The sequence below is a fragment of the Canis lupus genome, chromosome 5, assembly GCF_003254725.2.
Source record: "Canis lupus dingo isolate Sandy chromosome 5, ASM325472v2, whole genome shotgun sequence".
NCBI classification, from domain to species: Eukaryota; Metazoa; Chordata; class Mammalia; order Carnivora; family Canidae; genus Canis; species Canis lupus.
In genome coordinates, this window is record NC_064247.1 from 38,779,722 (window position 1) to 38,848,171 (window position 68,450).

The 68,450-nt window shown below is 43.4% G+C and overlaps 2 long non-coding RNA genes across 2 annotated transcripts; both read right to left on the bottom strand.

Moving 5' to 3' along the window:
• Positions 1-30,024: 30,024 nt before the first annotated feature.
• Positions 30,025-36,570, bottom strand: LOC112647322 (uncharacterized). Its single transcript, XR_003128236.3, has 3 exons — positions 33,930-36,570; positions 32,821-32,914; positions 30,025-31,780 (listed from the first exon to the last, which is right to left on the bottom strand). It is a non-coding gene; the product is annotated as an uncharacterized LOC112647322 (long non-coding RNA).
• Positions 36,571-47,779: 11,209 nt separating this feature from the next.
• LOC118354790 (uncharacterized) lies at positions 47,780-55,442 on the bottom strand. Its single transcript, XR_004815910.2, has 2 exons — positions 55,302-55,442; positions 47,780-50,830 (listed from the first exon to the last, which is right to left on the bottom strand). It is a non-coding gene; the product is annotated as an uncharacterized LOC118354790 (long non-coding RNA).
• Positions 55,443-68,450: the final 13,008 nt, after the last annotated feature.

Sequence of the window (68,450 nt, forward strand, 5' to 3'; positions counted from 1 at the left end):
TCCTCTGTTCCACTCCAAATGCTTCTGACATGTGAGGGTCCCTGACTCACCTGTTCTGGTTGGCCTATATTTTTCCCAGGAAGTGATTGGATCAACAGGATATTAAAAGGTTCAAGGTGTGACTCCCAGATCCCTGGATAAATGTGAAGGTTGGCCATGCAGCCAAACCGGGGGAGCTTCTGGAATTGACCTCCCGAATGGCCAGCACGGGGTGCCCAACACAGGTATACGTGTGCCACTGGAGGGATGGATTTGACAAGCTTTATGTGAACCCACTTGAATGTGTTCTCTATAAAGCTATTAACCTGTTTCAACATTGCCATGTAAATTATAGCTTCTGACTTTGCAGAGCTATGTTTTCAAACTTGGATCAGCAGTGTCTTGCGAATAGTTAAATGGAACACCTCTGGGGTGATCTCTAAGGAAGTTCTCTCCGATAGAAATAGAATGTGAGGGTGCTTGGGTGGCTCAGTCAGTTAGGTGTCTGCCTTTGGCTCAGATCATGATCCCAGAGTCCTGGGATCGAGCCCCCACATCGGGTTCTCTGCTCCATGAGGAGCCTGCTTCTCCTTCTACTTCTGCCCATCACTCCCCCTGCTTGTGCTCTCTCTCTCTGTCAAATAAATAAAGAAATAATCTTTTAAAAAATGAAATAGAATATGAGACACAAATTCAACTGATTCATTTTTTCAAGTTTTTATTTAAATTCTAGTTGGTTAACATATATGGTAAAAATGGTTTCAAGTGTAGAATTTAGTGTTTCATCACTTACCTATAACACCTAGTGCTCATCACAACAGGTGCTGATGTCATTTGTAAGTTTCTAGTAGCCACATTAAAAATAGTAAAAAGAAACAGGTGACATTCATTTTATTTTATTTGAAGATTTTATTTATTTATTCATGGGAGATACCAAGACATAGCAAAGGGAGAAGCTCCCTACGGGGAGCCCGATGCTGGACTTGATCCCAGGACCCCGGGATCACTCCCTGAGCCAAAGGCAGACACTCAACCATGGAGCCACCGAGGCGTCCCCATTCATTTTAATAGTACATTTTACCTAATACAATACATCCAAACTATTATGCTTTTGGCTTGTAAACCACAGTGAGTTATTAAAATACTTTACTTTTTCTGTACCACATGTTCAAATCCAGTGTGTATTTTACACTTAGAGCACGCATAAACTGGGACCAGCTATAACTCAAGGTCTCCAGAGCTACGTGTGGCCAGTGGCTATCACACTGGGTGGTGGAATTCTAATCTGTCATGAGTATCATTGAACTTAAAAACTGAAACAGAAAAAAAAAATCATCAATAAGATAAAATGACACTAGTGAAGGATAATTGTATAAGGATATGTCATCAGAGTCTCAGCAGATCCACATTCATATTCTGGGGTACCATGTTTATTACTATAGCTAATAAATGATGAGAGACCTTTTTCTTATTTTGAGAAAAAAAAGGCACTCTTTGTTTTCTGCAAACGAAACAATGAGGGATCAACTAGCTACCACTAGCTTAAGTAGCTCAACATGCAGATTACCCATGGACCTCTCAATTTTAAGAACTGGATAATACCACCAGCCTCTGTTGTAAGGAGAAAACTAAGTCAGGGACAAGCACTTGTATCAAAATTATGTGCCCGTGATACCGATCTGCTTCCAAACACTCCTTGAATGCATGCGGTGGGTAAAGAGTGAGTCTCTTTGCCATTACTGGGAAAGGTCACTAATTTCTAATTCAGAACTAAGAAAACGACTCCCCAAGTGCCCCCTTGGGAAAAGGCGGCAGATAAAAACAAGAAAGTCCCTGGAGCCCAGTAATCACAGCCGGAGAGGCAGAAAGAGTTGAAACCCATTGTTCCGACCGGGCCGGGCTCCTTGTAAGTGTGCAGACGGGGAGAGCCCAGCATCCCGATGGGAGGGACACAGATGGACCAGAGGAGATTGGACCAGGCCGTGTAAATGCAGCACCAAGCATGACTAGACCATACCAAACGCGAGGTCAACACAGCGCGGGTGCAACCTTTACAGCTATTGTAACGAGTCATTTGTGCTGATGTCCTCAATGAATGGCTAATGTTGCCGGGAAGAAACATCATTTCATTGCATGGGGGAGAAAAAAATGGTTCGACTAAATAAGTGATTGATGGTTGGGGGGGCAAAGAATTATAGATTTGCAGCATATTAAATATCTGCAGGTGCATGAAATGCAGGGGCTGGCAACGGGCTGCGTGGCCTGCTGCCGTTCCGAAGTCCTCCAGCGAATGGCCTTGTCAGTGCCGCCTTCCTCGTTAACATTCTCTGGTCTCGGGGAAAAATTTCCCTTTTTTTCGTTGACCCTCATTTGATTTCCCTTAATCCTAATGCGAGTCTCTAGCCGGTGCTGTGGCACCATTCCTCCGGTGGCAGATCGAATTTATTAGTATTATCATTCTGCCTTCTCAGTTGCTTCTGATAAGAAAACTGAAACTTGAAAGAAGGGAAAAAAATGCAATTTAAAAGAGGCTGGGGGAGCGAAAGAACGTGAAGTATTATGGAAATCTCCAGTCTCCACCGGTTTAAAATCGGATGTGCTTTTGAACGAGAGCGCTCACTTGATCAGGGGGCGAAGGGGCTGAGATAGGCTTCCGATGACACTCTCATGTCAGGTTTAAAAGGAAGAACCTGAAATCTGCTGTGATGGTGATATTCAGAAAGAGGTGGCCTCGGCAGGAATATGGTGGGTCTATAATAAATACTATTTAACAGGAGGGAGAAGCTGTAGGGCAGTGAGATCGATTCACACCCAGATAAAATTTAAAAAGATAGACCCCGACTCTGAAAATCGAGTCTCGAATAAGATTAACACTAAGGGCCGATGCGCTTCATCGCCCATACACTAAGGATGCTGAGCAGCTAACATTTTTTGTTGCCTTTTGTCCCAGTTGCCAGAATCCAGAGTGCCCTGGAAGAAGCACACAATGCCCCCCCCTTGTGGGGGGCAACCTCTGTCTCATATGAAGAACCATCTGCGGACACCCCTCTGTTTTGGGGAGTGGGGCCTGCAGAGGAGACCACTCATTACGGTCACCAGCTGCCAAGTTCTTTCATCTGTGAAGGGAAACCCTGAGAACCCTGGATTCTCCAGCTCCTCTGACCATGCTGGCCCAGAGGGTCTTCTCCTCCCTGTGAACTTGACAATTGAGTTATTAGTACTACCTTCATTCATTCATTCAACAACAATGCATTGAACATTTTTCCAGAGTGTGGGGCACGGGGCATTGAAGAAGGAGCCACGCTTGCCCTCCTGAATCTCATGGCCATTCATTCATTCATCAAAATGACATTATGTGCAACATAGTAAAAAAGTGCAACGATGAGAAAAGTCTCCAAAGTAAAGAACGTGGTGCTGGAGGAGAGTTTAAAACAAGTGCCTGCCTTAGTCAGAGATATCAGGAATTCAGCTGAGTGGTCTGAAAGAGGAGTATGATGAACCAGACAAGGAACAGAATAATGAACTTTCCAGGTAGAAGGAACAGCATGTGCAAAGGCACAGAGTTGGGGGAAACTTGCCAAGTGCCGGGAGCTAAAAGAAACGCAAAGTAACTGGAAAAGAAAGGGGGGAATTCAGGAAATCTGGATGGGCCCATGGTAAGTAGATTTGCAGCAGTAGATTTGCAGAAAAGAGGGGAATTGGAGACATGATGGGAGGGATCTGATGATAGATTAGGCAGGGTATCAATAGAAGGGGGAAAGAAAAATAAAAAATGACTCCTATGTTTTCGGATTGCATAATTGAGCAGTAACATACATGGATACGAGAAAGCCTTGTGACTGTGTGTTGGGTTGGGTATGAAGATTTTTTTTTTTTTTTAATTTTTGTTACCGAAAATCAAGAATTTCATTTTGACCATGTGAAGTTCAAGTTGGCTCTGTGGCATCTGAGTGAATGGGTCAAGAAGGATAGGCAGACATGGACTCAGAAGAAAGATCTGGACTTCAGAGAGAACCTGAGAATTATCCACTTCAAGATATTATGTAAATAAGGGTGAATGGAGACTCATACCTAGGAGAGAATTCAGACAAAGAAGAAAGCTCATGGCTAAGCTTGAAGAAGTTTGGCAAAGAAGGAAGAACAGGGCTAGGGGATGGAGGGAAAAGAACCATCTCATAGAAGAAAAAAACAAATGGTCTTGAATCACAGCAGCCGAGAACCAAAATGTTGCAAGAAGGATGCAATAAGAACATGCATTTGATAAGAATGAGGAGGTGTCCACTGGCAACAGGACACGTGGAGGTCCCCAGAAGCCTTGGCAAGGTGGTTTCAGTTGCATATTAGGGACAGAAGCTATCAAGGGGAAGGTAGAAGGATAAATATAGCAGAAGGATGATAGATTATAGACATCAATGTGAGCCAACACTTTGGGGGATGACTGGCTATGAAGGATAAGAAGGAAGATTTGGGCAATTCAAAATTTTTACAAAAATGAGATACATACTTACTGTATGTTGCAATCGTTGATATTTTGGTAAATGTTTAATAATTGGCACTCTGAGTCAGGGGCAGAGTATCCCTGCTTTGTAGCTTTGGCCAATCCATGCAGTGTAAACACTCTCTCAGGGATTGATTTCAAGCTACCCAGGCGATATCACTGGATGTGAAGTTGGGAAGAGAGTCTCCAAAGTGTTTTTGGCCATCTAGGAACCTCTGTCTCCGGCATAGGTCTGTTTTTAATGTTGGCATTTTGAGGAGTCTTGTGGATCAGCTTTTAGGGACCAATCAGATAATATCCATAATAAAATGCTTATCACAGGGCATGGCACACACAGCAGATGCCACGGATGGCAGCTACATATATTTTCAGGAGACATGCAGGGTTTGTGCTATGGACATTATTCAGGTGACAGGAGGAATAAGTCTCTCTTAGTTTTGTATTCCCAAAGAACCCAGCACATAATAGGCACTTAATATTTGTTGAATGAGGGCACCTGAGTGGCTCAGTCAATTAATTGTCCAACTCTTGATTTCAGCTCAGGTCATGATATACTTTTGGAACATAGAATAGTTCTTTAAATTGACTGTATTTGACTTTTTGAAAAATTCATTTTTAAAGTGTTGCAGACCAGAGAAAACTATATTGCGAATTTCACTGGCTCATGGAATCTCATCTAATGCAAGGTGAGAGATTTGGCAGGCAAGATGTAGAGGCCAGAACCAAAGGAACAAAAAAGCCTTGTGAAGGAGACAGGGGAAGGGATTCTCAGGACTAGCAAGAAGCTGGTCTTTGCAGAGAAGAGGAGCATTCCCGCACTGTAACAGGACATGTAAAGGGAACAGGTGTAACCGGAGGTGCTGAGAGGATCTCCATCTGTCCCTTCTCTATGTGAAGAATGAGGCAAGATTGAATGAATGAATGAATGAAGCTGGGAGAGACAGGGGCTCAGAAACATACGCTGGGTGGGAAACATTTGAAGCGTTCATCGGAAAGTGTGTGAAGACAAGTCGGATTTCTGTAAGCTTCGTGCCACTTCTGTGACAAAATTATGAACTACCTGAGGGCAGAGACTGGTCGATATTCCCATTTGTCATCTCCAATCCAACACCAGATTCTACACCTGACGAGAAGCAAGAAAGTTTGGGTCATTGACCAACCCTGAAATGTAGGATTAACACCCCCGGCCTGAGATGAAACTGACTTGAAACTCAGTACTCCCCAATCAGGCATCCTTACACTTGCTGCAGGACACATTTTCCCTGCTGAAAATAAACATCCAAATCCACCATAAATGTTGACTGAGGATTTATTAAAAGAGCTTCCCAGCACCCCAGATTTCTCCTGAGTTGTAGCTTATATCAAACAAACCTTACATTCTAGCTTAATAATAGAGAAACTCCCCCAAATTCCCTTTTTCTCTACCCCATAGCTAGTTCCTTAGGCCATGGCTTCTCTCATTTTGCAGAGGAATGAAAATCCCACTTCCCTGAGCCCCAGAGTTAACCTTTCCTGCCTCTTCAGGGTCACCATGTTGACACTGCAGGCTTCCCCACACCACATAGAAGCCTTCCCACCATATTCTCTGTCCTCAGAGTGCCACTTCTGTTCTATACATACAGGACAGGATGGTATGTGCCAGTCCAGCTTCGGGGGCTCTGTTTTCTGCCCCGGGATTCCAGAAAACACCCACTTGGAGAATGCTGCCCCAACCTTTGAGAATATACTGTTGCTCTCTCCTTCATATTTGTTGTCTTTTCATATCTCTATAGACTTTCCATTTCTCTCAATTGAAGGTCATTCATTCAGTCAACAAAAAAATTTTTTTTAGATTTTATTTATTTATTTGAGAGAGAGAGAGAGAGAGAGAGAGAGAGAGAAGGAGCAAAAGGAGAGGGACAAGCAGACTCCACGCTGAGCACAGAGCCCAATACAGGGCTTGATCTCAGGACCCTGAGACCATGACCTGAGCTAAAATCAAAGAGTCAGACAATTAATTGACTGAGCCACCCAGGTGCCCTCATTCAACAAATATTAAGTGCCTATTGTGTGCTAGGTTCTTTGGGAATACAAAAATAAGAGAGACTTACTCCTCCTATCCCGAAAAAGTCCATAGCACAACCTCCCCATGTCTCTTGAAAACATATTCATCCATGGCACCTGCTGTGTGTGCCATGCCCTGTGATAAGCATTTTATTACAAATATTATCTGATTGGTCCAGATGAAAAGTAACTCATGCAAAGTTCCCTAGGTAGTACGATTGGAATCCAGAAGCACCTACCCCGAGCTCCTGCCCACGGTGCTGCCTTTCTGCCCTGCCTCATACATGAGAGCTTCTGAAGCTGTCCTGTGTCACCTGGATGAGAGAGCCTGCCTGAGGGAAAAAAGCAAACAACCCTGCCAAAGCCAAAAACCAAGAAAGAAGAGAAATCAAGTTCTGAATACAGCATTTGAACCCGTAGATCAACCCATACATCAAACCAACAGCACCTCTGCATGAAGATAATCATGCATGAAGCTCAGCCATCATGAAGCTAATCATGCGTGAAGCTAAAACCACCTCTGGACCAAGAGATGTACACCAATAAATTCTCTTCTCTCTCGCTCTCTGGTTTTTGCCAATTTAATCTTTTTTTACTTGCAACAGAAGAAAACTTCACAAAGACACTGGAGAAATACAAATATTTCAGACTAGAACTTTAGAAATGTTATACCCTCATAAACTGTAGTGTTGGGAATCAATATTGGGTGGATCAATGCCTGTCTACAGCTAACCCATGTATGCGAACTTGCTGTTTTCTTTTTAACATTATCTGAGTTATGCTGGAATCAAAGGATGGGTTTTAAAAAGGGCTAAAATTTTATAAATAATAATCAACCAAGAGAATCCACCAGGATGTATAAATTACCAAATGAGACTTCATTTTTTTTGCCCTACGGAGTGCGCTCCTGTGTTCCTTGGTGAAGGACATCCAGCAACCTGATATGTGAGGCAATATGATTCCTTCATGCTTGTAAATTAGAGCAGAGATTGTGGTTCCTTAATAGAATATAATGTTTCTAAAGAGGGATGATCTTCTTGAAAAGACTCTGCTGTGGTAATGCCCTGAAGAAATAAGAGAACTTAGGCATCATTGCTTCACAAACAGACTCTCACCCCGAGATGATTTGGGGTCCCTGGTTAGGGCAGAAAGTGAAAACAAAATAATTAGCAATAAAACCAGTCATTGAAACACACATCTCTTTCTTTTAAGCCACGGTGTAGTTTCTCTAACAGTGTGGGCTCTTGTTATAAATCGTAGACTGTCAACACATCAATCTGTCTAACCTGCCACCCAAACCCTCCAGGGTTTCCCTAGCTCTATCCCCCTGGCAGGGACATGAACACTCCCAGGGACGCTGGAAGGGGCAAAGGAACCCCAACTCCTGCTCACATTTGGTCCTGGGTCTTCCAATCCTTCAGAGCCTGAATGGGAAATTAATGTTCTGGGGCAGGACAATTATGCATGCGGGAACTATAGTAATTATGCTAATTGAGGAGACCTCTTTGTTGTGAGATTTCCAGAGCAGGAAGCAGCTTGTGTCAGAGATTTACTGTAGGAGTCCTAAAAATAGGACCCCCAGGTGTGCCCCAGGGGATGATGACAGAGGTAGCTAGGAGGTTAATCTGGGAACAAAGAAAATGGGATGGAACGAAATGTTGACAGGCACTAACAGAAGGTCTAAGGCTGGGAGCCTCATAAATGAAGGGGAGGAGGGGGGGAATTGAGGGAGAAGGAGGCAAGAAGTCAAGAAGCTGTGCAAAGGAGCATCCTCTCTAGAAATTCATGAGTGGAAAAACAGTCAAGCCAAAAACGGGCTTCAAACAGCAAGGACAATAAAGGTTGCTCAGTGCTGATCAGAAGGGAGGCCAATGGGAGTCTAGGTGGGTGGTGGTGGAGCAGGTTTGGTGAGCAGGAGGTGGACTTGCAAAGAAGAAAGGTGTACTCAGATGCTGTCCAAGAAAGAAGGAGGAGCCCGAGAGTAATGAAGGGTCCCTCTTTCAGTGGCACCCTCAAAGGGCTACCTAGGAAGGTGCCATTAAACCTGGGGACACAGAATCATCTGGAACACCCCTGATTCTTTTCCTCTCAAGTTTATTCTTTTGCTGTAAAAGGTCAATGCAAAAACCAGATGCAAATGGACCACTGATTTACCCAAACTAACTTTAAGTTGAGAGGACATCTCTTGACCCAGAAAATGAGGAATCACCGTTTTTTTTTTTTTAATTTCCAAAACCAACCTTTTTCTCTGTGTAGGAACTTCTCCATGACCAAACCTACTGTTTCCCAAGAGAAAAACAAATAAAAATCCTCTTTGCACGAATTTGAGTGCTGCTCCTAGCTTCAACTCTGGTTTTCTTCCTCCTTCCATGGCCACAGTCTGCAGCAAACAGGCCACACCCACTTCTACCTCTTTCTTATCATCTCTTCCCCCTCAACTTTGAGAATCATAAGTCAACCCCTTCCTCATCTTTACACTGAAACTGCTTTGGAATCCCCTCATCAACCAAAGTCAACGCCTTTCCTTGGAGCTACATCATTCTTGGCCATTCTGTGGCAATCAGAGTGTTATCTCAGAATCAGTGCCAATGACCCATCAGGGGTGTGATTCCCAACCACTCCAAGATACTCTGTGGGAATGGTTTTCACTAGTATCAAAGTTCCGTGATGGCCTGACCACAAGGCAATTGGCTGGGCCCAACCCTCGACTTCAGTAGGTCTGGATGGGACCTGTAATTTGTGTGACAAGTTTCTAAGGGATGCTGACTATAGCTTGTCTAGGAGCCGTTCTTCAAGAATCATTGCTCAAATATCGGCAACTCAGCTTGTGCATTAAAATGGCCAGGAGCTAAGGCACTTATAAAAATATAATGTGTAGGCTCTACCCTGAACCAATTAATAAGATTATCTGGGTTGGGGTCTGGGCCATCCCTATGATTCTAACATCACTCAGAATTGACAATCTCTCCAATTGTTTCCTTCCCTAGTTCTCCTTTATCATGTCAAGTTCTATGGTGACCATGAGTCAGGCTCAGTCCGTTGGATCTTTGCCCTTCAAGCTTGATATTCTTCCCCTCCAAGTGGGAAATTATGAGCCCTGACCTCAAATGGTGTCTCTGGGGAAAAAAAAAGATAAGGTCAGCTTTGAGAGATATTTGGGATCTAAAAATAACTCTACTTAATGACCAAATAAATATGGTCACTGGAAGAACACAATTCACTTATTTGGTAGTAAGCATACAAACAATATCTGTAGTCCTTTTCAAATACTAGGAAGACCATAGTCAACATCCCCTCCTGCAATAGTTTTTCACAAATATTGTGCCCAAACCTGGATCCACCAGATAGAAAATAGTTTACTCATATACTCAGAGATCAGAAGGCAATCTCCCTTTGGTACCTTGCCATAAAAGTAATTATGCCTATCTGGAAATAAGATTTTGTTTTTGTTTTGTTTGTTTCATGTTCTTGGAGAATTCTTTTCCTTTCTTTGCTTTTTTCTCCCAAAAAGTCCAAACATCAGTGCTCATACTACTCTTGCTAATTGTGTTTTGATATCTACTTTCTTTCTCTCTATACCCATTGACACACAAACAACGTTTTCTTCCTTTTCTTTACTATTTTTCCCTCTTTGCTTACAAAGTAGTCATTCATTTCAGGAATGGAAGGTGGATCAATATTAACACATTTATCCATAAATTAATTTTCACAACAAATTAGATATAGGCAGTGAAAGGCATTTGATAAATTTCAGCAATCACACTATTGCTGAAATAAACATAAATGCCCTGAGCATGATGAAGACTATTATCAAAGCCTAAAATCAAACATTAAATGTAAAATAGTAAGCAATCTCATTAAAGTCAGAAAGAAAATAGGAATGCCTTCAAGCATCTGTTGTATTCATCATGGCTTTGGCGATTCTAGCTAATGCAATAATAAAAGAAAATAAAAATGAGTGGTATACATTTGGAAAGGAAAAGAGAAAATTATCTTTATTTATAGATTATATAACCATATGCCTATGTTAAAAAACAAAATTCAAAGGAGTAAATTTGAAGATCAAATTAGCTTTATTCAGTGATTCATGATTCAGGCAGCAACCCATCTAGCAGATAGAAGGGAGCTCTGAGGAGCCATGTAACACGGAAGGTTTTTAGAGACAGAAAGGGGGAAGAACAAGAAAAGAATAGATTGTTTCATGCAAGGTCACCTTCCTATGGAGGATGGATGGATGACAGACAGATTACTTCACTAATGCTAACCAGGTAATTCCAGACTTACTAGTTAAGGTCACATCCTGGGAGAGACTGACATTTCAGTTACTTCCTGGTTTGTTGAAGTGGGGCTTAGCACAGGGGACTCTATTTTGGACCTGTTTCTTTTTTAACACATAGAACACCCGAGAAAATATATTAATACTTTTTGAAACTATGACAATTAAAGGCAAAGTGTTTTTTACTGGTTAATAAACACACAAAAATGCAAAAATCCTCTTTGTACTAGCAGTGGTTATTTACACTGAAAAGAGAGTTTTAAAAATTCCATTAATGATCACATTAGAAACTTTAAATTTCTAAAGAGTCAACGTAGCAAAAAAGGTCTATGTGCAGAACACAATAAAATCATAAAATATCTAAATAAGTGGATGGAAAAAATATCAGAAAAAAGTCAATCTTTCTCAACACAAATAAATTTAACTTCCCATAAAATCATAACGGGTTCTTTAATGAAAATGGTGAAATGATTTTAAAGTTTATATTGAAAAATCAATGTGGAAGAATTGCTAAGATATTGTAGAAAAACTGTAGACCTGAAAGAGACTATGAATTGTTGCTATCAAAGTAATATTTTACTGGCACAAGACTGAAGAAATCAGTGGAATAGAGTCCAGAAATAAATCCAAGTATATATAGGAATTTAATATATGATAATGGTGGTATTTAAATTCAGTCATGAAAGAATGGTTTATTTTATAAATGAGACTGGAATAATTGGCCATTCATCTGGAATAAAATAATGATAGTCCCTTACTTCAGGCCATAGACAAAAATAAACTTCAGCTAGATTAAAGAACTAATGTAAAAAAATGGAGGAAGAATGATTATTAGGAGAAAATTTAAGAGAATATTTATCTAGCCATTGGGCATGAAAGTTCTTATTAAGCAACAAAGGAACCTGAAAGCCATTTTTTAAAAAAATAAATTTTATTTCAAAAAACCAGCAAATGGCAAAGGACACCATAAGTAAAGTCCAGAGGCCTATGATAGATTGGGGGGAAAATATTTGCTAATATTAGAGAGTCAGGAGTTAGTATTCCTGTTGTACAAAAAAAGACAAAATAATTTTTTGTAAATCAAATGGCTACCAGACAACTAGGCATGAAATAATCAGCAGGAAATTTATCCAAGAAAAAATGCAAAGAGCCAACAAACATATGAAAAGAAAATTTGGCTCACCTGTGAACAGGCAAAGGCAAATACAAATGCAAATAAGATGCCTTTATTCACCCTCCTATTAGAAAAAACTCACAATACTGATGATGATGGTGGTGGTGGTGGTAATGATGATGGTGATGATGCCTTATCTAGATTGTGCCAGCAGCTGTTCCAAGCATCTTACACAGAACACCTCGTTTAATCCAATCAACAACCTGTGAAGTAGTCATTATTATAATCCTCATTTTATAGATGAGGAAACTGTACATGCACACCTGAAACGAAATTCTCAAAGAACAGTACTCATCCTTGCGATCTGATCAAATAGCTCAGAATTACTATCAGATCCTATGTTACTTTACTTAAACACTGTTGATCAGGACCCAGTATATTGCTCTTTATCACACAGAAGTGGAAAAACCTACAGTGCAAACCACACTAACCCAGAGAGACATACAAAAAACATTAAAAATAAAAAAAAGTTTCTGAGTAATGTGTGCAGCGAGATTTCTTTTATGGAAGAAGAAGGGAAAGATGGGCAACGCATTCTGTATTTGAGTATGTACTTTGTAGAAATGGATATTGTGCTGATGAGTCCAGAAAACAGGTGTAGAAGGAGCCACATCTAGCTATTCATGCTGGTTACCCCAGGGGTTCAGTCCTGTCCACTGCACACATTACTCTCTGTAGGACTGGCTGTGCTGCAGCCAGTGAGCCAGGGGGACCCAACACAGAGAACGCTGCCCCCCTCCCCATGTGGAGGTGGCAGGGCTGTGGTGTGGGTTTTGTTTTTTTGTTTTTTTTTTGAAAGGCGGCTGGGCAACCCAAGCAAAATCATGTCTACTTTCTAAAAAATCCTCTTCATTTAAGTTCACTAAGGTTTGCAACATTGTGTATTTATAAATATGGTTCAGTAAGATTCTGGATTCTTAGCACCATATTCTGTGCCAAACTGACACTAACAGCTAATACTGTGCTTCTTAATGTCACATCATAGTTTCCTGATTTCTTAGTAATGAGGGGCAGGGGACGGAACAATTGATCCCTGTAAATATGGGGTGCAGAATATTTATTTTTCTTAATATGTATTTTAAGCACATTGATTTTGTCCAAGTGAGTCCTGTTCGGTTGTGGAGTGGACCTGGGCAGCAAGTGGTTCCCTGGCGCTCAGTGGTCGCGCTGTGAACTGTGCACGTGGGCTGTGGCCAGCAGGTGTGGATGGCAGGGCAGCCAGTGCAGCCTCCATGTCACTGTCACGGACAAAGTAATAAATCCTGTTTATCTGCTCATCTGACTTCATCCATTTTGCATCTTACTGAAAAAGTAGTGTCCGTGGTTTTTTTTTTTTAGAAATTTTTTTAAAATTTTTATTTACTTATGATAGTCACACAGAGAGCGAGAGAGAGGCAGAGACACAGGCAGAGAGAGAAGCAGGCTCCATGCACCAGGAGCCCGATGTGGGATTCCATCCCGGGTCTCCAGGATCGCGCCCTGGGTCAAAGGCAGGCGCCAAACCGCGGAGCCACCCAGGGATCCCAGTGTCCATGGTTTTGATATCATTGATTTAAGCCTATTTTTAAAATAATGCATGTCTGCTTTAGATAATTTTGAAAATAAAGGTGTATGAGAGAATATATACAGTCACCCATCACCACTGTTCTGCCACAAAGCACTGTTTCCCTCCTGGTAGCGGTGGGACAGCAGTGTGAACCCAGCAAGATCATGTCTCCATCCTCCTTCAGTTTTTTTCTAAGTGCATTAAAATGGTTTGCAGTTTTGCGTATCTGTAAATAAAAATTCTGGATTTTCACTATCAAAAAAAATATCTGTAGGACAAAGATTTCTACTGTATTTCACAGTTTTGTTTGTTACATTGCAAAAAGAATGCTTTGCTTTCAGATTTCTTTCTTTCTTTTTGGTGCTGCCATAGTTTATTTTTTTATTTACATTTTATTAATTTAAATTCAATTTGCCAACATATAGTATAACACCCAGTGCTTTTGGATTTCTTTAAGAACAGTTTGACGAATTAGGACAGAAGACTTTTGTGATCTTTTGCAAACTTCTGTGCTCTGGGATAAAATCTGTTTTTCTAACTTTATTACATCCCATGCTTAAATGGTCCCCATTCAGCATTTGGCTCCCAGTTATTAAAAAACATAAATCTTTCAATTCCATATATAAAACATACTGGGAGAGGAGTAAACCTGATTATGGTGACTTCTTATCAAGCTAGGGGGGTAAATGATTATTCTCACCTATTGTAATAATGCAATTGAGATTTATTTATTTTTATTTTGAGAGAGAGTGTGAGAGCATGGTGGGGAGAGGCTGCAGGAGAGAGAGAGAGAATCTCAAGCAGACTCCCACTGAGCGCAGAGCCCAAAGTGGGACTTGATCGCATGACCCTGAGATCATGACCTGAACCAAAATTGAGTTAGTTGCTCAACTCACTGAGCCAGCCAGGCACTCCTAATAATCCAATTGAATGAAAGGCATGGGACTGCAGGGGAAAATATCCAAGAAAAGTCACAAAAGATGTTTATAGGAGAGAGGTATAATTCCATGTGAATGAAGTTTCATTCCTGTATTTATTCATTCACTCCCTCCTTCAGCATGTAGCTGATTGGATTTATTTTCCTTTTTGACATGACCAACCTGCCACCTCTCTTTATATTCTGCACTATAAATATAATAGCTCATTTCATTGCTAGAGGCTTCCCCTATATTTTAAAAAATATTTTATTTATTTATTCAAGAGAGAAGACACAGAGAGAGGCAGAGACATAGGCAGAGGGAGAAGAAGCAGGCTCCCTGTAGGGAGCCCGATGCAGAACTTGACCCCAGGACCCCAGGATCATGTCCTGAGCTGAAGGCAGATGCTCAACCACTGAGCCACCCAGCTGTCCCGAGGCTTCCCCTATAAACCATGTTTAGTATCCCCTTTACTCATTCCTCCAGCTGAACTGTTCAAGATTCTGGGGGCTTAAACACCAAACAAGCCTGATTCTTTCTTTCAAAGCTTAAGAGAGAGAAAACAATGAGAAATTTCAATCAACTTCTATGGGTGTTAGTGCTGTTGGCCGGTTCCATCCTCTGGGCACATGCCAGCACTGCACAATCCTGCCCACTTGGGATCTGCTTTGGCCAATGCAGTGAGAGCAGGAGTGAGGTCTCATTTGAGATCCAGTGTGTGCATCTGCCAAGTGCCTTTCTGCCTCTGCAAAGATAAAAACAGGCATCACAAAGCATTTCCCAACAGTCTGAGTCCTCATGACGGACATGCAGAGTGAGTGAGAAATAACCTTGTGCTGTGTGAAGCCACTGAAAGTTCAGTGCTGCTCGTTACCACAGCACAATTTCGCCTATCCTGACTGATACACTCCATGAGCACTTAGGTGTTGCTTGCAAACTCCTGGCACGAATACTGTTATAGCTGGTTCCTTGCCATTAAATACCTGTTTGTCCACTGCTGTGGTGATGTCTTTGCTCTCTGGAAACCCACCAGAGCCCAAGTGGTACACAGAGTGGGCTTTGGACTATAACAGTTTTAGTTACGCTCAAGTTCTTAACCTTATTCTCTTTGAAGGAGGACACTGTTGCCTGGTTGGCTGAGTACAGAGTAGCTTCTAGTCTCAGCCACTGGCTACACAGGAGTTCTTAGAAACCCTTCAGGCCAATGTTGCACTCAGGTCACCAAGGCAACCACTGACCTCACAGAGAGCTTCTCTTTGGAATTGCTGGGGTCTTTTCTGATCAAGCATCTTATCAAGACCACTTTTGATCACTTCATTATGACAAACTAATTTCACATACTGGGATAAGGGTTTTAGATTTCCATCTCTTGCCCCCAGAAAACCCCAGATTTCACTTACAATGGGTCAACTCCTTCCAAGGCATTCGTATTGAAGAATCTCAGAGAAAAACTACCCTCATCAAACCATAGAAGGTTGGGTTATATTCAGTGCTGGGCTAGAGCCAGATCATACAGGCTCGTGAAAACCAATTATGTACATTTTTTCCCAACTCTGCCCTCAGTGCCTCATGTAGGTGGCTTGAAATCAACCACTACGGGAGTATTTACACAATAGAAGTCAGCAATTGCTACAAATCAGGATTGTTGTTTTTTCCCTTGGAGATCCAGTTGTTAAACATTTACCAGCACGCCACTGATTACATCCATCCTCCTCTCCTACAGGTGTCCACTGCCTCACAACTTCCTAATTGAGAGGGCTCACTAATTTGACCGATATAAGGCAAATCCTTCTATCATTGCCCCTAAGTCTTAGTGATCACTAGCTTACTATTTTAAATTTCACTTCACTTGATCCTCTATTACAAAGAAACTGTAATTAAATACCTACTATGTCCCAGGTACTAAGAATATGAGGACAAACACAATAAATCCTTCCATCTCTGTTGGAGTTCCACTGGAGATGTCTAGAAGATCAAGAATACCTACCTCTGATATAAGATATTCTTATTTTATCATACTCTTTGTCATTTTTGCTTACCTTAGTTTCCTCAGAGTAGCCGAATTAATTTGTGTTATTATTTCAAGTACAACAACTGTTACTGTTTTGTTTGGCCCATGATACTTCCCTTTGGGAACTGTTCTGCTCTACATCATGTAATTCTAGTAGAACTGTCATGCTGATGGGAGTGTCCACTGCCCCAGTGATAAATCTATGGCTGAGGATAGCAAGATTATCCAACTCCCTTAGACACAGAGACTGTTCCAAGGTAGCCTTATGGCCCAACTTCGGTCAGTCACTCCTTTTACAGAGACTGATTTGGATTCTGGAATCCTGAAAGGTCATCAATCCTTCTGAAAGCAAGAGGGACACCTGGGTGGCTCAGTGGTTGAGTGTCTACCTTCAGCTCAGGGTGTGATCCAGGGTCCTGGAATCAAGTCCTGCATCAGGCTCCCTACAGGGAGCCTGCTTCTCCCTCTGCCTGTGTCTCTGCCTCTCTCTCTATGTCTCTCATGAATAAATAAATTAAATATTTTTTAAAAAAATCCTTCTGAAAACATGAGACTTAAGAACCTTATAAACTTGGAAAAGTCTCATTACATAGAGATAGTCTGTGAGAGAATGAAGCCAACACAGATGAAAGCAGATGGTGGGAGGGTCAGAACACGATCATATTGTTTGCTTAAACCTCAATCTATTCATGCCTGAAATGGAACTAACTCTTGGACTTTTCAGTTACGTGAATTGATTGTGATTCCTTTTGGCTTAGACTGACCTGAGTTGAGTTCCTAGCAGGTGAAACTGATAAGAGTTTTGTTGAGTACAACAAAGTGCTGCTTGAATACAGAGTAGCACCAATCAAATCTTAGCAAACAAGTCTTTGACTCCCTTTCTACTCTTTTCTTGGTCATCTTCCATGGAAGCAATGAAGGCAAGCCAACAACTCTTGTGACATTGTCCATATCACCTTCTCCTGCCTCCTTAGTCTCTGCTTCTCTCTTCTTTCCCCTCACCTGGCCCTAGACATTGGGTGTCTTCTCAAATGGGGAAACTCATTATGCACACATGTACCTGAGTTGCTTGCTGATGGCTTTATGGCTGAAGAGTTATTTTCTGCACTTGTTTTCAGTTTTTTAGTGTGAAATTCATGGTTAGTTATTCAACCTGGGGGGAAGAAACAGGAACATTGCTTATAGTAGTTTGGTAAACTCTGTGGATCCAAGTAGTGGTAGAGGTGGAAGTAATTGCAGAAGGTTGAGGAGTAAGTAGCAAGGAGTTCAGAATAATGGAGCTATTGGTGATGTTTGGGCATAAACTGAAGGAAGGAAATCAGCAGCCAAAAGGGTGATGAATCCTTTAAAATTTTTATTCTATTCATTTGGGGGAAAGCTCAACTTCCTCTAATTTGAACAATGGAAGGGGCCTAAGGGGCCAAATCTGGGGACTCTTAAGCCATTACTGTCTTTCATTCTGGAGAAGCCAGTCTGAGATGATATTCTCAATGATGCCAAAAGGCATCCAGGAATCTGCCAAGATGAGTAGTGGGTTTGATTACCTATAGAGAGTGTGGATCCCTCTCCCCGGCCTATGATTTATTTGCTGCTTTATGAGCTGAATTGGGATGTTCTACTTTTAATTGGGGTGGTCTTTTTGAAATCAGAACTTCCAGAAAAAAAAAAAAAAAGTAAAACCACAAATTACACCCAAGGTACAATACATTATGGAGATATCCCCGATCCTTTGAGATCCATGAAAATAATCTCACTTTCAAGAGAAATTACCCATCTTTGCTAGAAGTGCACATGCTCCCATGACATCTGTAATGAGAGACTCTGAAAAGGCTGCAGTAATAGAAATCCCTCTTTTGGAGGAAGGGCTCTGGAAGGTCTACGTGGACCGTGAGTGTACAGAAAGTATCAGAGCCTGAGCCTGCATATCATTCCATCAATCTGTGTAAGGAAATATTGATATCAATCACCTTGATCCTTTGTTTACCCATTCATTGATTCACATATTCAGCAGACTCTCCCAAACCAGTGCAGAGCACCAGAGATACACATATTTAACAGCAATGACAAATAAAAAGTAGCACTTACCTTGCAGGTTTCTAATAAGAGAGACAATATCATAGTAATATATGGTAAATATATGCTAATAACAGATGTTGTCAGGACATTCTATGAATGTATGGGGAGGAGAAGGAAAAACTGAATTCTGAGTTCACAAGAGCTGGCAAGAAACAGGGGTAAACACCAGTTATCTGAACTGAGGCACAAGATCTATGCACTGGGTCCCACCTGTTACTGACTAACTGCATGATTTGAGGGATGACCGGCCTCAGTTTCCTCTACTGAAAAATTGAGATGTGGGCTGTAGAGTTCTCTGGTTATCATGATCTGTGTGGGTTGGGGTGAGCATTTTAACTGGCAAAGCATCTGCTCGAAAAGATTTGCACCCAGTCCAATCTTTATCTTCTCGCCGACATTTCCAAATACAGCGCAATTTCCTTGTCTTGTCTGATTAGGCTGATCTTAAGCAGACTGTGATTTAGAGGGAGAAAAAAGTATTTCTAACAGTTTCAAACCATTTATCTTGATTAAAAGGATAGTCTTTATATCCAAACAAGCCTGTCTTACTTAAACCTGCAGGAAGAAAAGGCCTTCATCCTGAGTAATGGATGATCAGTATTTTCTGTAATCCTTCCTAAAATCTGAGTTAAAAGGATATCTTGGAAACACACAAAGAGATCCAGAAATGGGCCTATTTCTGTGTTAAAACGAAACCAAAACCAACCGAGTGACAAGAATTTATGACCCTACAGGCCCTCTCATTATTACCTTCTTCCTCCCCTTCCTTCTCTTAGTACTTGAAGGTTATGCTGGCTCCCTTGGCCTCACCTATTTTTTTTTTTTTTTGGTGTGTGCATCCCACCAGCAGCCAGAGTCCACCCCCCAGCCACAACTTCGAAACTGTATCCTCCAGGGCAACAGTCTCTCCTGGTTGCCAAATCTTCACTGAGGCTCCTTGTCCTCATTCCATAGAGTAAGTCTCAGAGTTTGACACTGTTCTCTCTCCCCTGAGCTCCTGGGACACTAATCTTTCTGAGTTTTGCTCCTTTGAAGAACATTGCCTGTTTATCACATGCCAGGAACCCTGCTAAGGATTTGCCCTGTGGCCTCATGTACTTATCAGGGTATCCCCAAGGAATGTGTGTTAGGAATGTCCTTTCACAGAGAGTGACTGTAAAGTGAGTGCTTAGGACTGATTCCATGCAGGAGCCCTCCTCCCACAGCTTCATTGCCTCCCCACTTTATTGTCCAATCTGCCCCAACTCCCTCTCTCTCACCAAACACTATCCAGGAAGATGGTGGCCATATGCATGTATTCAACCCTGCAATGGCAACCCCAAGCCTGCCTTTCCAGCCTTTTCCAGGTCCCAAAGCATTCACCCATCTCACATTTGTATATTCCTCAGTCAGCTCAACCAAAGCGGGGGTGGAGTCAAAGGAGAAAAAAATACATAGTTATTTTTCCACCAAAATGTAAATGTTTCCCCCTTCGCTTCCTCTTCCAGTGACAGCACCACCATTTTTACCATCAACTACCGCACAAGAGATAGGAGTCATTCCCACTCTGATTTTGTCCCCCTCACTCTCCCCATCAGGCTGGTCCCCAAATTCGACTAGCTCCATCTTAACGGAAGTTACATCAGCCCAGCTTCTCTTGACTCACATTTGACCCCCTCTACCATCACTGGTGCCCTCATCTTTTTTTGCCAGGATTCCTTCAATCTCCTCCTGACTGGTCTTTCTCCAACAGTGCATGCCGCTGATGTGTAACATCTACAATGTTCTGGTAAGTCAGCCTTGATTAAAGAGGACATTTTGCAAGGTTCTAAGGTCTGTGCATTTTTTTTTTAGAAAGTCATTCAGGAAAACATGTTTATGTTAGGTCTTCTGGGACATGTCTTTCGATCTGAGTCCCTTTCTCTGTGTATAGAAATGATGTTGTTAAAAACTCTGTGGAGATGATAATTGCATTTACCTAATTAAGTTACATTGGTCTGTCTGGAATTGAAGTTTTTGTGGGTCAAAAATAATGGAACACTGCCATGCTGCATGACTCAACCGGATATACGTCCATCTCCCCATCTCCTCTGGAAGTCCATTAAGAGAAAAAGCTACTTTTTTGTTGCTAGAGCCCAGCAGTATGTCTCTCTAGTAGGTCAATAAATGTCTGCTAAGTCTAATTGAATGGATAAATTCAATATAACACTATTTCTAAGGTAAAGCTCTCCATCGTCTTACTTGAGTGAGGCCCCCTTCCCAGTGTCCTTCTTTCCATATCCACAACCCTCTAAATGTAAGAATTCCCAAGATCTTTTTAAATTTTTACTTACAGAACTTTTCTTGTGGTCTTGTGGCCTTTCCAGGTTTGTCTATCCTCCCCACCCATACACACCACCCCCAGACATTTACCACACTTATGTCTCCAGTCCCATCTCTCCCAAACTCTACTCTAATTTCTATCTGAAATTTCCAACTTATGGGTGTTTATAGGGCATCTCATGGGGATGTTCTCTCTATATATAGACATCCTAAAATAGAACACATCGAGTGTCTCTAGCCTCCATACGGACATCCCCTACAGGTCTGTTCTTCTCCTCCTACAGCACATCTGGGTTAATGCCACCACATCTTCCCAGTATTTTGGGTTCAATACCCTGTAGTCATCTTAGACTAAATCATTGTCAGTTGTCTTTGCCTACTTCTAAACCAACCTCTGACATCTCCTCCTTGTTCCAGCCCTGCCGACACCCCCATTCATCAAGTCTCATCTGCCTTTCGCATATCCCATCCTATAACCAAGAACAATATTTCTGAAATGTAAATCATATCATACGTCTTCCCATCTTAAAAACTTTAATAGTTTCCCATTGACATAACACAAATGTATGGTGTAAATGTTTTTTAATGATTTATTTATTTATTTTTAAGAAAGCAAGAAAGCACAAGCAGGTGTAGGGCAGAGGAAGAGGGAGAGAGAGAGAGAATTCTCAAGCATACTCCTCACTGAGGGTGGAGCCTGACCTGGGGCTTGATCCCAGAATCTTGAGATCATGACCGGAGCCCAAATCAAGAGTCAGATACCTAACTGAGCTATCCTGGTGCCCCATGCACAGTATAAATATTAACAGAAGGTTATTTAAGCTAGAGGAAAGGAAAACAGGGAAGAGTTTCTCAGACCAGACTGCCCTCAGGAAGGTGAGCTTTGAGCCAGACTTTGTAGGAAGAGACAGGTTTAATCTCAACTACACCAGGGGAAGCAGAGATGTCAAGAACAGAATTGACAGGAATTCCTTTCTGATCCCAGTGCCTCATAAATTACTGCATCTAAATCAGAAAATGCTATTTGTCAGACTTTCCATATCAGATGACAACATTATAGTAATTATTTTTGACAGTCTAAGTGTTTCCACTGAAAAATTGAGAAGCAAAGCAGAAAAAAATTCTAAGAGCTCTGTTGTCAGCATTTTATGCTGTTGCAATACTTGTGCATTGAAGATTCGAAGGGAAATGGAAGTGTAGACAGTTTTGCTACCGAGAAACAGGCCAAATATTTGGGATTTAAATTGAAGAGTTATTTTTCACTGTTGCAGACTTAGAACATACTTGACTATTTGTTCCAGGAACACATTTTGTGATTCTGCCAAACAGAATTATGATCTCGGAGGATCAAGGTGACAAAAACTACTTCAAATATTTTATAAGTAGGTGTACATCAATCAATCAACAAAAATCCTTGGGCTCAATTTGTTTCAATTCCTGCATTTTTGTGAGGCATGTAAAAGGGAACAATCTGTTTTTTTTTAAATATTCATACCAAAATAATGAAACGCCCACGTCAGTTCAATGCTCCATCAACTTCTGAAATAATTAGTACATAGAATATAAATTAGCCACCCCCCCCCCAGTACTCTCGGGAAAATCTGAAATGCAGAACAAGCACTATTATCAGATTTATATTAATACATTTAAACCTTAGGACATTTAAGCCATAGTCTCATTCCTTCCCACAATCTATCAAATTTCCAGTCTATTTTTAGGGTTATGGTGGCATTTTAACACTAAATAGTATGATAGCAGGGTACAAGAATAAGGAAAGAATAACGAAATGGAAATGACATCAGTCATAATAATAATAATAATAATAATAATAATAATATAATTCATGCAGCTCAGTTACTCCTTATTTAAGGCCATCTGGTGGAAACCATCTTGGTCATATGCTAAGGAGACCTCAAGACCGAAGTGAGGTTTTCAGTCTCCCCAGCTGAACTTAGATTCTATGTGGCAGAAAAAGGAGAGATGAGTTAGAGCACCTTCAGGTGCTTGTTCCAGGAACACAGCAGGATGAAATTCTGCTTGTCTTCCAGCGGCCATGAATCCCTGAATCCTCTTGCCTACACAGCTGCAGGGACTCTGGGAGAAGGAGCATCAGAAATACGTGGAGAGGAGTGTGCCAGAAAACACTCGCAGGTACAGCTTTTTAATGTGGTTTAACTCTACTCACTAGAGAATAAGTCTCAGTGACTGGGTGGGGACAGCCACGGAGTGGGCAGAGGTGGATGTGGCATGAGGGAAGGTGGCCATAGCATTTCTTGCCCCATTACTCTGTAGATCAGTCATTGCACGTGTCTGACCATGTGAGGGCGCTGGTTCCTGGGCACTTGCCTGTATCTCTCACTTATCTGACCCTTGAGCCATCTCTTTTCCAGCAGTCTCTTCCCAGCAGACGACGGATGGTTTCACGGACTTCAGCCCTGCCTTCATGTGTCCATTCACAGGCCCAGTTTCTGTTACTGCAGAAGTATCCAGAGGGCGGGGACTTATGTCTCCTCTTTGTCCCTTCCGCAGTCTGGAGGCTAGAAGTCCAACATCAAGGCACCACATGGTCAGGTTCCAGTGAGATCTCTCTTCCTGGCTTGTAGACAGCCATCTTCTCAGTTCCTCACGTGGTGGGGAGATCTCTGGTGTCACTTCTCTGTGATGTCTCTTGTTATGAGGGCACTTATCCCATCATGAGGACCCCACGTTCATGACCTTCTCTGACCCTAATCCACTTCCAAAACATCCCACTCCAAATACCATCACACTGAGGATTAGGACTTCAATATATGAATGGCAGGACGGGGAGTGTAGGGGACAATTCAGTCTACCACAACATTATCAAATATTTGGTGCTTTCTCCAGACCTTTCTCTAATCCAAGGGAGAGGGAAAAGAGATGGGGGCGGGGGAGGGGGAGAATTTGTTACTCTTTATTACAAACATACTATTTTGTAACTACTTTTATTGACAGATTTTTTTCATAATTATCTTACTATGTCAGTGCCTAGAGATTCTTCTCACTGCTTTCGATACCTTCATAATAGTGAACAGTATAGAGTCTATCATTAATAAGATAAGATTTTGGTTCAAAAGATAGATTGAGGGTGTCTGGGTGGCTTAGTTGGTTAAGTGTCTGCCTTTGGCTCAAGTTATGATCTCAGGTTCCTGGGATCAAGTTCTGCATCGGGCTCCCTGCTCAACGGGGAGCCTGTTTCTCCCTCTCCCTCTGCTCCTACTCCCTGCTCGTTCTCTCTCTCTCTCTCAAATAAATAAAATCTTAAAAAAAAAAGACAGATTGAACAAATGCATGTATATGTACCCCTTTTGAATATCCCATTAAAATTATATATGGATTTGATATATACATATATTTGAATTATGCATTAGATACAATTGAATTATATTAGTTATAAATATATATAGTTTGAAATATTATATATGTAACAAAAAATAATTTGAATATACAAATAGTCCCTGACTTATGACGCCACTTAATGGCGTTTTGACTTTACGTTGGTGCAAAGGAAAGGTTCTGCAGAAATCAGACTTTGAATTTTGAATTTGGATCTTTTCCTAGGCTAGCAGTATGTGATCAATCCTCTCTCATGATGGTGAGCAGGAGCAGCTAGACACACCCCCAGTCAGCCACGCAACTGTGAAGGTAAATAACTGATGCTCATATAACTATTCTGTTCTGATACAGCAGTCTTTTTCTTTTTTTTTCATTTTCAGTACAGTAGTCAACAAATTATATGAGATATTCAACCCCTTATTATAAAATAGGTTTTATGTTAGGTGATTTTGCCCAACTGGAAGCTAATGTAAATATTCTGAGCACATTTAAGGTAGGCCAGGCTCAGATATGATGTTTGGGAGGTTAGGTGTATTAAATGTATTTTTGACTGACAATATTTTCTCTTTTAAAAAATATTTTATCTATTTATTTAGAGAGTGAGTGTGTATGTGTTTGGTTAGGGGTGGGGCAGAGGGAGAGGGAGAGAGAGAATTTCCAGCAGACTGTGCACTGAGCACAGAACCTAACATAGGGCTCCATCTCACGACCCTAAGATCATGACCCCAGCTGAAACCAGGAGTCGAAAGCTCAACTGACTGAACCACCTAGATACCCCTCAACTGACAATATTTTCAACTTATGATCGGGGTGCCTGGGTGGCTCAGTGGTTGAACATCTGCCTTTGGCTCACGGCGTGATCCTGGGGTCCTGGGATCAAGTCCCACATTGGGCTCCCCATGGGGAGCTTGCTTCTCCCTCTGCCTGTGTCCGCCTCTCAATCAGTGTTTTAAATAAATAAATAAATAAATAAATAAATAAATAAATAAATAAAATCTTTAAAAAAAAAAAACCATGATGGGTTTATCTGTATGTAACCCCAATGTAAGTGGAAGATCTATAAATATTTGAAATCATAATAGTCCTAAACTCATGATAAACAAGAAAGTATATTAATAACACAATAGAAATTTTACATTTTTGGTAAAAGGAAAGCATAACAATGGATGAAGAACTCCAAAGTGTCAGGTTTTCCCAACACAATGAATATAAGAGGAGTGATCCTCAGGAAGTCAAGGGATATTTTACTCACAAAATCCATTTTTAAAAGCTATGATTGGGATGCCTTGGTGGCTCAATGGTTAAGTGCCTGCCTTCAGCCCAGGATGTGATCCTGGGGTCCCAGGATTGAGTCCCGCATCAGGCTTCCTGTGTGGAACCTGTTTCTCTCTCTGCCTGTGTCTCTGCCTCCTTCTCTCTCTCTATGTCTCTCATGGACAAATAAATAAAATCTTAAAAAAAAATAGAAGCTATGGTTATCAGGACTTTCCTATCCCTTGTCCCTTCCCACTCTCAATAGGGAGGTTGACATTGACGCTAGATTTTTGCCTCCAAGACGAAACCAGAGAATGGGTCCCCTTGGGGGAGGTTTCCTAGAGGAGAGTGCACACTGACAGCATTGGGTCCTAACAGGTGCTTACAGCAGCTTGAGGTACTTCCAGACTTCCACAACAGAAATGGAGATGTTTGGGGTTGAAAGGAGAAGAAAGACAATTCTGTTCCAGAATGAATTAAATGAAAGACTTCCACCTCCAAAATGATGGTCTCTTTGTTATGGCAATTATCTGTAGATACCCTGCTCTTGTCCACACATCTAAAGAGTATGCTGTGTCCCAGTGAGCCCAACCCAGGGACAGAGCTAGTAATTAGCTATTCCATTCAAGGAGCCTATCAGCAAAGAAACACTTGGAAGTGTCAACCAAAATGGGACTTAATTAACACACAAGCCCGGCTAAATACCCTCCTGTTGAGAGCTGCCTGGTAGGACTTGGGAAGGAGAACTATGTGCCAGGTGTAGCTCATGCTCTTGATACCCAGCCCATAGCCCTTCTGCAAGGCATTCACCTTTCTGAGTCACCTCGATGGCTTCTTCCTGCAAGTTCCTGCAACATCTGGCTTTCTCTAGCACGGTGCCTTTTTCAGCTGGCCTGTACACAGGGGAGGCTGAGGGCAGCCCTCAACCCATCATCAATGGCCACAGGCGTGAGAAAAAAGCTGCCACTTCCTCATCTGACAGGTGTCAAATGCTGTGCTCTGTGATCCTCAGTTGCCTGAAAGTAACCTGCTCAGGAACACACCTGTACTGACTTCCTTCCCTTTCCTGTGCTGCCCAACATCCCCTGACCCCTTGTGGTGCCTCCTGGAATCACCTCCAAGGTAAACTTGCTTTAAAAATATTTTTTTAAATCAATTAATATATTGTGTATGATCAGTTGCAGAGATAGAGTTTAGTGATTCATCAGTTGCATATAATCCCCAGTGCTCATTACATCACATGCCCTCCTTAATGCCCATCACCCAGTTACCCCATCCCCCCACCCAATGCCCTTCCAGCAACCTTATTTGTTTCCTAGAGTTAAGAGTCTCTTATTGTTTGTAAACTTACTTTTAAATTTGTGTCTCAGGGTGCCCTGCTTAGAACTGAATCTAAGACTCTAAGCCTGGAAGTCTTCTCTACTGTGTGCAATTTTTATCTTTTCACAAGTGTGTAAAGTCAGAGAAACTTGTACTAATCCAAGGAAGACTTTAATTTTCAGAAATCTTTAAAAATATTAAAAAATAAACAAAAATTAACCGAAGAAAATTGATTAATTTTTTTCCAATCTGACTAAAAATATGACCCACTTAATCTTTTTAGGAGACAAACTGATAACAAAGCATTTCTTCTCAATTAATTGGTGGAGACCCCAGTGCTCACATTGTCAAGAAGTCAGGGATCTCTTTTTTTTGCTTTTAAACTTTTTAAAAGATTTTATTTATTTTTATAGTTGTGGGGAGGGGGAGAGGGAGAGGGAGAACAAGTTTCAAGCAGACTCCATGCTGAGCACAGAGCCCGATAAGGAACTTGATATCAGGACCCTGAGATCATGACCTGAGCTGAAACCAAAAGTCGGATGTTCAACCTCTTTGAGTCACCCAGGTGCCCCAAGACACAAAATATTGTAATCCTTTCACCATTTCTAAAGATACAATAACTGAGGTTCATAGTGAAACCTTTGGGTAGTCAACAGCATATATATTCAATATCCTTGTTGAATGAAGCAGAGGGAGCATGTTTTAGACAACTTCCCACCCAAAATGATCATGTGAGGAGAACTGATTGTAAAGGGACACAAAGTAATTTTGGGGGTGGTGGAGATGGTCTATATCTTGATTAGGAAAGGGGTTACCTGGATGTATACACTAATTCATCAGACTCTACACTGAAAGGGTGCATTTTATTGCATGTAAATTATACCTCAATGAAATTGATTTAAAAAGTAAAAATAGGGGCACCTGGGTGACTCAGTTGGTTAAGTGCCTGCCTTCAGCTTGGGTCATGATCTCAGGGTCCTGGGATCAGCCCCAGGCTTCTCCCTCTCCCTCTACCCCTCCCCATCCCTGCTCATGCTCTCTCTCTCTCTCTCCATATATATATATATATAAATTAATTAAAGATTCAAGTTAAAACTTGGCACCTAGGCACCAGAGTCAGCCATCTGGGAATTCACTGATTTTTCACAAAGCCTAAACCTCTGGTGATACAAGCTCCTTACATTAATTCAAGATACAGCTATTGTGTCAGCCACTGTGTTGGGTCCGGAGAATACAGAAATGTTGGAAATATATTCTCTGCTTTGGAAAGCATCCAAGCTTGATGAATTTAGTGGCCAAAAAAGATTATTTTACTTTAAAACTCTATGAATATTTGAATAGGCTGTTGGGGGAATTAAGCCAGAGTGAATCTCTGACACAGGTTGTACTTGTTTCTCACCTCTTCTTGCAGGATTTGCTGACCTACACAACTTACTACATTTGGAACAAAGCCCTTTGTCAAATACTATTTTAAATGGGAATCATTATCATACCCTCACCAAGCAAAACCCCAAGGGAGTTGCTGGCAGGATAGAATTTCTTCTAGATTTTTGAGCAATAAAGACAGGACTTGTCACAAGCTGTCAGAATCTAGTAATTTTGCAACCGCCTATTTGATGAGAGAAGGTACATGCCATTGAAAAAGTGCTGTAATCCCTAGACCCAGCCAGGAGAAACTGGCTCAACACTACATAGGCTGTGACTATCCATGAAAATGTGACAAAAGTAGGAACAGATTAGATCCAAAAGAACAACCTGTTGGCCAGAGCCTGACCACTATTCTATCCACATTTGTTAAATGAATGAAGAAAATACAAGCTTTCAGATGCTTGGGTAGCTCAGTAGGTTAAGCGTTTGCCTTCAGCTCAGGTCATGATCCGAAGGTCCAGGATTGAATCCCTCATCGGCCTCCCTCTGAGAGTCTGCTTCTCCCTCTCCCTCTGCTGCTCCCTCTGCTTGTGTTCTCTCTCTCTCTCTCCAATAAATATATAAAATCTTATTTTTTAAAAAAAGAATATGGAAGCTTTAGCTCTCATGGCTAGTTTAGAATAGAAAGGGGCTGAAAAGCTAAGATACTGACACAAGGGACAAAGCAAAGTGATTCAGTCTCAGAGTTCGGCTGGGATTGAGCCACTGCTCAATCCTCCCCTTGCCCAGACTCATCCCGATTCCAGAAGGTTTACTCACTTACAAAGAGGATGCCTGGAAGTTTTAGTTGATCTTAGGACCCGTAGCCCTGAGAGCAGCCCTTTGCCCCATGCGAACATTGGCCAGCTATGTACGGGCATTGGGTCCCAGAAGAAGACACATCCAGACAGGGTTCCAGAAGGGAACGGAAGCTGGCCCAGATTGTAGTTATCTTCATGGAGGGAATGCTCACAGAATTGCGGGCACATTTGCAGGAACCAGAGAGGGCTAGAGAAGCACTTGGACACTATAGCACTGGGGCAGTTGTGGGTGGGGGTGGGGGGACGCTGTTACCACTCTCAGGCCTAGGGTCACCAGATTCAAATAAAAATGCAAGGTGCTCAATTACATTTGGTTTTCAGAAAAGAAATGAATATTTTTTTCATATAAATGTCCCAGATATTACACATAGTCAGACTTCAAAAGTATTCATTGCTTATCTGAAATTTAAAGTTAGTGGGGTCTCCTCTATTTTATCTGGTAGCCATACCAGGTCTGAAGGGCAGCAGAGTGTTGGAGCTGAAGCCTGGGTTGGGGAGGTGGCCCTGGAGGGAGCAGGGTCATGGTCAGAAGAAGAGCCCAGAGCAGTAACAAGCAAGAAGGAAGGATGAGACCTCTCTCCTCTTGCCCTCTGATCTCCTGCGGGCACCTCCCAGGGCCTGAACACGATCAGAAACCAGCTTACTAGAATCTGGTGGCTACAACCATTGTTGTTTGTCTTCTACAATTCTTGTCATTGCTGACTATAAGGTGTTGGTCTTCTTGAGCAAAGAGGTGGACAGAGAAGGTGGAAAATGGATATGAATGTGGGAACTGAACAGAGAATAACCAACACAGGTGGACACTATATTTTACTAGAAACATTTTCTATGCCCATTTAGAAGCTTTGGGGGATCTTTTAAAATTATTTCTTTGCTTTTTGCTTAAAGCCACCAGTAAAACCAGATTTATAGAAAACAAGTATTTATAAACAGTGACCACCAAACAATTACACAGGAGAGCCCATAGATGTGGACATATTTACACATATACAGGAAGATACTTCTTTCCGTTTTGTATTTTTTGAGGTACAGTTGACATTATATCAGTTTCAGGTGTACAACTTGTATTTATTGTACTTTAATACTTGTACATATTGTGAAATGATCACCACAATAAGTCTGGTTAATGAATTTTTTCTTATGATGAGAACTTTTAAGATCTACTCCCTTAGCAACTTTCAAATATATGACACAGTATCACTATCATCACCATGCTCTATGTTACGTCTCCATGATCTTATAACTGGAAGCTTGTACCTTTGATCACATATACTCATTTCTCTCACCCCCTCAGACCTCTGCCTCTGGCATCCACCAGTCTCTCCTCTATATCTACAAGGTTGGTTTTTGTTTTGGTTTGGTTTCGATTCCACAGATAAGTAAGATGATATGGTATTTGCTTTCTCTGCCTGTCTTATTTCACTTGGCATAAAGTGCAAGTGGTCACAAATGGCAAGATCTCATTCTTTTTTATGACTGCATAATACTCTATTGCACCATAATGTTTTAATTACAATAGTTTTGTAACACCTTTTGGAATCAGTAAGTGTAATGCTCCTGGGTACCTCTCTCAAGGACACTTCTTTATTTTAAAAAATATTATACTTTATTTATTTATTCATGGTAGACACACAGAGAGAGGCAGAGACACAGGCAGAGGGAGAAGCAGGCTCCATGCAGGGAGCCTGACGTGGGACTCGATCCTGGGACTCCAGGATCACTCCCTGGGCCAAAGGCAGGAGCTCAACCGCTGAGCCACCCAGGGGTCCCAAGGACACTTCTTTTTAAATGTACATGTATCAGGGAGCTGGAGAAGGTATGATGATGAGCAAGGACAACAAATTGCCTCTTGGACAGGTGAAAACTTCTTGTTTTGCACCAGGGAAGTATCTCGAGAGAAAAACAAATAATTCCATTGGCCATATTTTTGCCAGAAGTTAAAAACAAAACCCTGTGCCAGGGTTAATTTACAATCATAGTCAAAATGATCAAGCATTTGGGGGCACTTGTGATTTTTTTTTCAGTAACGATCATTATAACTAAATTATTTTATCATCTCTAGCATCTTTGCCCTGTGCGAAATTGACTTATACGTCGATTATACGTGCGAAATTGACTTACACATAGGCAGTGAAGCTGGGGCACCTGGGTGGCTCAGTCAGTTGGGCATCTACCCTCAGCTCAGGTTGTGATCCCTGGGTCCTGGGTCCTGGGATGGAGACCTGCGTCTGGCTCTCTGCTCAGCAGAAAGTGCTTCTCCCTCTGTCCCTTGCCCCCTGCTTGTGCTCTGTCTCTCTCTCTCTCACTTGCTGTCTATCAAAAGAAATAAATAAAATATTTACAAAATAAATGCAGTGAAGCTTAAGTCAGAGGGGCTGAGAGTGAAGCCACCTACAGACACTAGACTTTAAGGAAGTGGGTGGGGCCAGGAAGGTCGAGAAACAGCAGGGCAGCACTTGGTGAGCATCTCTGCCTTCTGATTATCTCAGTCCTGTTGTGCAAGTTGCTAAACCTCCCTCAGCTTCAGATTTTTCATCTGTAGGAGGGTGGTTTCGAGCCACTTTTCTGATCTGAGCATCTGTTTCAGAAACTCCATTCTTGATCCTTTTCTGAGGGAAGAATATGTAGAAATCTGATCCAACTGCACTAACCAAAGTGGATTCACTGTGCAGAATTCATGTAGAACATGGGCCAAACCCATTGAAGTTCAGCTTCCATTCAGATGAGATTTCCACGTCTGGCTTCGAGAGGGAACCATCACTACCGTAGGAAGGGAGGTGAGTAGGAAATCCTTCCTGAATACCTACAAAAAGATAAAGAAGCATGTTTCTCATTTTCCCATGGAATTCCAAAGAGATTGATTTCACCAAAGGCACAAGAGCCCCAACTTTGAATTCCCAGAGAATCCAACGAATGGTTAAGGAGACAGACAAAATTTAAACAAAACAAAACAAAAACCCCACAGAATAACCCTGTGATAAAAGGCCCACCTTTATGAAAGCCCGTATTCTTAATTTTAGCTCAAGTGTTTATTACTGCTGTATCTTTTCATGCCCTGGCCTTGCCCAGTAACTTTTCTCCCTCGTGTTCCGTGGTCACAGGCACAAAGCAAGACATCCTCAATCATTTACACAAGAATATAGGACTTGATACCCCTCCGGGAGCAGGAAGAGAAAATGTTTCTCTGAAGTTTCTCTAAAGTTTGGAAGGAGCCCCTTGACACTGTGTGCAGTTCAAAAGAGCAAAAGGAAAAGCGAGCCCCCAGGTCAGTTGTCCTATATCCGAACTGCATGATTTCACACTGCAAATATGATCCTTGTCTTTCAACCCGAGCTGAAGAGTTCTAAATGCCAGGGTTGTCCACCTAGATCTCAAATTGCAGAGCTTGGAAAGCCCCCATAAAGCAGGAGCTTCCTTGCAGCCTCACAGGGATTTTCCTTAGGAAAGAAAGAGCAATCATGGGTTCTTGTGCATAAACCGGTTTTCGGATGACCCCACAGAAAGATCACATTTAAAGAGAAAGCATTGCAAATTATAATGAGCCATCGATGTCCCAATGCGATGGTAACGTTCTCCAGCTTTTGAAGTATGCAAGGAATATGAGAATCCAACTGGAAGTTCCACGGACGACGACGAGGGTCCTGCAGGATGGTGTGAATGGGGGTCCTGCAGGCATTCCTCCTTGCTTCCCATCTATAAAATCACCAAATTTAAACAGACAGCTGCTGGTCAGGCTCCTAAAGTGATATCTGGAGGGAGACGTGGGGCTCGCCTCGAGCTGCCCGCCCAGCAGTGAGTCTGATGGGAAATGAAGTTGAAAGAACAGTCTGGAAAGCCAAATACCTGTCAGGCTCTTTCACACTCCAGTGTTGCCAGAAGGTCTATAAAAATGTCATTGTCTCTCAGCTGCTGGTGATTATATTACCCTTTACATTGGCTGTTGGTAATAAAAAAAAAAAAAAAGCAAATATCATTTTTGCACCGCTCTGGCCTTCCTCTGGCCTTTTTCAAACAATAATAGACTAAATATAAAGAGACAGAAGTCATTACTTGGCTCTTTAACTAGTGCCAAGGAAAATGAATAATTAAGGCAACATTACTTGAAAGAAATTTACACTGTTGCTTTTAAGTTAGAACCAAATAAGAACTCCTTAAAAATACATCATTTCCCCTTTCTCTTAACACAGCGTTTGCACTCCGGCATAATATATTACGGCTGCTACTGTTTAGATCTTACCAGGGAAAAAAAAAAGTGCTTTTAGTTTCCATTATCCTATTATAGGTCCCAAATCAAACAGAGACGCAGAGTAGAGAAAGGCAGGGTGGGGAGGCAGAGGCGGCTCTGTTTGCACTGCTCCCTCCGCCTCCAGCCTGGCAGCCGAGGTTGCACTTTTTTGTGCATCCAGGACAGCAAATCCCAAACACGGCTCTCTGACTGCCCTTGAACATCCACCTCTATGGCCAGAAGCCTAGGTAGCTTTTCAAGCACGTGCTCAATTTGTTCTTTAAAGCCACCAAGGGGCGCCTGGGTGGCTCAGCGGTTAAGCCTCTGTGTTTGGCTCAGGTCATGATCCCCGGGGTCCTTGGATCGAGTCCCGCATCGAGCTCCCCACAGGGAGCCTGCTTCTCCCTCTGCCTCTCTGTATGTATCTCTCATGAATAAATAAATAAAATCTTTTTAAAAAAGAAAAAAAAGCCGCCAAGAAGAGGCACGCACAGGTGGGCTCGCCAGGCACCAACCAGCTCAGAATCCAGCTGGTCCTCTGAGGGCCCTAGGGAGTCTCCTCACTCTCTCTGAGCTCTGCTCCCCTCCTTCTCCATCTCCCTGTCTCCCCTCCCACCACCACCATTTGGGTCTTCAGCCTCCATCAGGCAGGATGCATCAGCCAGAGCAGGCAGGGGACCCAAAGGGACACCCTACTCCCAGCCTCTCCCCAGGTAAGGATCCTGACCTGTTGCAGTGAGCAGAGGAGGGAGCGCAGGCCTTGGATGTCTGGGGTCAGGCTGGGACAACGTCAGCAGGCCATCCCTGAGGCTGAAGGCACCGTCTGTCCAGAGCTGCTGTGCCACACCTGGAAAGAGCTCGAAGCCTGGGTGAGTCCAGGCTCATTAACGTGAGGGTACAATAGACAGGCTACCTGGATCCCTGATGCTGACTCAGCAAACAGTGCCCACAAAGCCCAAGGCATTGGTCCTCAGGAAGCATTGGGCTTGCTTGGTCTGATAAGTGGCCCGTGTCCTCTGTTCTCAAATGCCTGGCCCTCCACTCCTAGCTGCTTCAGATGGCCCCTGTGCTGTCAGGGGCTGACTCATGTCCCCCAAATTCATATGCTGGAGTCCCAACCCCCAGGACCTCCGAATGTGTCTATATTGGGAAATATGGTCATTAGAGAGGTGATTGTGTTAAAATGAGTCCATCAGCCTGGGCTCTAATCCAGTGAAGAAGGTTTTCGAAGAGACACCAGGGCACACAGAGAGGATGCAAGAGTGTGCAAGCCAAGGAGACAGACCTCAGAGGAAACCGACCCTGCCACCCTTTGATCATGGACTTCTCCAGAACTGTCAGACAATGATACGCTGACGTTTCAGCCATCTGGTGGTATTCGGTTATGACAGCCTGAGCACACTAATATGCTCTGCAAAGGTCAATCATTCAATCATTTGCTGCTTCCTGAGAAATTACTACGAACGCCACAAACCGAGTGGTTTAGAACAACAAAAATCTAGTATCTCCAAATTCCGGAGGCTAGAAGTCCAAGTTCACGGGGTAAGCAGGGTCAGTTCCTTCCAAGGACTGGGAGGCGGGATCTAGTCCATGCTTCTCTCTGGGCTTCCGGTGGTTTGCTGGCAATGCTTGTAGTTCCTTGGATTGTAAAGCATCCCGCTCGCCTCTGCCTTCATCCTCCCTGGCATTCTCCACGCACGTATGCCTGTCCCTGTGTCCCCATTTCCTCTTTGTAAGGGTGCCAGCCATACTGAATCAGGGCCCCCATAAGTCATCATAAGCTGATCATCTGCAAAGATGCTCTTTCCGGACAGATCACATGCACATCTTCTGGGAGGGTACAGTTCAATCCATAGCAGCTACTTTCAGCAATGCACTTACTTCTGGAAGGTCAATGCCAGGCAGTGACTTATGAGTGAACCCAGAGGCACCCACCTCCATCCTGCCCCAAAGTCTTCTCAATCAGCACTTTTTTGTTGTCTTGAGTTATCTCATCAGAGAATGGAACGTTTCTGGGCCTCCTAAATGGGGCTTCAGTGGCAGGTGTATTCTGAGAATCCCTGCCCCACTACCCATGTCCAAGAGTGTGGACTACTGGGGGGCATGAGACCGATGAATGGGCTTTGCATAAAGGGCCTCATGGTTGGGAGGAGGCGTGTTGCCCAGATTTGCAAGCGTGTCGATTCACACCACTGCCTTTTCTCGTCCCTGTGGCAGTTGTCACGTAGACTTGGCCTCTGCATCTGGAGGAGAGAACGGTGGTTCAAAGCAGCCTCTGATGAAACTTCTGTGATCACACAAGGCTTGAAGCAGGGAAAAATCAGAGGACGGCAGAGATTCTTCTGACAAGAACAAGACAGGAAGAGAAGAAGAAAGGCTGGCAGAGGCTTTAAAAGCCACCTTGCCTTGTTTGCTTTGCCTGGAGGTGATTAATTACACATCATCACAGGAAAAGCACATGTTTCCGAAATGCTCTTCGGTGAACTACATCCATTTGTGCTTTTACAGAGTCAATCCAGGTGATTAAGGCAGAAGGGAGGCCTTGTGTAAAGAGGGAACCTACAAAGCAGCTTCATTCCACACGTATTTGCTCTTTCAGAGCAAATTCAGCAGGAAATCCAAGTCACTGATGCAAACCTTTGCCGTTAATTTGTTCCCAGGGGCGTATTTGGGGCCATTATCCCAGAAGCCTGTACATGAAAATCCCATTATTTGAAATATACTCACTGTATTTCTGTTTAACTCCAGGCTGTGCCCTGAGACGTTATCAGTAAATAGGAAGACAGTCAAGAATGACAGGAAGTAAGTTTTGGGGCATTTTATGCCAACAGGAAGGAAACCAGCTTGACAGCACCCAGAGATTATTGTCACGAGAGCTTGTTTAAAAATCACACGTAGCAACAAGCCGTGGGCCGGGGTGTGTGAGTGTGTGTGTGTGTGAAAATACAATCTAGCCAAGTTATGTGAATGGGTGCCTTGTGAAGCGCCAGCCCACAAAGTTACCCCACAATTCTGAAATTCCTTGTCGAGAGAATCTGTTGTTTAGGCCACCACCAAATTTTTAAAGTGTGCTCAGTATGGCACATACCTGCATGGTACTACTCTGTCAGTGAAAAGGAGAAAATATCAACAAGGCAAATAATTTGGAAGGCACTCTGGCATCCTCTCCTTCCTTTATTTATTTTTTCTTAAATTTATTTGAGAGCAAGGGAGCACAAGCAGGGGGAGTAGCAGAGGCAGAGGGAGAAGCAGACTCCCTCCTGAGCAGGGAGCCCAAGGCGGGGTTTGATCCCAAGACCCCAGGATCATGACCTGAGCTGAAGGCAGATGCTCAACCGGCTGAGCCAACCAGGCACCTGCATCATTTGTTTCCAATCCAGGTCTCCTTAAGGGCTTAGCATCTACATTTTTCTGGTATGGTTTTACTCCAGGCACAGAGCACCCCCCTGAGCCCCTATCCCCGATCTAGCAGCCCTCCCTAAGCTCCATAAGGGGGTGCTCACCCACCTTGCCCTTCCCTGCTTCCTCCTGCTTTCTCTTCCTCGTTTCGATAAAGAACCTCGGCACAGTGCGAGTGCCTCAGTGAGGTTCCCTCTCCAACAACGGTTCCATATTGCTCCAGGCTCAGCTCAGATGAGCTCAGCCCCTGCTGCACAGGGTAGAACAGACTGTTTCGCCTGCAGCTGCAGGACCCCCATGTGTTGGTTGACTCTCCCCAGGAACTCCTGCTCTGGGAAAACAGGGATTTCTAGAGTGTGTCACCCCCTGTCTTTTGTATTACTGGTCTCTCTGCTCCTGCCCAGACCTGTGCGTCGCTTGTGACCAGTTTGGCCAGAAGGAGCGGCGCATCCTTTCTCTCTTCTAACAGAGCCCAGGAGGTTTCCTGAAAATGCTTCTGTGACTCTGCATCTCAAGACCACATCGCGGTCATTAGCTTTGCCTCTCTTCCTCCTCTCTGGGCAGGACCCCAGGCTTTTCACCTACACTTCCCAACCTCTGAAACATCCGGAGTTTTTCCAGGAATCATCACTGTCACCAACATCACCTACAGGGCTGTTAGCTAGCATCACCAGTTGTTTTGGGGCCACCAAGACAATGGCCAAATCTTTCTGGGAAGGAGCCAACCTACCTGTTGCAGTAGGATGCAAACCACTAGCTCTGTGGGGAGCACATAAGAGAAAGAAAAAAAAAGACAGAATTCATAAGGAACTTAAGTGTCATTCAATAGGAATACTGTTGTTGTTTAAAAAAGGTGTGGGGGGTGCTTTCTGTACAGTGGAATCTATGTGCTGGTTAAAAAGAAAGAATCGCATCTCTATGACTAGTGTGCATTTGCCTGTAAGACATATCCCAAAGTGGGATGCAGATTAAAGAACAATCTATATGGCATGATCCCCTGTATGTGAAAATAGACAACCAGAATGATTTGGGGGGAGGGAGAGGAGACAAGATTTCCACTGTTTGAGCTGTGCAGTTTAAAAAATAACAATAAAAAGATAACCTCTGTCCCTGGAGGAGTTTCCAGTCAACGAGGGAGAGAAAGACCAAGGAACGTGACAGGTTTTGAAATAGTTGTTCGCCTGTGTGATATAGACTAGTTAACTGCAAGATCCCTGGAGTGAGAGCCAGGAGCTGTTCTGGAGACTTCCCTACAGAGGTCAGGACTTGAGGGGGGCTTCGAGGAATGGGTAAGATACAGGAGAGGCAATTAGGTGAGGTGTCTTACCTTGGGTTGACCCCACCACATCCTCTGTGTATGCATGTTCTCAGGAATAGTCACTACAGAGGTTCGCTCTCTGGCAGCTGGGAAAATCTTAGGAAGGAATATCAATATGCATTATACTTCCAAAATTAAGTAAACATTGTATTTCCCGTCATGTAAATACAAATTAATATAAAGCAGAGAAAAAAGAAGCCTAGGTACAGAGGAGCATTTTAGCTCTTAATTGACTTGTGATGGTCTTCTGATAATCCACGCTCTCATCCTTTAATTACAACTATTTTAAACAGAAGCCCATTAATTCTGTAGTAATATTGTTTTTTTAATGAAAAGTGGATTAAAAATCGCCTTTCTAATTGCCCTTCTTTTAGTTATAACAAGCTCCATAAAGCCCCTGGCTTAAGGGTACTTCCTGGTTCCAAGAACTTTTAAGTGCTTCTCGGCAGCTTCTTCATCGTGGTAAAGGCTTGTGACACCCTCAGCACCTCCACTGCATGCAATTAATCCCCAACCAGGATGCTGCTGGGTGAATGATTCAGCATCCTTTCAAGGGGCCCGGCTGAGCTCTGTGCACAAGAAAAACATAGGCTACAACAAAGTTAATCCAACGTGTAACAACACCAAGAAAGTGATCAGATCTATTCACAGAGGGCAGAGACCACGTGTGCACTGCATGATTTAATGCGTGAAGGCAGGGAGGAACGTGGCACATTTGGAAGGAGCGGGAACTCTGCCTTGCAGAGATCAAAATGATCTCCTCCACCAAGGTCAGGCCATTCCTCATGAACCAAACCAGCATTTCCACGCACCACCAAAATCTGTTGATTTGGAAGTTAATATCATTTTAAGAACAACAACAACAACAAAAGTTCATGGCCAAATAAGTTTGAGGAAAGCTCAACCGGTCTTTTTCTTCATGCAGGACTTGTCAGGACATTCATTATTGTGAGTGTGCATGGTAAGTCTCCAGGAGGGCTGATGGCAATTAGCATTTCCCAAAATTCTCTCAGCTGAAGTTCCTTCGTTGTCATCCACACACGGTTTAGGAAAGAAAGTCTTAGATAACTGAGTGTTTTTCTTGGGTAAATCTAGTTTCAAGAAAAGGATATAATGCCCCCCAATGACTCTGAGAACAGCTGCGGTTAGTTACTTGGAGTCATGGCAACTTGGTGAGCAAAACTCAACTAAGCAATTGTATTTCTTTATGGCTTAAATGTCCTTTCTTTCCGATATAAGGTGTTTGATTGTTACTGTCAGGTCCTCCACAGCCTTGTTCCTCCAAGCGTAGGTAGTCCATGGACCAGAAGTATGGACATTTGCCAGAAATGCAGCAACACATGCCCCTGTAGATCAGAATCTGCTTTGCACAAGCCCCTGGGGATTTGCACGCACACTACAGGTTGGGAAGCTCGCTCTCCCCTGTAGCACTGGTTCTCAACAGTGGTGGGCCTCAGGATCAACAGGAGGGAAGCTCCGTGTGACATTCTGACACAGCCTCTTTGACCTTGAATTTGCTAAATCCTGCAAACAAACCATCTTGAATGACTAACACCTTCAGCTCTACCTCACCTGTCAGCCTCTAGCTGGTTTTTAAGTTCACAGGACCCCTTGGCCTTTGCTGTTCTCTCCAAGGAGACAGAATGAGGGGTAACTACAGAAGAAGGATGGTGTCGGGGAGTGTCGTTAGGCACCATATTTGGTTGATCCATAGAGTCTCACATCTTGGTGTGACTGTTTTCTTGCCTCATCCGTGACCCATGGATCCCCAAATTTCCTGCCATTCTCCACATTCACATACGTAACCAGTGAGGAGCATTCCTGGGCTTTAGCAAGAGGCCTTCCTTGGGCTTTGTGAGTACAGGAGGCAGATTATGGGGAATCACGCATTTGCTCTGCCTGGTGGGCTTAAGACATGTGTGCACTGCATGATTAAGAGGACCAGATTGAGGTGGTGTCTGGGATTAAGCTGCAAAGCTCTTGTCCAGGATTAAGAGTTCAGGCAACGGTCACGAAACACTTTTCATCCGTGCGCACGAGCCCGCAGCCTTGGAGCTAATGAGCCTGTCCAAACGAGGTAGAGGGAAGCCGATGACTGGGAGCCAGCGAATACATATATGGCTAAACAATTAGAGGGAGTTTTCTCTCTTTAAAAAAAAAAAAATTAGGAACCCTGCTCCAGTGTGATAGAAACCAAAGTCCACGTTTTGTCTTGGCCACTCCATCTGGATGATTAGAACACGGTGAGCAGGGAGGGGAGGAAACATGTAAAACATTCCTGTTTGAAGTAAGACCCTGTAGTTTTTCAAAGCGAGTTTTTTTTCAGAAGCCTAACTGATTGGCACCATCTCAAACCTCTGTAGGTCATTGAGAAGTCCTGAGCTAAATTTGTGCTCTTGCCAAGGAGCTGCACATGCACGCTGTATTACTATTAATATTAGACTTGCAAGCCTTCCTGTGTGGAACTGCTGCTGTGACATTCTTGGAGAAACACCGGTGTGATGGGAGAGTCCTCATCCCTCTGGAGGAAGGTCCCCCTTCCCTCAAACTTGAAAGCCCCTGGGCCCTTATGTCCCCATGGCCTGCGGTGGTCACCCCCAAAAGAAGGATTCCATGGTGTTGGCTCTGCCCCTGAGGGTAGCTACAGTCTAGGAATCCAGAGACCCAGCTGACTCAGACGTCAGCATGTCCACCACACAAAAACAGTGCTGTTTCTTGATAAACCGAGAAATAAGTATCCTATAGAGATGAGCTCGCTGGAAGGCTGCCTGTGTGTGCGCATCAAGGATGAGAGGTCCTCTTATTTTTTTATTTTTATTTATTTTTTAAAGATTTTATTTATTTATTCATGAGAGACACAGAGGGAAGCAGAGACACAGGCAGAGGGAGAAGCAGGCTCCATGCGGGGAGCCCGATGTGGGACTTGATCCCGGGACTCCAGGATCACGCCCTGAGCCGAAGGCAGATGCTCAACCACTGAGTCACCCAGGCATCCCTGGGGTCCTCTTATTTAATCCCTTATTAACACCCACGGAAGTGAAGAGGACGATCCTTAAATTCTGTCCTTAATTTCTTTCCAGATGTTCCTGAAGCTCTGTCCTTAATTTCTTTCCAGTGGCCTTTCTTTGTAGTGAGTCACATGAGCCACTGGGAACCCTGCCAGCCACTCCAATGTCAATGGCCCTTTTTACTATTGATTGAAAAATCTGGGGATACAAACTCTTTGCAGTAGTTGAATCACATGCATCCAGGAAGCTCATGCTCTCGGGTTGCCGTTGCAGACCACGAAGTTCAGGAACAATCAAAAGACAGTGTGGTCAGTGCCAAAATCGAGGTTTACGTATGATGCTGAGGAGGCCTCAAAGTGTGCGCCTAGTTAGGGTGACCCTGAAGATATTTTTAGAGGAGGAGATGCTCTAGGGGTAGGCTTAAAATAATCATAAGTGACCTGGGAAATCCGGGAGAAAGGATATCTAGATCAAGGACAGGGTCCATGGGAAAATGGGAAGATAAAGGCCAGAGAAAAGCTTAGCATGTTCCCAGACAAGGAGCTCAGGGTGCCTGGAGGGAATGCTGTGGGAGGTGGCAAAGTGACAGAAGCAGGTACTCAGGTGGGGGCTTAGAACTCCAGGGCCTTGTAAGGGGAGTTTGGATCTTACAAAGTCACTGAAGGACTCAGAGCATTGGATGCAGCCAGATTTACCCCTCAGATGCATCCCTCCCACCAGCACTTTGGGGGATGCACTGAAAGGCAGTGAGACCACAAACAAATAGGGCTGTAAGGGAGCCTATTGCAGTGGTCCCAGAGTCAGGGTGGTGGGTATGGTGAGAGGGGAGGAAGGGCTAAGGAGTGCAGACTCCCTGGGAGGTTCTGCAGGAAGTTTAAGGATGGGACAGCCCTTTCCTGGACCAAGAAGCCCTAGATCATTCCCCTTGGGAGTGGGCTCAGGGGAGCAGGGGATGCCCAGGCGGGCTCGCCAGGCCTAGGGTGAGCAGCTCTGTCTCAGATCAGCCCCAGCATGCAGAGATTCATGCCTATGGAATGCAATATCCCTGTCTCCTTGGGGTATCCAGCTGCAGTGCTCGCTAGGGGGCCAAGTTCCCCATAATCCAGGAGAACGTCCACCACCAGATCCCTTCTGATTGTGACACTAACCCCCACAGCTCCTGCCTCTGCTGGTGGAAGAGACTCAAACAAGAATGTTTCACATTCCCCAGAACCTCCCGCATGTTAGAAATTTCCCCCCAAAGGGCTTAGAATTCAATCTCCTGCCCTTGTGACCATAGATTCTTTGGGGACTGGTTGCTCAGGTCCACAATCCTAACCACCCCAAGCGAGGAGCTTTGGGGCAACTGGAGAACATCTGGTCGCAGTAACATCCTATCAGCTAGTAGAGGCATGTGTTGTTCATCAGCTGGAGGCCATGGTGTTTCCTAGACAGTGCATTCAACCCCGCTCCCTCCCCCAACCACCACCACCAGCACCACCCATGTGTAGACAAGCATTCTAGGATCAGTGGGAGACTGTAAAAAAAAATAATAAAAAATAAATAAAAGACAGTCCCCATCCTAAAAATCTTATCATCTAGCTGGGAGAAACAGAACATTCACATATGTACAAAATGACTTAAAAACAAATTTACAGAGAAATATAATCAAAAGCATAAGTGGGGGGGGACACAAACACTTCTTGAACAGAGACATAGACCAGGGATGTATGCTGGGTGCTGGGCAAAGAAAGCTTCCCTTTCGAACCTCATCATCTAGTTTTGTTTATAGTTCACCTTGTTCTGGAAAGGTCTTGAGAAAATGTAAAGGCCACATTTACTGACATAAAAGTTGGGAACGAGAACCAAATAAGAACACAGAAATGCCCAACCTATGTCAACCTGTGTATTACCCAGGCTTCAAATCTATGTCTTTCATTTCCTGGTGAAAGTGAAGGTGTGTTTTGTTCTGTGTGTAGATCCCATGATCGGGGATCCAAGGGACACTGAATTCTAAAATGTTATTAGAAAGTGTGGTCCTTGGATCAGCAGCATTAGCATCAATGGGAAGTTTGTCAGAAACAAACAATCTCAAGCTGATCCCAGACCTACTGACTCAGAATCTGCGATTTAAAAAGATCCCAGGAAAAAAAAAAAAAATAAAAAAATAAATAAATAAATAAATAAATAAATAAATAAATAAAAAGATCCCAGGTGATTCATATGCGTGTGAAAATTTGAGAAGCAGTGTTCCAAAGGTCATCCTTCATCTGGAATTTCATGAGGTGTGGGGGATCTCAAGTAAAAAAACAGTCGATCTATGTACAGGATTTTTCTGATAAATACACTAAGTAACTGAAAGTAAGTTTCTTATACAGCAATTTTCTAAATGCCAAAGGATATATAGCAAAACTGAACCTAAGGCAAAGAGTTCTTAGACTTGACTCCAAAAGCACAATTCATAAAGGAAAAATTTGGTAAATTGGACTTCATTAAAATTTAAAACTTCAGCTCTGGAGGAGACCCTGCCAAGAGCGTGACAAGGCAAGCTTTCATCTGCAAGCAAGTATTTGCACACGGCCTGTCCAACAAAAGACTAGTATCCACAATATATAAAGAGCTCTTGACATGCAACACTTAAAGAGAAACTCAGTTGGAAAACAGACAAAAGATACTAAAAGACCTTTCAACAAGAGGAGATAAGGGCAGCAAATAAGTGCAGATGATGTTCAGCCTCATAAACCATTAAGGATGCAGATTACACCCGTGATGATATACCACTCAGTGTGTACACATGAGAGCAGGGCCACGGAGAAGTAGTGATAACACCAAACGCTGTTGAGGATGTGGAGCCATTGGCTCTCGCACACACTGCTGGCGAGAATGTAAAACGATACAGGCTGCTTGGAAAATAATTTGGTGGGGTCTTACCCAAGGCAACCCCTACAACCCAGCAGTCCCACTCCTGGACATTTATCCCAGAGAAATGAAAACTTGCATTCACAGGAGACCTTGTACATGAATGTTCATGGCTGCTCGATTGGCAGCCCCAAAGTAGAAACAACACAAATATCCTTCCCCGGATGAACAGTTAAATCGACTTTGGTACTTTGTGCAAAGTTCTAGTCCTCAGCTGTAAAGAGGAACACTTCCTGATACATGCCACAGTTCAGATGGATCTCAAGGGCATTATGTTTAGTGAAAGAAGCTACTCTCAAAAGGTTACATACTATATGACTCCATTTATATAATGTTCTCAAAAGGACAAAACTATAAAGAGGAAGAACAGATTCATGGTTTCCAAGGGACTGGGATAGGGTCGAGGGCGGGTGTGCCTACAAAGAGGGAGCAGCAGGCAGTTCCTTCATAGTGATAAAATAGTTCTGTAGCCTCATCATGGTGGTGGTCACACAAACCCATCTGCGCTATCAGAGCACACAGAACCACACACACTCACATATGAATCAGTATAAATATTGGTAAAAACTGAATAAGGTTTTTAGTAGGGGCACCTGGGTGGCTCAGTCAGCTAAGTGTCTGCCTTCGGCTCAGGTCATGATCTCAGGGTCCTGGGATCAAGGTCTGCATCGCCCTCTCCCTCTGCCCCTCCCCCTGCTAATGTTTGCTCTCTCTCTGTGTCAAATAAAATATTTAAAAAGAAAACTGAATAAGGTTTTTAGTTTAGCGAACATTACTGTACCAGTGTGAATCTCCTGGTTTTGATATTGGGTTTTTTTAATTAAAGATATTTATTTATTTATTTATTTATTTATTTATTTATTTGAGAGAGAGAGAGAGAGAGAGAGACAAAGACAGAGGACAAAGAGGGGAGGGCCAGAGGGAAAGGGAGAAACAGACTCCTCACAGAGCAGGAGCCTAACACAGGGCTCAATCCCAGAGCCCCAGGACTGTGACTTGAGCCAAAGGCTGGTGTTTAACCAACTGAGGCACACAGGTGCTGTTCTCCTGGTTTTCATATTGTATTACAGTTATAAAAGATGTCACCACTAAGGAAACCTGGCTGATAGGTTTGTAAGACTCTCTGTTATATTTTTGCAACTTCCTGCAATCCTATAGTTACTTCAAAATAAAAAGTTAAAAAAAAAAGAAAAGTAGGAGCTCCTGGGCAGCTCAGTCAGTTAGGCATCCAACTCTTGGTTTCCACGCAGGTCATGATCTCAGGGTGGTGAGATCGAGCCTGCTTAGGACTTTCTGTCTCCCTCTCCCCCTCCCTACCTCCGCTCACTCACTCTCTCTAATAAATAAACAAAAGTGAAATATCAAGGCAATTAGGCCAAAAACCAAGATAATGTGATTTAAGGCCACTGATATATTGGTAAACTAGTTCTCTCTTGAAAACAAACAAAAAAAATCACTCTGATTCTTAGGTTTTGTTCATTTCCATGGTGCAAATACTCTCACTAACTGGTGGGTAGCTAATTTCATGATGCCAAGAGGGTAACAAATGGTTTGCAAAATTCCTGAGTGTACAACAATCAACTCTCAAAAGCCAGTAAGGCCCCCTCGGGGCACCACAGCCTTTGGTAGTCACATGGGGTCCTTGGACCACCTTTATCAGACTCATCTGCAGGGATGTATTAAAAATGCATATTCCTGTATTCTGGGCCAGAGCTGTTGAATCAGAATGCCGAAGGTTCAAGTAGGGAATGTGCAAGTATGATAAGTTCCTTCAGTTATCTTTAGGTTTGTTAGAAGTTGAGCACACTAGGTGCACCTGGTAGCTCAGTTGGTTGGGTGACTGATTCCTTCATTTTGTTTTTTTTTGTTTGTTTGTTTGTTTTAGGATTTTTATTTATTTATGAGAGAGAGAGAGAGAGGCAGACACAGGCAGAGGGAGAAGCAGGCTCCACGCAGGGAGCCCAATGTGGGACTCGATCCCGGGTCTCCAGGATCACGGCCTGGGCTGAAGGCGGCGCTAAACCGCTGAGCACCCAGGCTGCCCTGACTCTTCATTTTGGCTCATGTCGTGATCTCAGGATCGTTAGACTGAGCCCCATGTGGGGCTCCTTGCTGGACATGGAGCCTGCTGAAGATTCTCTCTCTCTCTCTCTCTCTCTTTCCCTTGGTCAGTCCCCCCACCCCTGCTCATGCATCCCACATGCACACACGGTCTCTCTCTCTTTCTCTCTATTAAAAGAAAAAAAAAGTTGAGCACGCTAGTAAGTGGTAAGCATAGCTCTTTGATGACCTGGCTACGCAAAGCATCAAACAGTAGAGAGAGCAGAAAACCACCAACTTCCCCTGTAGTCAAAGGAATGGACTGAGCCTCGGAATGTAGCGAAAGCTGTTTTTTTTCTTTCCCCCAACGACACAGTGGGGGATGAAAGGCTGACTAGTTTGTGGGTTGTCGAAGCTAAATTCCTCTGAACGCGTAAGTACAATCCCAGTTATACTCTAACAAGAGTTCCGCTGTACTTTCCGTCTAGTGCCCCTGAGAAAAGCCAGGGTTTGATTAAAGTATTATTGATAATACTTTTTTCTTTTAAAGTAACACATATTTTTTTTAACACCTGGTCGAATTCAGCAGTTCTGAATTGCATGTCGGAATGCATGTTGGAGTCATTTGAGGAGCTTTAAAAAATACCGATGCCAGGTCCTCTCCCAGAGATTCTGATCCCATTGGTTTGGGATGTGGCGTCGGCATTAGAAGTTTTAAAAACTCCCCGGGTGACCCTAATGTGCAGGGGAACCACTGTTGGATTCTAACACGCAATAAGTCATGAATTTGGTTAACTGCTAGGTTTTATTTAAAATGGAAACCTCATTCTTTTTGAATAGGTGATATAATTATAAGTTTCATAAATCAAAACATTAAAAATATATAGTGAGAAGTCTTGATCCCATCCCTGCTCCACTGATGGGGTTTGTACCTTCCCACACACACATGCACACACTTACACCGGTGTTTCCTTCCAGAATTTCTTTCTGCAAATTCTGTATAGGCAAATATATGTGTCTGTAACATATTCATGTTTCTATAGATAAATTCTAGGGAAATATCAGGATACAAATATGTGTATAGATATGTAACACATATATATCCAAATGTGTTACATATGATTAGATATATAATATTATTATTTTATAGAGGCAACTACTTATATGAGTAATACAGTTCATAATTTATATACATTGATTCCAAGGAGACAATGCAAGGCTCTAAATATACATACAGATAAATAGTGTATTGTACAGTTGACCCTTGAACAACATGAGGATTAGGGGCATGGACCCCCACACCCTGCACTGTCAAAAATCCACATGTTAACTTTGATTTTCCCTCAAATTAACTACTAATAGCCTGCTGTTGGTCAGAAGGTTTACCAATAGCGGCACCTGGGTAGCTCAATGGTTGAGCATCTGCCTTCGGCTCAGGGCATGCTCCTGGATCCTGGGATCAAGTCCTGCATTGGGCTCCCCGCAGGGAGCCTGCTTCTCCCTCTGCCTGTGTATCTGCCTCTCTCTGTGTTTCTCTCATGAATAAATAAATTAAAACCTTTAAAAAAAAAAGAAGCTTTACCAATAACATAAACAGTTGAGTAATACATATATTCATGTTATATGTATTATATACTGTAATGTTATAATAAAGGAAGCTAGAGAAAAGAAATTATTAAGAAAATCATAAAGAGGGGATCCCTGGGTGGCTCAGTGGTTTAGCCCCTGCCTTTGGCTCAGGGTGATCCTGGAGTCCCGAGATCGAGTCCCACATTGGGCTCCCTGCATGAAGCCTGCTTCTCCCTCTGCCTGTGTCTCTGCCTCTCTCTCTGTGTGTCTCTCATGAATAAATGAATAAAATCTTTAAAAAATAAAAGAAAATTATAAAGAAGAAAAAATACACTTACAGTACTGTACCATACTTATTGAATTTTTATTTATTTATGATAGTCACACAGAGAGAGAGGCAGAGACATAGGCAGAGGGGGAAGCAGGCTCCATGCCCTGGGAGCCTGACGTGGGATTTGATCCCAGGTCTCCAGGATCGCGCCCTGGGCCAAAGGCAGGTGCCAAACCGCTGCGCCACCCAGGGATCCCCCCATACTTATTGAAAAAAAATCCATGAACCCACACAGTGCAAACCTGTGTTATTCAAGGGTCAGCTGTATATATGAGATACATATACATATATATCTTTACAGCCTTATACTGAATCCTTTTTTTAATTAACTGAAGAATCTGTTTACATTTGCTCTTAACACAAATTTAGCGAACCCATCCAGGCATCCAATATTTACACAGTCAGAGCTACGTACATTGCAATTGTAGTTCAGAGAACAGCCTAGAATTCCAGCAGCAAAGGTCATATTAGTGTATGTGTGAATGTGTGTGTCAGAGGTGTGTGCATGGTATGTGTGGAGTTGGATTACCCTAGTTCCTAAATAAACTGCTAAGTTTTCTGATCCTGAAGCTCAGAGCGATCAAATCCGTACTCATTCATTGGTCTGAACAGACACTCAGAATGTATCTACTACCCCAGGTCCCTACCTACAACAGCTCACTGGCTTTAGCCACCTCTTGACAACATCTATAAGTTACAGTTTGAAAGAATTTTCCTCTGAGTCAAAAGCTATCCCTCCTGAACTCTAAGCAAGTAAGGTCAGAGGTCATAAGTCAAGCTAGCTGTCCCCTAACAAGTTTTTCAGGCTCACAAGGTGTTCTGTTTTCTCAAGTCTGAAACCAGTCAGCAGTTTTTTTTTTTTAAGATTTTATTTATTTATTCATGAGAGACACACAGAGGCAGAAACACAGGACCCCAGAGACAGAGAGAAAGAGGACTCAATCCCAGGACCCCAGGATCATGACCTGAGCTGAACGCAGATGCTAAAAAGCTGAGCCACCCAGGCGTCCCACCAGCCAGTATTTTCAATGTTGAGAACTGACCTACAAAAATGCAGGCTTCAAGTTCCTACTTGGACCACCAAGCTCATGCTCCCTTGCAGCAACAGCCTGCTGCTGTCTGGTGTATGCAGTGCCCTTCAGACAGGCCCCTGGCTTCTGCATTTCCCCCTGCATCAGGGGACTTCTTCCTAAAGAATTCACCTTTCACACCAGAGTGTCCCAGCCAGTGAGTCAGCAAGGACCAGGCTAAGACATTTTGCCTTGTTCTGCTCCCTTCCAAAGCTTTGCCCATGTCACCCCTGACCCCACCAGCCTGTTCCAGGTTTCACGATGTTCCCAACACCCAAAGGGTCAGGTCCCCCTGGTAGTGGCAAACTCCAATCGCCGATGTAGTTTGTAAAATTTACTTTGCGGATGCTTACACGTGCCACTCCAGAGATGATTTAACACTGGGCCTTGGCATCTAATGGCCCTTCGTGATTAATACCAGTCATTTGTTCAAAGTTAACAGCCCCGGAGTGACAGCCATAGATAAATTAACAACATTAGAAAAACACTAAAGCAAGCATTTATAGGGTCGGTCGTTGAAGAATATGATAGTAATATAGATCGGCTCTGCTTACAGTCCGCTATTAATAAATTTTATCTGTGGAAGCCATTTTTGCCCAGTACCTTTTTAATTGTCCTGAAGTTGTCTATATTTATCTTGATTAAAAAACAAGCCAACTCCTAGCGACATTAATGGGTTTTATGTGCTTAGAAGTGAATATTATAAGCAGATGTGGGAAGCGGGTGGGGGTGGGAAGAGCAGGCCTGGCATTGTGTTTCCATCGGAGCAAGTTCCCTACAATGAATCCAAGGTGTTGAGTAATGGGCTGCTATAAATTAGGGGACTGTTTACCTCCTGACTCTGCCAAAGAAATGTAGCCAGATTTGGGCTTTGCCTTCCTCTCCTGCGGCCTGTGCCTTGTCAAAGGAAGGCAAAGAATCACTTTAACTAAGGGGTGCAGACCATTGCTGTCGCCCCTGCACCCGGTGCGGCAAGGCCATTTGCGAGGAGGTGCAGTTTAAATCCAAAGTGGACTTTGTTATCTTAGCACGGGTGTTTCAGCTTCTCCTGTGAAGGCAAACAGGGGTTCGAGGTCCCCTTTCTGAAGAGCAATGGCCAATCTGTCCCATTCTGTTGGGATAAAGCAATAGCAATAGCACTCAGAAATTACAGGACTGAGGACCCCTGGGAGGCTCAGTGGTTGAGTGTCTGCTTTCGGCTCAGGTTGTGATCCTATGGTCCTGGGATCGAGTCCTGCATCAGGTTCCCCTGCAGGGAGCCTGCTTCTCCCTCTGCCTGTGTCTCTGCTTCTTTCTCTCTGTCTCTCATGAATAAATAAATAAAACCTTAAAAAAAAAATCACAGGACTGGGAGGGACCTCATCCCCACACATCTGGAGGAGGACACTGGGACCCAGTGGGGTTAAACACACTGAGCCTGAGAGGTAGGGTATTGGGGCCACGGTGGGGGTCTGACCCCCTTTCCCGTATTTGTTGGGTCTCCACTTTCTCATTCTCCCACAACATGGGAAGAAGAAGGAGGTAGAGTCCATATCACAGCAACACTTCGAGAGTCACCTGATACAGAATGAGACAATAAAATACACATTTTTATGAGCAGTTTTGGGGCTCAGCAATTCTCCCCCATATTGCTTCTCCTTCTCCCAAAGAGCAACCAAGCCATGTAGATGAGTTTCAGCAGAGTATCTATGTGACTTCCAGAGTCACTGGTTTTGAGAACCACCAAGTCCAGGCAGCCCTTTCCAATAGACAAGGGGTCTGAGGCCAAGGCCAAAGCCTGAATGCCTAAAAGACAGAAGGCTCCTCCTACCTTTTGTTTCTCAGATTTCAAATCCTGCCTGGTGCGTCTTCTGTTACTGGCTCTGCGACTTCGAATGTAAATTCTTGGGCTCTGTTCCCCCGTCTGTGGCCACAGAATGATGGATTGAACTCAGGAGATCTCTGTGCTGATGGAGCTCTCCCAGTTGGGGACCACCCGGGAACAACAGTTGGCAGCTGTTGGGAAAGGGGGCATTGGAAGCGGGTCTCTTGGCCAGTGGAGGAGGACAATCTTCTAATTTTTTTTTTAAGATTTTATTTTTTTATTCATGAGAGACACAAAGAGAGGCAGAGACATAGGCAGAGGGAGAAGCAGGCTCCCTGGGGCAGTGGAGGAGGGGGGCATCCCAATGCAGGACTCAATCCTAGGACTCCAGGATCATGATCTGAGCCAAAGGCAGATGCTCAGCTACTGAGCCAACCAGGTGTCCCTGGAGGAGAATCTTCTAAAGCAAACTTGACCGAGGCCACACATTGCATTAGCAGCAGACTGGGGATGACCAGGCCATCCAGGCATTACATGGGCTGTGACAGATGTCCCCGAGCTCTGGGTGAGAGTAAGTCTCAGTGGCAGGGAGCAGGGTGGAAAGCCCCAGAAAACCATGGAGCAAAAGGCAGACACCTCCTTCCCCACTGTGATCTGTGGCTCTGTGCTAGGGGACTCGGGGCACAGCTCCACTCCCCTCTGTAAAATAAGCAGGCTGCACAAGACAGAGGGTGAGCACTCCCACTCGGAGGGACCCTCCAGCAGACTCAAGGGCCTACAGGGTGCATGAAGCAGGCTGGTGGGTGACAACGGTCATGAGGGTCCTCAGGGGGACACCTGCATGTGACTCTCCCATGGAGCCCTGTGACAGTGGAGGGAGCACAGGAGGTCTGGTGGCGTGTCTGGGGGACCTGGGCTTCCTCTGCCCACCTTCCCCCCGTACCAGGCATCTTTCTCACCGTAGCCACTCAGACAAACATGAGGAAAAAATGGAACAGAGCTGATGTTGGCTTCAGCCAGCAGCAGGCCTGCAGAGGCCACAGCGGGTTGAGACATTTGCCAACCCAGACAGCCAGACTGGCCTGGAGTCCAAGATGCTTCAACACGGGGAAGAAAAACAAGAGGCTGAGCCCAGGCATCTCCTACCACCCGACCTGAGAACCAAGACTCAGCTAGAATTCTTCAAGGACACTCATTAAGTGCCAACTGACTCCCAGAAAGTATAAATGGGGCAGAGATCCGGGAGGTGGGGGGAGAGGAGGTAAAGTGAAAGGAAAAAAAAAAAAAAAAGCACAAAAATAAAAACCAAACAAATGCAAGAGGTTAAAAAAAAAAAAAAAGAACGAATGGACTTCCACAAAAGAAACACACAAGTGCAATGCTACGGAAACCCATAGATGGGGACCCGCCCCCTCCCAAGCCTCTGGGTGCAGGAGAAGTCAGATCTATACTTAGACCAGATTTGGGGCACTGAGACCCCACTTTCTGTACCAGCCAGGATTTCCCTCCCCAAATAGTTGAAGTGCTTTCCTGGGGCGCTGGCATTAAAAATCACCCTCTGATCTCATAATCATGTTGTTTGCTCATATATTTTTTGTTCCTGTCAATTCTATGATTCTATGGACAGATGGATCTCGTCTGCCTGTCCCCTGCTCCTGGGCCTCTAGAGACAGCTCTGGTCCTCGATGAGCATCTGTGGGATGAATGAATGAGTGAACAAATGGCCACTCACATGCTGCTGCCTAAGGCCCTCACCCTGCACCCCTACATCCACCCAAGCACCACCACTGACCTCCTTGTAGTAGTAAATCCAGGGATCTGGGGGTCCCACTGGCTGGGCTGGGAACAACATGGTCCTTCATATCAATGCTGGGGACCAGCCCTGCCCCAGGAACGCTGTCCCTGCTGCCAATCCGGCTTCACTGACCAGTTTCTGTAAATTCCCTCTCTAGGGCTGTCGTTCCTTCCTACAGCCTGGCCAAATAACGAAGGGGCAGGGACTTCTCCAGGTCTCACTGGCATCCGAGACTAAAGGAAAATGAGGATGGGTGAGACGTTCTGGCCGACCTCACCCCCCACCCCAAATAGAACCTGAGTCCTAAATCCCCAGTTCAGCCAAAATAAATGTTTCATGATAATAGGGCCAGGATTTCTGGACAAAGCCAGAAAGCAACTGGAAACAGTCCTCCAAGAGATATGGGGGCCACTTTGTCCTAAGAGCAGCTCATCACTCGATGGAGGAGAGAGAATGTGGGTAATGCCCATGTGCTCTAGACCTCAGGCTGCCTTAATGTCAGGAGGATGGGACGCAAGGCTTCCAGCCTCATTTCCCAGTCTTTTAATGACCTGGGTCACAGGGAAAAAGGCCACCCTCTTTTCCAGCAAATACATCAGAATGAGATGTAATAATCTCATTAATGTAATAATTCCATTATTTGAATTCAACTTAGACTCAAAACAACGTCACAAAAGCTGTGGGTTGTCCTCCTTCAGGCATTTTTATTTTATTTTACTTTAAGATTTTTATTTATTTATTCATGAGTGACACAGAAGGAGAGAGAGAGACATAGGCAGAGGGAGAAGCAGGCTCCCTGTGGGGACCCCAGTGAGGAACTGGATCCCAGGACCCAGGATCATGACCTGAGCCAAAGGCAGATGCTCTACCACTGAGCCACCCAGGTGCCCCAAAGGTTTATTTATTTTAGACAGAAAGAGTGAGTTTTCAAGTGCAGGGGAAGGGCAGAGGGAGTGGGAGAGTCCCAAGCATACTCCACACTGAGCTTAGAGCCCTGTGGGGGTCTCCATCCCATGACCCATGAGACTAGCACCTGAGCTGAAACCAAGAGCCTAATACCTAACCAACTATGCCACCCAGCCCCAGCCCAGGAACCCCTGCTCAAGGCATCTTTAAAGGGACCTCCTCTATCTTAATGCCCTCTTCCCACATCAGTACTCAGTAAGCTGAGAAACAGAGCAGAGAGTGAATCTGAGCACTGAAATCTCACTGTGATTATTGGTAGAGACCAGACTGGAGCCCAGTACTTGGTGTGAGAGCCCAGCAGGCCTGCTGGCCAAGCTGGGAATGAAGCAGAAGGACTGGACCAGCCTTCCCACTCCCCACCCTGCACGTTGGTAATGGCGCATGCTCAGATAAGACCAAGGCATGAAGAACTCTGGCTCTCTGCCAATTTTATTGTTGCTGTTGTTGCTGTTGTTTCAAACTCACTGATTATGTAAAGTCACTTTACCTCTCCAGAGACAAAAGAGTAAAGAATCAACAGACGCCAGTAGCCTGTGAAAAATCCCCTTACCCATAACTCAGAGGGAGGGAATCTTCCCCACTACACCTGCCCTGCCTGAAAGTCGTGGTAAGCTATCTCAGTAAGATAGCTTCTACTGAGAAGAGCCCTGGTCTTGAGGCCTTCCTCTTGCTTGGTGGCCTCAGGCAGCTCCTGGAAACTCTCTGGACATTGGTTTCATCGTCTACAGCACCATGATGGATTTGAGCAACACGGCGTCAAGGTTCTTTCAGCTCTAATGCTACAGATAGCATGGACGTTTCTCACCTTTGAGACATTGCCATTCGGGCAGCAGGGAAAAAACGACCTATGGGGAATGTGGATTTTTCCTTACCCCCTTCACTGGGCAATGCTAAGGGAGAACTTATTCCACCAGAGATTTCCTCTAAGCAAGACCGGCACTCAGCCACTCTACTGAGCAAGCATTCTTACTACCCTATGTTGACAGAAGGGGACAATCCTGCTCCATCAGCAGGATGTGTGAACACTGGGAGGCTGTGGGATGACTGGTTTGCTTCTCCTAGCCTCCTGGCATGACCTCCCCCAGTGAAGTGAGTCCACATTGCCCACTGTGGGTCAGGACACCAGGCTTTCTCCCCATTGCCTTCAGGAGCACTAGTTATGGGGCTACTCTTGTACCCTAGAGATTCTTGTCAACGTTAGCCAGTGAGCTTCCAAACATCAGGACTTAACTTCCCCATTCAAACTTGTCTGGGAGTCTCAGGTTCAAGAATTGAAGTACTAAGCAACTGGACGCTTAGTCTTTTCCTATTGCTGGTCCCTCATAAAATCCCCATGTGATGCCATGGGCAATTACAGGTAACACGACATTAAAATAACAATGCTTCAGCTCCCATCTCGAATGGTTGAATGCATGCATGCGTGTATGCACATGTATGCACACCCCGGTTGATTTATTTTTGAGCAGTGGTTGATGTACTCTTCAAATTACTTATAATTTGAAAATGATTTATAGCTGAAACTGTGTATTGACTTTGTCTTACAAGCTGCAGAAACTGAAACTCAACCAAATATTATTCCTCAGTAGGACCATGAAAACTATCAACTGCCTCTGATTGATTTTAAGTTGCAAGGATTTATCCGAATCGGGGAAGTGCGGCGGTTGGAAAAAAAAAATCATACATCTATCAAACGGGGACATGAGTTTCAAACGGTTGAGAAATAACTACATCATCTGAAATGGCTAACTAAACATTTTTAGGAAATTGACTTTTTGACGACATAAATGGGAATATGTCTCAACCCCCTGACAAGGTTTCACATAATATTTCAGTTTTTTAAGGAATATTTCACTATCTCCATCACTGTCCATTTCCATCCCAGATCAGGGGCTGGGTTTTACCTTCAAAATCACCACTGGTCAGGGGCACGTGGGTGGCTCAGCAGTTGAGTGTCTTCCTTTGGCTCAGGGTGTGATCCTGAGCCCTGGGATCAAGTCCCACATCGGGCTCCCGGCATGGAGCCTGCTTCTCCCTCTGCCTGTGTCTCTGCCTCTCTCTGTGTGTCTCTCGTGAATTGTCTTTAAAAAATAAAAATTAAAAAAAATCACCATTGTTCACCTTGGTGCTAAGGACTCTGAGGCTCCCTTTCAGGGGCTATAACAAGTATCCTCACCATTGAATGGACTGGAGGAAGCCAGGAGGTCCAAGCCGGCATCCTGCACTAGATCATGCACCGGAGATGCTCAGACTTGAGTTAATCCCTCACGCTCCCAGCTTCCCTTGCAGCTAGAGTGGTCATGTGACCCACTCCTGGCCAATGAGAGAAGACAGAGGCTATCCTGGGGGCTTCTGGGAAAGAGTCACCTGCTATAAAAAAGAAAGGAAACGCCCACGTGGAGGAGTCCTCTTCTGCCATGCTTGCTGCCTCGTTCTTGATTGTTTCTGGAAGCAACTCTGAATAAACAGGATGCTTGGAGCTGTGGCAGGATAGACAGTGGGACTTAGGTGAGCACCTTCTTATCTCAAGCCACCGTGAGTCAGGGAGCTTGTGACTTTCAAGTAAAAACAACCTAACTGATGTTCTTGCTCCTGTCTCCTTTTAGTTTGTGCCTGTGTGCATTTTATCAAACCCAAATCCATTCAAAACTTGTTTCCTGTAGCAAACTCTGTTTGTTCAAAAATCGTTAATGAATTTCCCGATGAACCTATAATCAATGATTTGTACTTTTCGTAATGTTTTCAAAGGTCACCTTTACCATATATTAAATTCCTATTCACTAGGATCTCTTTAAGCCTCAGATTCCTCATTAACAAAATAATAATAATAATTAATAATAATGATAATGTCAACACATAAGGATAGAGATTATGCTTGCAAATTTCTCAGCCTAGGTCCTGACACATAGTAAATTATAATATATCATGTCTATTATTATTACTCATTACCATTGCTGTTATTATGTGATTTCTGGTCATAAGCTTCTTTATTGGTTTTGTTTTCTTTGTCTTCTGTCTGTGGCTACATATTTTCAATATATACAGTTTTTCGTATGAATGGCAGCTAGCTTTATATTTGGCAAAATTATGTTTAAACTCTTTTTCTTTAAATACAGTGTCAGGAAAGGAGTGGTATTTTTGAGCATTCCCTATTTCAGATAAGCACTTTTTTATGATAAAATTTAGCATTTTTATTTTTTATTTTATTTTTTAAAACGATATTGTTTATTTAAGAGAGAGTGAGAATGAGAATGCAAGCAGGGGGAATGGCAGAGGGAGAGGGAGAAGTAGACTCCCCACTGAGTAGGGAGCCCAATGCGGGACTTCATCCCAGACCTGGGGGTCACGACCTGAGCCAAAGGCAGATGCTTAACTGAACCACCCAGGTGCCCTGAAATCTAGCACTTAAAAAAAAAAAAATACACACCTACCTATTGCCTACTCCCTCTTTTTAGTTGCTGTACATAGTAAAGTCTAGAATTTTAGGCCCATATCATTATAACTAAATATTGCTTTTATGTTAAATACTTCTCCTCTAAGAATAATTTTTGACATTTTAATTTAGTTTCGAAACCAGATTAAACAACTTACCAAACTTGAATTCATGTTTATGTGTTGTAAATGCTTATCACAGCCATTCATTCTTTTCCATCAAGATGTTATATAGTCTCAAGGCTTCTTTTTGCATCTTCTCAGAGATGAATGCAGTACATTTACATAACCTTTTTCAAGAAGGAGACATGGGCAAATGTTACTGACAAGTTCTCTTGCAGAGAATGTCTTGATGTTGTCTTCATATGAAAAAAAAGAAGAAAATTCTTGAATCACAATAAGAAAGGAAAAAGTAGAAAATAAGGTCAAAGAGAATGCAGGAGAGGTGAAGTGCCCTGATTATGTAAGGGCCTCTTACGCCTTTGGAAAGATATGGGCTTTTACTGGGAATACTCAGAAGGATCATCGAAGAGTTTTGAGCTGAGGAATGGAGTGTCATCTTTTCAGTTTTGGGTTGTTTTTTTTTTTAAAGATTTAATTTTTAAGTGATCTCTACATCCAGTAGGTTTCAAGCTTACAACTCCAAGATCAAGAATCGCACACTCCACTGACTGAGCCAGCCAGGCACCACTAACTTCAGTTTTTAAGTGATTCTTCTGGCTACTGTGATTAAAATCAGCAAGCAGTGCCTGGGTGGCTCCATTGGTTAAGTGTCCAACTCTTGATTTTGGCTCAGGTCATGATCTCCGGGTGGTGAGACTGAGCCCCATGTTGGGCTCCATGCTGAGTGTGGAGCTGCTTAAGATTCTTTCTCTACTCCTCCCTCCACTCGTGCTCTCTAAATAAATTAAAAACTATATAATAAATAAATAAAGTAGGCAAGAGGCATTGTAATAATCTGGGCATCAGATAAAGATGCTGGCCCCAGAGTGGTAGCAGTAGTTTCTGGGTCTGCTTTGAGGGTAGAGGCAACTGTATTTCCTAAGGGATTTGATGTCACGAGTGAGACAGGAATAGTATAGCTCTGAGATTTGGGACCCGAACAACCGAAAGAACAGATCTCTCATCAACTGAGAAGAGGAAGGCTGTACCTCAAGCCAGCTTTCAGGAAGGGGGCTATTAGGAGTTCAGTTTTGGACATGATGAATTGTGCACATCTATTAGACATTTAAGTGGAGATGCTGAATGGGGCATTGGATTATATAAGCCTAGAGTTTGGGAGAAAAACTTGAACATACAAATTTGGAAGTCATCAATATCTAGATGGGGGGATCCCTGGGTGGTTCAGCGGTATAGTGCCTGCCTTAGGCCCAGGGCGTGATCCTGGAGTCCCGGGATCAAGTCCCACAGCAGGCTCCCTGCATGGAGCCTGCTTCTCCCTCTGCCTGTGTCTCTGCCTCCCTCTCTCTCTCTCCCTCCCTCTGTGTGTGTGTCTCTCATGAATAAATAAATGAAATCTTTTTTAAAAATCTAGATGGTATTTAAAGCCACGAGCCTTGGTCAACTCCAACGGTATTTTTTTTTTTTTATAGCTCCCTACATGGAGTTATTTTCTTTGGATGCGTGTTTGAATGAGAATACAGGTTTGAGATTTTGGTTTTTTCAAGACACTAGGTCTAGAAGGGAGGAGAATTTTTCACTGGTCAAGGTCCCAGTCACTGCCTACCCTAGCTAGTGGAACCCTTTCTCAAATCCTCAGCTGGAGGGCAGGCTTACCCATACAGCTCTTGGCCCAACTTAGTGGGAAATTCAGTCAGCTAATACAGTCCTGGTGACCAAGATGGGAGTTGTCTCTGCACCCCTCCTGCCTGATACTCCAAAGCTTCAAAGTATCAAGTACTGGGACCCCACAACCCAGCATGCACTGCTCCATGGCTCCCCTACAGCGCACTTGGGGACTTATCACCCACCACAGCCAGACCCTCTGACCTGCCTTCTGCCCTGCTGTTTTTTTCCCTTTTTCCCCTCAAAGTTACTTCTTACGAATTGCCAAAGGTTAAACCTGTATAGTAAATAGATGCCTCCCCAGGCTCAGAGTATGGGGTGAGATATGAAATATCTCCCTACCTTTGTTTCAATGGGACTATTACTCACAATGAGGTAAAGTCTGAGCTAGCCAGGAGGGAAAGCCCGGTTGGCTTTTCTCCCTTAGGCCCCATCCACCTCACTCCCTGTTCAGGCTTTGGGATGTTCATCAGGTTTAGCTTTAATCTCAGTCTGTCTTCGAGAAGAGTTTAGTGGCAAGCTGGAAGAGATCCATAGAGAGCTGCTAGTCTGATGCCATTTTAAGCCATTTCAACTACAAAATAAAGTCATCTAGCATAGAGGTCACTTAACATTGTAAATTTCTAAACTCTCATCACCAAAACCAGCATGCTAAGGTCAACAGAGAAATTCCAAACAGTGATAGTAAGTTTCCTCTCTTAGATCCCTGGACATTTTAAACCTATCTCATTTATCTCTCTGCCCATAAATAACAACCAGTTCACTGTTGGGATTCTGCTCTCTGGGGAGGTGGGGGGCAAGTCTGTATATATTTTCCCAACAAGGTATAAGTTCCACAGCCAGAAAGAAAAATCTTTTTCCCATCTCTAAATACATGCATAAATATCCACTGTAGGCAACCTAAAATTAGAATATGCAAATGGTTAAGGAGATTTGGCCTGGGTCCCATTTCTCTCTTTCTTCTACCCCTCTACCTCAGTAATTAACATTTCCTGGGCTCATCTGTTACCCGTATTTAAGATGTCCACAGCCCTCACCCCTCTTCATGACCTCAAAGCCAGGAGAAAGCAAAATGCTCCTCTATCACCCTTTTCTGGGCTGTGGCTACCAGAAGAAAAAAAAAGGAAAAAAGTCAGATCCACACTTTATGGTTTAATGTGTTGCTCATCTAGTATAATTTTCTCTGCAGGATGCAAACCAAGCCCAATAAATAACGGATTAATGGATAAGGAACTCATGATTAGAGTTCACCCTTAATCAGAGGCTTGCCAGAGGTGTTCAGGAATTGTGTTGCTAAGAGCCTGCTTGGAGCTGAAATTACCATCCTCAAGGATTTATAGTTGAGACACATAGTAACAAAGCCAAATGAAAGCAAGGTCAAGGCAGCACCAAACAGGGAAAAACTCAGAGCACAGATTAAAATTATCTTCCTCTGAGTTCCTAGAGTTTTACTTCTTTTGACACCCCCTCTTTTGTTTTCATGACAATGCTTTTCTCCTACATGAACTTCACAGTACCTCCCGGAAGCCCATAATGACGCCTTGCACAGAGTCATCTGCTATGACGTTTATTGAATTGAACAGAATGGACTTGTAACATTATAGATTAGCACATATGTGTACACGCATGTCGTCAGATTTTCTCCAATAATGCCCAAGACCCAAGAATAAGAGGAGATTTAGAAGGGGTTCTGGGGAGACATTGATGGGGTTTGGTGGAAGACCCAGGCTACTGGGCATTATGTAAGGCATCGTGGAAATGTTGATCTTGAGTCAAGAAAGGGAAAGTGAAGAAAAATGATTTCAGAGGTGAAGGAGAAGCTAAGGAACCAGAGGGGAAAGGGGGAAAAGGATTTAATAGAAGTAAAAACAAGAAAGATGTTGAAGATAAGGAGATTGGAAGCAAATAAAGGAAGTTCAGAGCCAAGGATCCCAGAGATCTCCAGAGCTCCAAGTTGCAGTGAGATCTCCTGTGGGAAAGACATGAGTAATACCTCCTAAAATGGTCAACACATGCACCCTGCGGAAGGACTGTACAGAAGGGAGCTGAAATGGAAACAGAGGTCAGAGAAGGTCAGAACCCTCTCTGATCAAACTATTGTTAAGAATCACCCAAGTATGAATGGAGGTGGTGGGATCATGATAGGAGGTAGGAGAGGAAGGTGGCAAAATTAAAACCCACTGTTAGCTTCTATTTCAAAATGTTCAACCAAGATCTTCAACAGACCATTGACATCCACAACAAGCCACTGATGCCCAAATCCTCTGCACCTGCATTTTTAAATCTTTCTGTAAATTAGTTAATATATAATAATACTGCAAAATGGAATTTGTTTCTTGGACCCCACGGGGGAAGAAAGGAATTCTTAAACTTTACCTGTCCTACAAATAGGGAAAAGTAGGCACTCGTCAAAAATGGCAAAACAGGATTATGGTGCAGAAAATTCTAGAAAAGAACCTCCTAAAGGGACATAATAATAGTTCTGGTTATCACTGCCAACTGTACTTAAAAGAAGTTATTTTCTGGGGGCCTGGATGGCTCAGTGGTTGAATGTCTGCCTTTGGCTCAGGTTGTGATCCCGGGGTTCTGGGGTCGAATCCTGCATCCCCCACAGGGAGTCTGCTTCTCCCTCTGCCTATGTCTCTGCCTCTCTTTGTGTCTCTCATGAAAAAATGAAAAAATTAAATCTTTAAAAAGAAAAAAAAGAAGTTATTCTTTAAAGTAAGACTTTTTCACAAGTACTTGCAACAGATGGTCTGTACTTCATAGTGGAAGTAGTACATCATGACCGTGAGCTAACGTGGGGAATCTTGACCCAGCAGTGATGCCACAACTTCCCATTCTGCCCACCATCCCCTGTGGGAAAGAGAGCACTTTTTTCTACTTAGAGTTGAGCCCCATAATCTTCACTCTTTGCCAGAGTCAAAAGTGAGAGTGTTTCTCTTTAGCAACAACCTTTGGAAGAAGGCTTCAACTTTGTGGATTATTATCACACAGCTGTTTTTAATGACTTTATATGGGGAATCTCTCTTCAGCTGGATGTTTGTACTGGCTTTTTTGCTTGGGAGCATGTGTCAGGGTAGAAGTCACTGCTGGGGCACTGGGACAGTGAAGCCCTGGGAAAACAAACTTCCTCTCCAACCAGACAAGTCTTTTAGTCTGTGAGTTGCAAAGAGAGACATTGTGTCCCACCTGAGCTCCAGCAGGACCACTGGGGAGTGTGACTCAGAGGCACACAGTGAGAGCAACCATATCACAGTTGTTTAGCGAAAACAAGCAACACATGTTCCCTGATCCAGAGGAGAGCTGGTAGATGGAGCCAGAGAAGCCAGCCTGTTCCCACCATGGTCCCCACTTTCTCCAGTGACTTCACTTCCCTCCTCCAATGGAACACAATGTTGCTTCTCCCTTGAGTTTTCTCAACTGCCCTTGTCTCTCCACTTCAGAGTCTTCCCACAGCTTCATCACTTTGCCCCTCCCCACACCAGGCCTGATCCTTCCAGTCCCCTGGAAACAGATGCCCACATATTGGTCAATACTCTTAAACCCATTTTCTCTCAACCACACACTCATCCCTCTTCTCTGTCTCTAAATAATGTCCAGGGCTTCTATCTTTTAAGAAAAGTAAAAGCCCACCTTCAGGGCAGCCAGCCTATAAAATCGGGATCCTCTTCCCTTCTCAGGCTCATATGTGAATGACTGCCTGGGATAATAAAGCATAAATATTTGGATTTTGTCCCCAGTTCTGGTTCCTGGCACACAGCTCCTAAAAATCTTGGACTTTCCGGAGTTACAAGAGTGTCTTTGGATGCTAGTGATACACTGGAGGCTGGGAGACCTCAGATAGCTTTAGGATGGGGGCTGAACACCAGAACGATCAAGGCATGATTAGAAATTTGGACCTGTAAGCCCCAACCTTTGACTTCTGGGGAGAGGAGAAGAGCTGGAGATTGAGTTAATCACCAGTGGCCAGTGATTTAGGCAACCATGCTTGTGTAATTAAACCTTCATAAAAACCCCTAAGCAGTGGGATTTGGAGCGATTCCGAGTCAGTGAACACATTCCAGGTGCTGAAAGGGTGGTGTACCTGGAGTGGGCATGGAAGTTCTGGGCCCCAACCCACATGGCTGATCCTACACATCTCTTCCATCTGGCTCTTTTTGAGTTGCATCCTTTATCATCAACCAGTAATAGTAAATAAAGCATTTTCCTAAGTTTGGTGAGCCAATCTAGCAAATATGAAACCCAAGGAAGAGGTGGTAGGAACCCCGGATTTATAGCCAGTTGGTCAGAAGTCCACGTGATGGCCTGGGACTTGCAGCTGGCCTCTGCAGTGAGGACAGTCTTGTGGGACAGAGGCTTTACATCTGTGGAGTTTGGCACTAACTCAGTAGCTAGTGTTCAAATGGAACTGGGTTGTGGGTTGGTGTGAAAAAATCCCACACATGTTTGGTGTCCGAAGTGTTGAGGCTTTCAAACAGCTCAGAAGGCCTCTCTGCCTCAGTCCTCTTAAGTCCTCCCTCCAGCTGCCAAGTCTCAATGATGGTGAAAACCTTTCTCACCCCATCGGGACCTGATCTCCGCCTAGAAACCCGTATCCTTTCCTGCATTCCTGACTCTGATTTCGGAATTCACCTGGCTCACTTGAGAGCTTGACTTCAATTTATGACTGCTCTACCCTCAATTTTGGTTTCCCTGTTTCTAATCATTTCTGACTAACCCTGGTGTCATAGAGCAATAAGAAGTAACTGATACTTTTGACATGGCATCAGGCAACTCACCAGGAATAACAAGCTTTGCATAAGTCATGTCCCTGTTATCGAATGTTCATTCTCTCTGAAGGGACCTCTTCCCCCCTCAGCCCTCCCCTTGCTGCGTCTTCCTTCTGGTCCAGTTAGATGTGTTCATCCTCTGGTCTGATGCCTCCAAATATAGATCACCCTTCAGAGAGAGACCACCTGATTTCTATGACATTGCCATCACATACCACCATGGATATTTGGGAAATCATTACATTTGACTTAGACTGAAATTATCTCTCAAACTGGCTAAGCCTATGAATCGGGAATGCAACTCCCCCATTAAAAATATAAGTCATCCATTCTTCTCCTCTCCTCTCCAGCTGTCATCTTTTATCTCTCCTCTTCTCATTGCAGCTTCTCCAAGTACTACCTCAATTCACAATCCCCAATCCCTCATTTCTCAAGCCCTTCTCAATACATTCTAGTGACTTCCATCCTCCTTACTCTTCCCCTGCCCCACAAAAACTCCTCCTAAGGCTATCAAGGACCTCTTTGTCACTATAAGCATAACATTTTTTAGTCCTTCATTTTATTTAATCTCCCAGTAGTGTTTGATAATGTTAATCCTTTCTCCTTGAAACACTTTGTTGGCTTCCCAGACATTTTCTAGGTACTTCTGTGTCTCCTCATCATGCTCCTGTCTCCAACCAATTGAAGCCATGCCTGTGGCTTCAATCCTCACCTATAACTATACCTTAAGTAGATGACTAACACATCTAAAACAGAGTGTTTATTTTTTTAATAATAAAATAAAGTGCCCCCCTCAGTGCCTGTCAACCATTCACCCCCATCCCCCACCCTCCTCCCCTTCCACCACCCCTAGTTCATTTCCCAGAGTTAGGAGTCTTCATGTTCTGTCTCCCTTTCTGATATTTCCTACCCATTTCTTCTCCCTTCCCTTCTATTCCCTTTCACTATTATTTATATTCCCCAAATGAATGGGACCATATAGTGTTTGTCTTCCTCCGATTGACTTATTTCACTCAGCATAATACCCTCCAGTTCCATCCACGTTGAAGCAAATGGTGGGTATTTGTCATTTCTAATGGCTGAGGAATATTCCATTGTATACATAGACCACATCTTCTTTATCCATTCATCTTTCAATGGACACCAAGGCTCCTTCCACAGTTTGGCTACTGTGGCCATTGCTGCTATAAACATCAGGGTTCAGGTGTCCCAGCGTTTCATTGCATCTGCATCTTTGGGGTAAATCCCCAGCAGTGCAATTGCTGGGTTGTAGGGCAGGTCTATTTTTAACTCTTTGAGGAACCTCCACACAGTTTCCCAGAGTGGCTGCATCATTTCACATTCCCACCAACAGTGTAAGAGGGTTCCCCTTTCTCTGCATCCTCTCCAACATTTGTGGTTTCCTGCCTTGTTAATTTTCCCCATTCTCACTGGTGTGAGGTGGGATCTCATTGTGGTTTTGATTTGTATTTCCCTGATGGCAAGTGATGCAGAAGATTTTCTCATGTGCGTGTTGGCCATGTCTATGTGACTAAGACTGACACCTCTAGGCCTCTCCTCTGAGCTCCAGTCCCTTATTTCCATATACCTGCTTGACCCAGCCTCACAAAAGTCCCCCAAATATCTCCTCACAACATAAGCAAAAGCAAATTCATTGCATGTCAGTTCATCTCTTGGCCAGAAAGCAATGGCACTTTTCAATAGGGATAAATTTAAAAGAATTTAACAACCAAAAAAATCCATACTATTTTCCAAGGTGTAAAGTAGTAAGAGGAGGAAAAGGAAGCAGACAAGGGATAGTGAACTGGAGGAAAATGTACCCTGATACCCTTCTCCTTCTTCCCTGTGACCTCCTGACCATTGGCAAAACTCAGCCAGAAACCGGAAAACATGGGAGCCTATTGAGGCAGTCCATACAGGTCAGCTTCCTGGGGCTCAGATCCGGGTGAAACAGAGAAGAACTGGAGGGACACGTGAATAATAGCCTGATGATCTTCCCACTAAAACAAGTTCTCTTCCAGAATTCCCTCCTTGGGGAATGGTGCCCCCATCCATTCAGTCAATCAAAGCAGAAACCTAATACCTTCTTGACACTTCCTCTCCCTTTATTCTCCATATTGAAGCCATCGTATATCTTAGTAGGACTTCTCGGAACAATATGTGGCCTCAACTGTTTCAAAACACACTACTTCAGATTTACATGTACACCTCTTTTATGGCACTCATTGCAGATATAATGTTACATGGCTTGTAAGATTGTTTTACTGGGACTTTTTTCTCCCGTAATCTATAAACTCCAGAGAGTTTGACAGAGACTATGATTATTTTTGCTCCAGTCTCTTACCACAGACCCTGACATGAAGTGGGTACTGAATAATATTTATTGAATGGAAACATGTTAGAATTTGCAGGGATATATGGATCACATAGTCATGTTTTATCATCAAGAGACAAAGCTGGAACCCAGCGATACTAAGCAACTCATCCAACAATTCTAAAGCAATTTTTTAATTGTCTTACTATAATAACATTCTAAGTATTAGGTCCTAAGGATCTTATAAATGTAGCAGGAGTGGCTCTCCATGTTCAAACACCAACACGCAGGAAATCTCCTTTCTCTATTTCCTTTAGGTTCGGTGAAATCCAAGTTTGAGCCCTGCTACAACTCTATTGATAGAGAATTCATTCAAGATTCTTCTTCCCAGACTTGCAACAGAATAGGGAAGGTTTGTGCAATATTGTTATGATAGAAAGGGCTTCTAGTCTCATCACTACCCTGCTGAAACCCCCACTGTCTGAGTCAAATTTGTTGAAATTTGGAAGCTCTCTGGCATCTCTTCCATGTCATCTCTGGGTGAACTTTAGGAACCAATGCTTGGATTGGAAGTCTCAGAACCTAGAGTCCAGCCTCCCTAAGTGTCCTAAAAAGAGTTCCCTTACTCCCTGCTGTGTCTTGACACTTTAGGAGGAGGTCTGTGACTTTGTGCTTTTATCCCACCCAGTCTTTTGTCCTCTCCTATCAGTAGGAGAATACTGATAATCTCACTTCCTCCCACTCTCCTTTTCTTCTGGTATTCCTCAAAGAGGATTCCTTAAGCGGAATTTCATCAGTGAGCTCAGGATTTAGCAAAACAGTATCTGGAAAGGAAAGTGGCCTACAGACCACTTCTGCTAGAGTCTCCTTTTCCAAATAGGAGCACAAAAGAGCTCTTTCCTTTGGTGGAATGGGCGTGTGGGCTGGAAAAACAGGACCAAAAAAATAATAATAGTAACAATTGAAGCCATGCCTGTGGCTTCAACCCTCACCTATAACTATACCTATAAGTATTTCTTATTTCTTAAAAAGCATACTGCCACAGTAGTATTATTTCATGAAACCTCATGGCAGACTTGTGCTGTGAAGACTGTAGTCTCCAATTTTCAGACAAAAAAACTTCAGAAACTAAGAAGCCTTAAATAACTTATTCTTGTGCAGCCCAACCGGTACATGTCCAAGAAAAGATTTAGGCTGAAAATCTGACCCACCTCAAGCCTGTGCTCTCTCTTTTGGTCTAGTAGCTTTGGGGAAATGCAGAGAAAGAAAATGCCAGGATAAGGCATGGTGGGATGAGCCTAGGGTGGAGAGTCTAAATTAGAATTTCCCTGGTATAGAGAAAAGCACAGTAGAAGGCAGCTTATTTGAGGAACAGAAACAAAAAAATCTGAATTATCAAATGGGGACATTTAGGGACGTAGGTATCCTTGGGCTTCATGCTCTGGGTCTTGGACTTTCCATCACAAGCCATTCAACTTGCTCCAAAAGGCAAGATGTATTTCACAGCAGTACTTTTGGGCTGGGATTTCTTTTTTTAATGGATTCCAAATGAGAATCTTGTCTTCTTCGTGGGACAATCTCTTGTTTTAGTGCCAAAGCTTTACTGTTTGATGGAGGAAATGTTGTCAAAATATGGTTCCCATTCCATAGTCATCAGAAAACACATGGGAGAGATATATAGACTTCCTGAACACACACACACACACACACACACACACACACACACGAATAACTTTCCTAAATAATTTGATGATGACATTTGGAATTGATCTCATACATATTAAACCCTCTGAAAAGTCCACATCTATGAAGAGAAGCTTTAAATAATTAGGTTCCATTGCCTACAAAGGTCAAATACACCCTCTTGTGGTAAATTGGCATATTTTATTTGCACATGATTTCTATATAGAGCTCCTGAGATGATAGTTTGAAGAATAATGAGCATTTGAGAAGAAACAGTGAAAGTTATAGTGCATTTTTTAAAATATCAATGATACTCATCTTAGGTCATTCATAACCTCCAATTTCCAGATGGAACGCTTAGACTCAGAAGACTCACACAGCTTACCCAATGTAACCCAACTAAGGAATAGAAAAGCAAAGTGAAGCAAAGACTTTGAATGCCCTGCCTCTCTATTACAATAGATCTACCCCTAGGAAAAATGATCCTTAATAACTATGACCATTAAGGCGCACTTGGGTGGCTTAGTCGGTTAAGCATCCGACTCTTGATTTCAGCTCAGGCCATGATCTCAGGGTGGTGAGATAGAGCCTCAAGTCAAGCTCCATGCTCACTCAGTGTGGAGTCTGCTTGTCTCTCTCCCTTTGCTCCTTCCCCAGCTGTCTCTCTATCTCTCAAATAAATAGATAAAATATTTTTTAAAAAAGTTATAACCATTAAGGCTGGAGACCAGATGACATTGCTAAAAGGTTAATGCAGTCATGTAAAGAGTGAACTGTCATAACTCAGGAGGTGGTCAGTAACCCAGGATGAAGGACACCATCTTCATTATTTGGCTTCCCAGCTAATATTTGCTGCCCATCTGTCAATCACTTATGGAGCCAATTGATCAACATGTTTTGAGTGCTTGATATCTGCTAGCTGTCCTCAAAGCTAATGATAGAGTGATGACTGAAACAGGCAAGACCCCTCACTTCATGAAGCTTACATTCTACATAGTGTAGAATAGCTTTCCATCACTGTGCAGTAAATTACCACAGATTTAGAAGTTTAAACACCCATTTATTTA